The 55,403-nt window shown below is 52.7% G+C and overlaps 1 protein-coding gene across 2 annotated transcripts; it reads left to right on the forward strand.

The window, feature by feature from the left end:
* The first annotated feature begins 5,245 nt into the window (after window positions 1-5,245).
* Window positions 5,246-54,081, forward strand: HTRA1 (HtrA serine peptidase 1). Of its 2 annotated transcripts, none has more exons than XM_044240668.1 (9): window positions 5,246-5,781; window positions 31,038-31,137; window positions 31,554-31,758; window positions 46,528-46,722; window positions 47,707-47,739; window positions 49,106-49,220; window positions 50,542-50,599; window positions 51,932-52,030; window positions 53,372-54,081. In XM_044240668.1, exons 1-9 carry the CDS (start codon window positions 5,304-5,306, stop codon window positions 53,538-53,540), a joined length of 1,452 nt encoding a protein of 483 aa, XP_044096603.1. In that variant the 5' UTR covers window positions 5,246-5,303; the 3' UTR covers window positions 53,541-54,081. The 2 variants fall into 2 exon arrangements, with proteins under 2 accessions (XP_044096603.1, XP_044096604.1); XM_044240669.1 differs by having other exon boundaries at window positions 5,247-5,781; window positions 51,935-52,030.
* Window positions 54,082-55,403: the final 1,322 nt, after the last annotated feature.

Consider the following 55,403-nt stretch of genomic DNA (forward strand, 5'->3'; position numbering starts at 1 on the left):
TGCTCCTGAGTCACAGAAAATTGACAAGCTGTCATTCGTTACACTTTGTTTGCTGCCTGTGGTTCTATTTGAACTTGGCTCTGTCTGATCCAGTTGGTCAAGGAGACTGGAAACATTTGGTCATATGGCATGCACTTTTAATTTTCTAGAGCAAATATGTTGGAAAGAGCCGATTAATGCAAACACAGACGGCAGGTCTTCTGCAATTGATTTAGGGGACAGGTTAGTCTAAATTAATGAAAGATCTGAATTATAGATCTTGGAGGCTTGACAGGAAGCATGGAACAGCAGCCCGGCCAGGATTTGTTCCCACGGGTCCTCCTTTAATTACAGGACAGAAACGTTTTGTGATTTGATATTAGAAATGCTAATATTCCCAAAGTGCCTCTAAAGTTCCCCCCAAATATTTTAAGCATCCTCACCATTTGCAATATTTTTGGAGGAGGGGATTGCTTCGAAGAGGTCACACCGAAATGAGTTACTAACATGTTACCAAGCTATTGGAATCTCTTCACTTCTTGTCTGATTAAGTTACATGAGCTGCATCTTCAGCTTAATTCAAAGTGCTTCTTAACCTAAACTCTAATAATGTAGCTCCGTTTAAAAATGTCTGTTGCTGAATCCACACTGCAAGGTGATTCGCCCAAAACGCGGCTCCTTCCAAGCCCCGGGGAGCTCTGCATCAGCACCAGGATAAAGCCCAAATTCCTCAGGAGGGCAGCAGGAGCCCTTCACAACCTGGTGTTCCCCTCCAGCTGCCTCTTCTGTCCACAGAGACCCCTTTCCTGCCTCCGACTACACTGGGCAGCTGGCAATTTCCCCAACTGAGTGGACGCACAGTGTCGACCCCCCACCTGTGCGCCGCCCACTCCTGTCCGCCTGGTGACTTGCTCCCCAGCCCTCAAGAGGCAGCTCAGTTGGCATCCTTACACTCCCAGTTCCTCCCTCTGCTGGAGTTCCTTCCGGTCACCCTGGACTTGTTTCCTTAGCCCTCTCTCCAGTGTGATAGACACTCGTTTCATACAGCTAACGGGGAGCACTCCTGTGGTCACACTTAAATGAATTAAAATGAAATACAAATAAAAATTCAGTTTCTTAGCTGCACAGGCCACATTTCTAAGGCTCAGTAGTTAGTTACACATAGTGGCTACCGTCTGGGACAGGTAGAGAACATTTCCAACGTTGCAGAAATCTCCTAGACTTTGAGCTCCTTGGGGGCAGGGGTTCTGGTACTTAATGCCACATCTCATCTCAGTGTCTAGCAGAGTGTCCAGCACATGGCAGATGCTCGAGAAGTTTCTCTTAAACTAAACCAAACTGAACCGACATGGGACTGTCTTTAGAGACGCAGGAGCACGGTGTGCACTTTGTCAAAGGAGATGATACTTTCCAATGGGAATAATGGGAATGTGCCTGGTTCTCTGAGGGTAGGGAATCGACACTGGCTCAGAAGTCATCTTGTACTTGGGCAGCCAGTCCCCAGCCGAGGTTCTGTTACTATGGAGAGGGGGGAAATGGACGTGAGGAGCGACTGGGGGATAGATGTCGGCCACCCTGGATGCAGAAGACAATCGGGCTTGAAAGGCCGTTTAGGTGACATGGAGAATTCTGGATGTCAGGTTGAGAAGTCTGGACTTCCTTTTACCGGGATTGTCAGTTCCTGAAGTTCACTGAGTAGGACAACTCTAAGATTGTAGGAAGAGTTACAATTATTACTCCAGCTCCTCAGGTTTTAGGTTCTTTGGATTAAGAAAGGCAATGTGAGTCCCCAAGAATTCTGGGTCCTTCTTGCTTTGGAGAGGATAGTGGCCCCGAGTGGAAGATCTTTCTCTTTGGGGGCAGCACAGACACAGTCGCTCTGTTCCAGCTCAGAAACCTCACTTCCTAACAGGCTTTGTCAGCTGTGATGTTTTATTGTTTATTATTCACGAATAGGCTTGACTTTGTCCAAACTTAACTGCAAATTTGGGTTGCAGAGAAAATGGCAGGGAACTCACCCTTGTGGTTTGGAACTACCCCCTTTCCTCTGGAAAAAAATCTTCTCTAGGAATCTGTGCCAAGACCTAGTGAGAAATGAGTTTTCATGATGTATCAAAAATATGCATCTCGTAAGAAACTGTCTTTATAAATGGCAACGGAGGAGTCAGAAAGAAAAGAAAGACCTGCCTTTTCAGACCCAAAGCATTACTTCTAGAAAAGGAAACGCTAGGATTAAAGGATGAGCAATCAATGGCAGGCTCTTGATGCTAGGTTTCAATTGAATTATTCCGTGTCCTTCCATGGATGCCCTCACATGGACATAAGCAGACACACACACACACACACACACACACACACACACACACACTCTCTCTCTCTCCTCCTGAGTGGACTGTTCAGGATCTCCCTAACCCTTCAGGTGGGACTTTAATTTCTCCATATCCACGTTGAAGGACTTGGGGGTGGGGCCCTCCGATGGGCTGGCTTCGCAGTGATCCCTGTTAAGTAAGGGTGGGGGCCGGGGAGGGGGGGAGCTGCGGTCATGCCTGGGACATGATGTGATGTGATCACGGTCTTTCTAAAACCTTGGGCATTGTGAGTTCTGCTTGTTGGGAATGGCTCCGTCTTCCATGCGTCCCTCCGCTGACTCCTTGATGCCACCGCCAGCATGGGTCCCAGGGGCGGCGTGATGCCTTCTTCCTTCCACGAGGCAGAAGAGCCATGTGGCCTCTGTGACTTGCATTTTCTGGTCATCGCCATTGCGAACACCCCTTTCGGGTTGTGAACCATCACAGGAGTGGTTTTGTGACCACAAAACACCCTTTTCAGTCACTAGATGCGCAGTGACCACCACATTCCTGGTGAAGGTGCCTGAGGTTCTTAAACTTACCAAAAGTCACAGAATGAAGGGCCAGAAGCTGGAGTTTGACTCCTGAGCCCATCAGATGACGTGTCTCCTGGCAGCTTCACTAGGTCACACTAAATCACCCTGGAGAGGAGGAAGGGCATTTCAGGAGGAGGGGAGAGCATGAGCAAAAGAATAAAAGCTTTTTTTTTTTTCCCCTAAGATTTTATTTATTTATTTGACAGACAGAGATCACAGGTAGGCAGACAAGCAGGCAGATAGAGAGGAAGGGAAGCAGGCCCCCTGCTGAGCAGAGAGCCCGATGTGGGACTCGATCCCAGGACCCTGAGATCATGACCTGAGCCGAAGGCAGCGGCTTAACCCACTGAGCCACCCAGGCGCCCAGAATAAAAGCTTTTGACAGGAGAGGGTATGTTCCAGAAAATGCAAGTTATTCAGCACTGGGGGAGTAAAGTGTGTGCGGTGGGAAAATGAGAGGGAGCATGCAGGGAGGGGCAAGCGGGGAGGGGGACTCCGTGAAACCATCAGCGACTTGTCCTCTGCTAGGGAAAAAGCCAGGAGACCCACCCAGCAGATAGTTTTATTTTTAATCTGCTATTTCACACCAGTAGCTTGGCTGAAAGGTGGAGGGTGGGGTCCTCACTGCACCACTCTTAACTGGTAGTGGGACCCTGGGGGAGTCACTTATCCTTCCTGACCCTTAGCTTTCTCATCTGTAAGATAAGAGGACAAAAGTTTTTACCACAAGCCCTGCTTAATTGATCTGTCCCCTGGACCGCAGTGGGGACACTCATTACTGGCTGATGAGCTTTGTTAATTACTTCCGTCACCCCTAGGCACCCTGCTTTTGGGGTAATCACAGCTAGCCAGGCACTCAGCGCCAGGAGTCAGCAGAGCTGACTCCTCTCCCGTATCCAGGGCTGAGTGAATTCTGGGTCAAGGTCTCGCTTTCCACAAGGATGAGGTTCTGGCTTTGAAATACTTCCCTAACGTCTTTGTCTTTCTCCAGCTCACCCCTGCTGAACCTCCTGTTTCCCAACTCTTGGTCCCAGGCACCCTTCTCCACCCTCTAGCATGGCTCACATTTGGAACCTGCTTTGGGCAAGAATGGTTATAAATATTTGGATTTTACTTTTTAAAACTATTTTTATTGGAAAAATATCGTGTGCACGAGGGAACCATCCAAATAGAAAAAAAAAAAAATAGTGCAAAATCACTAAGCCTCCTGTGCACCCTTCCACACCTACTCCACCCTAGGTTCACGGTCCCAGCCCACCCACCCTTGGGCGTCTCTGCCTGGGCAGGGCGTGTGTGAACCTGTCTCTTCCTGGGTCCTCAGGTGTCAGTTTTGTCCATCTGCTCAGCATTGGCCTGGAGGCCTCCACCGGGGGCCTGGCGCCACCAGTGCACCTAGATCCACCTCCGGAGTCCCCCGTGCCCCTCCAGGTGACGTCCTGACTTGCATCTGTCCCCAAGGATGCGTTGAAGACTCAAGTAGAAGATCAGAGATGAACTCGTTTATTTAACAACAACGTTTTCGGACGCTCATGCACGTGGTGAAAAACTCAGCGGTACAAAGCCCGGGTCTCCCCCAGACTCCCCCTGGCCTGGCCCACCCCGGCGCATTACCAGCCGCTGGAGTCTCGCTCCGGAGTTACTCTGGGCACAAGCACACATCCCACCCGAAACAACTTTTTAAAGGAATCTGACACGAATGATTATATTCTGATTACTTCTGCTCTTTGATTTTTTTCATGTAACCGTGGGTCTGGGCGTTGGCTTTCCGCCAGCCCCGCGGGCGCCACCTTTGTATGCTGCACAGGGACTGTGGTCACGGTCGCGCTTGCGGGACACGGGGGTCAATGCCAGAGAGGCGCCCGTCCCCCTCCTCTGGAGCGCGTGACCGGAGTCCGCGGTGGCACCACTGCCCGCGGTCCGGGCAGCGGCCCCTCCAGCTCCTGGGGCGGGTCCCCAGTGAGTAATTTGGAGTAAGTTTCTGGGGCCCGTACGCGCGGGGCCGCCGCAGGTTCCCCCTCGCAGAGTCTTTGGCTCGCGAGGGGCGCGAGAGAAGCCGCGATCGGCGGAGAGGAGCAATGCGCAGACCGGGAGCCCGGCCCCGCGAGAGGGCGGACCCGCGCGCCGCCCCGCCCGCGCCCCCCCGGCCGCGCCGTGCCCGGGCGCGCCCGCCCAGCCCCCGCCCTGCCCCTGCCGCGGGCGGTCCCCGCTCCAGCCGTCCGCCCCCCCCGCGCAGCCATCCGGCCGGCCCCCCCCCGCCCCCCCCCCCCCAAGCCCGGCCGCCGTGCCCGTCCCCAAGGCGGCTCGTCACCGCCGCGAGGCCAATGGGCTGGGCCGCACGGTCGCGCGCACTCGCACCCGCTCCCCCTAGTCCCTCCCGCGCTCTCCCCGGCGCTGCTCTCCGGTCCTCGCCCAGCCCGCTGCCGCCGCCGTCGGAGCCGCCATGCAGCCCCCGCGCTCCTCGTGCCTCCCGCTGCTGCCGCTGCTGCTGCTCCTCGCGGCGCCCGCTCAGTCGCTGCCGTCCCGGCCCGGACGCTCGGCGCCTCCCGCCGCCGGGTGCCCGGAGCGCTGCGAGCCCGTGCGCTGCCCGCCGCCGCCGGATCACTGCGAAGGCGGCCGCGTCCGCGACGCGTGCGGCTGCTGCGAGGTGTGCGGCGCGCCCGAGGGGGCGGCGTGCGGCCTGCAGGAGGGCCCGTGCGGCGAGGGGCTGCAGTGCGTGGTGCCGTTCGGGGTGCCCGCCTCGGCCACGGTGCGGCGGCGCTCGCAGGCCGGCCTCTGCGTGTGCACCAGCAGCGAACCGGTGTGCGGCAGCGACGCCAACACCTACGCCAACCTGTGCCAGCTGCGCGCCGCCAGCCGCCGCTCCGAGAGGCTGCACCAGCCGCCGGTCATCGTCCTGCAGCGCGGCGCCTGCGGCCAAGGTACCCGCGCGCCCGAGCTCCCGGGTCTTGCTATCCCGCCTCGACGGGTCTCGACGGGCCGGCCGGGCGAGCCGAGGGGCGGCGAAGCGTCGCGGGGCGCTCAGGGCTCCCGCTCGCCGGGAAAGGGCGGGCACCGGCCCTCGGGGAGCAGCGTTCCGCGGGGGGTCCCCCTCGGAACCCAGCTTTGCGCCCAGCCAGGGGCTGGTTCCGCGCCCGGCGGTGCGCCCCGCTCGCTCTGCCCCGCGGCCCCCGGCCGGGATGGCGGGGCGTCCCGCCCGGTGCTGGCCTGTGGGTGCCCCGCGGGGCGCCCGAGCGCGCCACGGAGCGGGGACAAACGAGACGGCGTGTGCGCGGGAGTTGAGAGGGACTGGAAAGGTGCTTTGTGCCGGAGGCGTTGGGACCACAAGGACTCATTTCGGTCGCTTTGCTTCCCTTTACTTACCCTCCCCCCCCATCCCTCCCGCGCCTCTGGAGTTAACCAGGCGTTCGTTTTCTTACGGACCCGGTGCGCGGAAACTTTAGGTAACTCGGTATTTAAAAGGAACGGCGTTGCCCGCGACTCCGCGGTTCCCGCGATGGTCCCCGCCGGCCAGGCGCGGGGGGAGCCGCGCAGACTCCGCAGCGCCCTCGCTGCCTGCCCGCTTCCCGTGTTTGCAGCCAACCCTACAAAAACGAAAGTGGTTTTTGGGAATAAGCTGAACTGGACTCCGGAGGGCGGAATCTGAGGCAGCGGGTAGGAGGCGGGTTAGGGATGAAGACGTGAACCCCTTCTCCTCTTTCGGGTCTTTTCGGTATCGACAGGACCCGGCCTGGTAGGGGGGCGGCGGGGATGGGGCGAAGGGTGGAGATACTGTCTCTCTCGCGGTACCTTCCAGGGGATGCTTCTGGTCTCCAGTCGGAGAGACCATGTGGAAAACCAGTACGGAGTTCGGCTGCGGCCAATCCAGCGGTGGAGGGACGGGCCAGCCTCGCTTGGCAGTGCTCTTGGCCTCTGCCTCCTGCCGCGGGGCCGTGCACGGAGAGGTAGAGAGGGGGAACCCAGCGCCAGGAGCTGGTCTAGATTTTCGTAGTCAGAACAGGGTCCAGCATGACCAAGGAGAGCCTGGCACAGGTTGGCTCACACGGAGAGCAAGGTGCCAGCGCTGTGCAGGAGAAATTCCAGCAACACAGGAACAGGGAGCCGGGCAAAGAGCCTAGATAGGCGGTGCAGGAGACTTACCTTGGAGAGAAATGATCCAAGAGGGAAGGAGGTATGGGTTGACAATGCACAGGTATGTGGGTGCACTCTGTGCCCCAGCCCTGGGGGCCACACGTGTTACCCATGTGACTTCCCTCGGCTTCACAGCCTCATGAGGAGGGGGGCTTCTGCTGTTATCCCCCTTCACAGTTAGGGGACCTGAGGTTCTGTGACTTGCCCAAGGCCACTCAGCTGGAACTTGAACCCAGACAGCCTTCTTCCCAGCCAGCCTTGTGCTCAACCCCAGGCTGAGGAGAAGAGGTCAGGCAGGGTAAAGGAAGTTTCCGGAGGGCTGGGAACAGTCTGGGCAAAGCCTGAGGCTTGCTTGGGAGCTGGCGGATAGATTGGTGTGGCTGGGGACATTTGGGGAGGGCAGCGAGAGTGACCCAGGCTGGTGGCACAGAGTCGCTGGCCCGAGGAGGCCGGCTGTGCTCTGATCTCAGAGGTTCTCGGACTGGGCAGCTCCGAGAAATCCCAGGGCAGGACTCACGCAGTGGCCGAGCGCAGAGCACAGCAGGTGCGGCGTTTCGGCGCCCGTGGTCATCTGGGTGTGAGGTGACTGTAGCGGGAGAACATATTGCATATTGTTGTCAAAAACGGGCCCGCTGTTACGTGTGTGTCGTCTTGCTGCACCGGGTCCTGAGTAACTGGCACCGTCTGGCTCCTAGTTTATTGCCCACGAGGTGGAGTCACTCCGCGAGCTTCGGACTTGGCAGAGGCATTCCTTGTCGCCGTGGGGAGAGACACAGGTCCTTGCCCACGAGCCATCAGGCCCACAGCAGGCCCCCAGAGAGCCAGCGAGGGGACAGCTGCGGGAGGGTGAGTGTGGCAGCTGAGAGGAGAGACAGAGACAGAGGGGCAAGGCTGTTCCCACCCTCTCCTCTCTCTGCAAATATTTACTGAGCGCCGCAGGGTGTCAGACACCGTGTGTTTCTCTGTCTGCCTGGCCCCCAGGAGCCACCTGATCGCTCCGTGGGTAGCTGATGAATGACCAGAAACCAGAGACACGGGGCCAGCCCGACTTCCCTCCACGGAAGGCTTTGCTTTTGCCCCCCCCCGGCCCCGTCCCCTCTCTCATCTCGCACTGCACCCTCGACTTCCCAGAGGTACCTCTGAGGGCCAGAGCCTGGGAGCCAAGACTTCATTCGGTCGCAGCCCGGCCCGTGAGCAGGTCACTTGACATCATTGTTAAATGAGGTGAATTGGCTGCCGGCTCTGGCGAGAGGGTTGGCAGGGATGCTGTTTGTGCTGGGGCGGACGCGGGAGGCCTGGAGCTGGAACGAGCCGTGCAGGGATGTGCGGAAGGAGCTCCCGGGACAGGAGTGGGCTCCATCATGTCCAAGTTCCTAGGGAGGGTTTGCCCGGGGCAGAGAGCGAGGGGAAGGGAGCAGGAAATTGGAAATGGCCGAGGACCAGAGGCCCTGGGCAGGTGAGCGGGTCTTTGTGGTCATGGTAGAGCTTCGGACGGCGGAACATGTCACCATTTAAAAGAAAGCACTTTGGGGGCGCCTGGGGGGCTCGGTCGCCGTGGAGCGTCTGACTTTGGCTCAAGTCACGATCTCAGGGTCCTGGGATCGAGTCCCGCGTTGGGCTCTGCACTCAGCAGGTTGTCTGCTTCTCTCTCCCTCCCTCTGTCCCTCCCCACCACTTGTGTGCTCTTTCTCAAATAAATAAATACAATCTTAAAAAAAAAGGATAAAAGAAAAGAAAGCACTTTCATCTGTACACCGTTTAATGAAAACTTCAGACAACCTCTCTTAAAAATGGTTCTGGAAATGAAGGCAGATCCTCTGTTTCAGAAATCAGTGCTGTGGTCAGGGTTTGTACGGGCAAGGGTCCAATTACACTAGAGAACAAAGATCTCTCCTCTTCCACCATTAGCGGTTTGGATTAGTTTAAAGCAAAAAACTCTCTACTCTCAGGAAATAATAACAAAGAAAGGAATTGCAATGAATATAATAGTATAAGAATAAAGGCCAACATGCGTTTAGTGCTTACTCCGTGCCAGGCATATGTTAACTCATTGGACACTCCTAGAATCATAGGAGGGGTGTTCTGGAATCTTCCCTGTGTCACAGCTGGGAGACAGAGTCACCGAGAAGTTCCTTGCCCAGGACTTGAACCCGTGCGTCTGGTCCAGGGCCCATTCATAATCACCATGCTGTGCTGTTGACCGAGAAGCTAAGGTTACACGCCAGCGTCCACTAAGCTGCAGCCCATAGCTGGAATAAACAGTGCTCCAGATGGCTGTGGCCTTGAGATGAAATGTAGGACACCTCCCAGCTCTCATTCCACAGGCACGGGAGTTGGAGGACACGGTTGCCCCCGGTTGCCATTGGGGCAGCTCTTGCTGCAGAAAAGTAAAGGGAGCAGAAGGAACTGGAGTAAAGATGTTTCCAAACCAGAGTCCCAGGCCCCAAACGGCTTCTGGGGAGAGAAAGGCCCTTCTGGATTCCCAGATATTACAAAAAATGGGCCAGGATGTCTAGCGCTGCAGACCTTTGCCAGAAAATGGACAAGAAGCCAGGAAAGAGGCTGAAAAAGACTTCCCAAAGCAGAAGGCTCCTCATTTCTGCTCCTAGTACCCCCGACAGGATGGCCCTCCCCACCCGAAACAGAGCCTAGACAAGCCCAGAGCTCTTCCCAATCCTGGTCCTGGTCCCCCTGTCTCCCTAACCCCCCTACCACTCCCCGCCTGAAGAGCGAGGGCCTTTGAAGGGGGATCCTGGTGTGCATTCCCGGAGAAGGACCACTGGCTTAGTGGAGAAACTGTCCTTGCAACAGTTTACGAGGATTTGCGCTCTCTTGTTGGCTGTTTGCTTTTATTCTCTGTTGGTTTTGCTAAAGAGTTAAAATATTAATATTAAATATTAATTTCATAAAATTAGTAAGAGTATCAAAAGCCAAGCATTGGAGTAGCATCATTCTGTCCAGAAGAACTGTAAATAGGTTGCGTTAGAGCCGAAAAGAACTGCCTTCAGGACGCAGCTGTGGCGGGGACCATGTGGCCAGACGTCCGACAGCCTCCGGACCGCAAGGCTAGATTCTCAGTCCGTTTGGAGTTGTGTGATCCTGGACACCGTTTCGTGCCTTGGACTGAGAAATCAGACTTTCCATGAGCTTGTATTTCAAGTGACTAAATAGCTCTGGTGAGGCTTAGTTTGAAGAAGAAATCAAGTTTGGCTCCTCGGAAAGCCAGCTGGAGGGAGGGAGCGGCAGCTGGTCAATTCCCAGGCGGTTACCTGACCAGGTGACCCGCCCCCGACGTCTCAGGGCCTCGGAAATGAGGGGATGGGGCCAGATGATGATCTCTGAGGTCCCTTCTAGCTGGAGTGGTCTGTGAGTTTTGTAAGAATACTCGTCTGAAAATTGTGGTCATTTCATCCCCATTTTAAAGGCCGGGCTGAGTTCTTTTCTTAAACTATTGATGAGTAAAGCTGGGGTTGGCATAGGCCCATCTGGCGTGTGGCCCATCTTGGGCCTGGATCCCTAGTACTTCAGCTTTTTCTGGCTGTGGAAAACCCCTGGGTGACCAGTGTGGTGGCAGGCCCACCCCCCAAGACAGGAGCGCCAGCAAACCTGGTGCTTCTTGCTGCTTCCTGGGCGCTCTGAGGCTGAGGGGCAGACTTCAGTCCCTGGAGTGAGATCCCTCCTCAGTCATTTCATCTTTCCTTCCCACCTTCTCTGCCATAGGAGGGAAGGAAGGAAAAAAGAAAGAAAAAGAGAAAGGAAGGAGGGAAGGAAGGGAAGGAGGAAAGGAAGGAGGGAGGGAAGAAGGAAAGAAAAAGAAAACTGATATTAGCAGAGAACCTGAGGAGTGGAGCTATTCTAAATGCTTTTGGCAAGACTCCCAGAGGCGGGAGGGAAGATGGTGTGACCCAGTGCCGCTGGGTGACGTGTGTCTAGAGCCACTGACAAACACCAGCTAGTACAATATGGCACAGGGCAGAGATGAGTGACAGAGACGGGCGTGTCGCTCGCTGTAGTCAGAGCCCAGAGTTTAGCTCTTGCAATCAGTGACCTGAGTTCTGTTTCTAAGTGCACTCAGAGCATTTATAGAACCCCTACTATGTACTCAGAAGGCCCAGATGGAGGGAGTCAGAGGGAATAAGGCCAGGCAGCCCATGGTTTTCAGGAGCTCGTCGTAGGTCACGCGATACCCGGATGAAGGCGTCAGATCTCCACTTTCTAAGTGTGGGACTTCTTGAGTGCGACTTAATCTCCATAAGCCTCTGTTTCCCCATCAGTGAAATCATAATAAAAACATGAGGACTTACGTGCATATCTCCTGGGGTTGTGGGAGGGTGGAAACTCTTAGATGAAGGGTTTGGGGGTGTATGTGATGCATTGCTAGAACCAGTCGGTATTAGCTGTCGTCGTAGTAACTGCCACCACCACTGAGGCATCCAACCAGGCTTCGGCTCAGTGGGGAAAGTGCTAGAATGATCGTGCCCCCCTCCCCACCGGGAGTAGTGTTGGCGATGGGTTAGAGAAGGCCTGGCAGAGAAGGAAGGTTAGGTAACAGATGTGTGTCCTGCGGGCTGACTTAGAAATTGCCAGTAAATATGTTTAGAGAGTTTCTCCAGGCCCAGGGACTCAGACACCACTTTGCCCGTCACTCCCTGAAACCCCTGGTCCTTGCTGAGATACAATTGACAAGTGTGTGACTTCTCTAGAAAGAAGAGCTGGAACACCTGGGATTTAACAGATGTGAACCTGTTAACTCTCCGAGGGGTCTGTGATGCTCAGGGGATAGCAGTAGACAGCCCAGAGGCCCCCAGACCTTCTTGAATAATCCTTGGTTTGCTTTCCATGTTTTAGGAACTCCTCCCATGGAAAGAATGGTCACATCTTAAGTGGGGAGAAAAGCCTAGGAGCCTGTGGGTACCCTGTGATTTGAGATTCCTGGGACAAAATTGTCAACTAAGCACATTTCCAAAACAACCCTCCATGGCCTCATGTGACAGCAGCTGGTCCCTCACCAGGGGCCAAGCCTGTCTCCTTGGGCGCAGGATGGTTTCGGGGCGCATGTTGTTGTGGCTGGAATTTTTGATAATTTTCAAACTTGAATAAGTCCTGTCTAAATGAGTCAGAGCCTTGTGCAAGATTTTCAAGCCTCAGGAAACTTCTTTTTCATGAGTTGTGCAATCAGATCTTGCGAAGAAGACGGTAGATCTGTGTGCATGTGTGTGATGAGCTGTTTTTTTTTTTTTTCCTTTCCTCGGGGTCTGGCGAGATGTGCAGTAGAGTTCCCTTTCACACAGTTTCGGGTGAGATTTCCCTGGCTCATCTAGCACTTGAGTCATCCCGCTCCCCGTGGCTCGGAGAGCCCCGTCTTTGGTGTCAGTATTCCGAGTGGCGTCCGCCGCTTGGTGGGGATGGATGGACACAGAGAGCTCTGCCCGGTGGGGATGCCCAGGCAGGTGGCCGCCAAACGGATGGAGAGAAGAGAAGCCTCAGTGTCGAGCGGACACATCTGCTTTTCTCTGGGAGAGCGAGCTAGTCAGTCGGGGTGGGGGGGGACCCAGGGGATGGGAGTATGACAGGCCGGGGGTGGGGAAGAGCTCCGGCAAAACAATGACCCGAACTGCTATGGCCACTAGGTGCTCTCCGGGAGGGGGCGCTGTGCTACCCAAGTTAGGGCCTGCCGGGGTGACCACCCATGTTCAGGGCACATGCTGGACACACCCGGGGAGGGAGGGGCACTGTCCTTGCGGCCTGGCTGAGTGGCAGTCCACTCCCCAGCAGGGGACTGTAACCATCCACGGCCAGCCAGGAGGGATGAGGCAGCGCCGGGATTGGGACCCGGGCCTGCCGCACTCCCAAACCGTGGCTTGAGACTTCTCTGTGTCGAGTGTTATTTGGAAGCATGTGACTTAATCTCCAAGTATTTGGGGGGTTTCCAGCGATCTTTCTGTTATTGATTTCTAGTTCAGTTCCACTGTGGCCTGAGAACATACTTCGTATGATTTGTGTTCTTTTAAGTTTGTTAGGGTGTGTGTTCTGGTCTGGAATGTGGTCTGCCTTGGTGAGTGTTCCCTGTGAACAGCAGGATCTTCTGCTGTTGTTGGGTGGGGTGTTCTGCGAATGCCAGTTAGGTCTGGCAGACTGATAATGTTGCTCAGGTCAACTCCGGCCTTACTCATTCTCCCCTTGCTTGGTCTGTCAGTTCCCGAAAGAGGGGCGTTGACGTCTCCTGAGTCGATTCTGAAACCCTGATCTGCTATCTCCTCTATGACCTGCCACTGTCCTAGGAAACACACGGTCTAGCCCCCCCCTCGGACCTTTTGGGAGAGTTACTAACTCCCTTCAGCCTCAGTTTCCTTATCTATGATGTGGGGACAAGGATGCCGCCTAGGAGACCTCAGAGGGACATTGCGAGGGTCAGGCTGGGAAGGTGTTTTGTCACCTGGGAGTCCTGGAGCATCAGAGCTGAAAGGAGTTAGGACCTCTGATTGGCAATTCCAGACTCTTTGGAACTCCTGGTAGAACCAGCACCAAGCAGTGGAGCCAGAGGGATGGAAAAAGTCATAGGCTTCCTGAGTGTCAAGACCCAGGTCTCGGGGGCACCCGGGTAGCTCAGTCGGTCAAGCATCTGCCTTCGGTTCAGGTTGTGATCTCGGGGTCCTGGGATGGAGCCCCGTGTCGAGCTCCCTGCTCAACCAGGAGTCTCCTTCTCCCTCTCCCTCTGCCCCTGGCTCATGTATGTGTGCTTTCTCTCCCCACCAATCTTAGTCTCTCAGATAAATACATAAAATCGTAAAAAAAAAAAAAAAGACACAGGTCTCCTCAGGGCATGTTATCCACGGAGACACCATAGCTCTTGGCCAAGGTCACTGAATTGTTTGCAAGCACTGATCCTCTATTTCAGAGGCCAACGGCAAGAGTCCACCACCATCAGCTCCAAAGGAAGGTCACTTTGGTTCAAAATGCCAGGACCCCAACTATTATGTAGGGCACACCACCGTCTCTTGTGTCTTTAGGGACCCCGTGGTCTGCGTTCTGATTTCCTCAGCCTGAGTTTCTTTTGAACAACTGCTGGTCAAGGAATGGCCCGAGCTGAGGTTCCTTAGTCCCAGCTCGAAACTTCTTCACCCTCTTGACATTTTGGCCCCGAAAAATATAGCACCACATGGCTCCGCCCTTATTGGAAAAACCCAGTAGGAGAAATCTGATAACAGAAGGTACAGGAGGAAGGTCAAGCATGTGAGATCATCTAGAAAAGACCCACATGCTCTGGTTCCTTTCTGCACATGGGGTCACACAGTACGCTCCTACACAGCCTGTTCCCTTGGGGTCCCCATCACTGGCCAGCCCGATAATTCTTCATCTTCTGAAAAATATCAGTGTGCCTCAGCAACGGTCTCTGACTACAGCAGCCCCCCATTTGCTTGTTTTCGGGGGTCCTATGGACAAGGACGATACTCACTCACGGACTGGTGGAGAGGACCAAATCCCAGAACAGGAAACCTGGGTGTGGAAGGTCTTGGCAGGTCCGGCAGCCCAACCCTTCACTTTACAGATGGGGAAACTGAGTCACCCAAAGGGAGCATGCCTCTCACAACGTGCCCCACCCATCAGCAGGGGAGCCAATGGAGACTCTGTGCTGAGGCCCAAGGAAGAGCCCCTGAGGCCTTCCTGCCTCCGCCACACCTTCCTGCTGGAGTAGGCAGGATCGATGGGAGGGCACAGACGAGAAAAATCCAGACGATTTTTCTGTGAGGCTGAGAAACGATGGGTACTTTTGCTTAGTCTCCCAAAATGAGGCTCAAGGAAACGTCCCCCTCTCCCGCCCGCCGACAAGCAGTCTCCTTGGGTTGGAAGATGACCCAAAATCTATGCATGTAATGACTGATTTCTCCTTTCAAGGGTTCCGAGCACATATTATTAATGTCCTTGAACCGTAATTACAGTGCTCTTGCTGAAGGGGAAAAAAGAGTACAAATATCGTGGTGGACATGCCAGATAGGTCAGGGCTGAGGTGCTTCCGTGCCTTTTAAGCTGTGGTTAGATTTTCTTTGAGATGAATATACCAAGCTTCCCTTCTCATGGCATAAACGCTCTTCTTAGTTTCTTTTACCATACTGTGTAGATATCTTGGGAAACGCATTCATACTTTTGATGACATACTTTGTATCCGTTTCTTAAAGTTGCAAATATAGTTTAATTACATCAGAAATAACGAAAAACAGAAAAAGAGCCACAATTCCGGCAGCTACATGGTCTCCGTCCCGAGCATCACCAGCGCCTGGTAGACCAGTCCCAGCCTTGTGTCCATTGATCTGTGGCTGCCGCTGCCGGTGATACTAGAATGAACCTGTCCGTGCTCATCGTTACTTCTGTATCTGGGGTTATTCCCTTGGGTAGATTTTAAGAAGTATTGACGACTGGGGCGCCTGGGTGGCTCAGTGCGTTAGAGCCTCTGTCTTCAGCTCGGGTCATGATCCCAGGGTCCTGGGATCGATCTCTGCATTGGGCTCTCTGCTCAGCAGGGAGCCTGCTTCCCCCTCTCTCCCCGCCTGCCTCTCTGCCTACTTATGATGTCTGTCAAATAAATAAATAAAATCTTAAAAAAAAAGTATGACGACGGGATGGACGGATATGGATTTTTGATGCCCCTTGGTGTATGTTGCCAGGGTGTTTTCCAAGAGGATTTTACCCATATTTGTTGCCATCAGCTATACAATTATCAGTCTCTTAAGTCACTGATAGTTGAGGCAGGCCAAAATAAATTTCCCTGAGAGAAATCCTTCAAGACAAATAGAAAGGAAAGCATAAAAGGAGTCATCCTGCTTAGTGAGTTAATTGCCTGGTTGATCTTTATTCTCAGGTGGATGCTTTTTTTCTTTTTTAAGATTTTTATCTATTTATTTGAGAGAGGGGGGCTGGGGAACGAACAATGGACAGGGTCAGAGGAAGAAGGAGAGAGAAGCAGACTCCCTAATGTGTTTAGTGAGGAGCCAGGACCAGCCAGGGGATGGGAAGGTCCGACGTCACAAGCCAGACTATGACTGAGAACATGAGTGATTGGATGGACACGCAGCCCAGGCCTTTCCACACTGAGCCTCCCGGATACCAAGGCTCCCCAGGATGTAGGAGGAGACCTGAATGCTTTTGTTTGTTTTGAAAAGCGAAGAATATGTTTGTTCGACTGTTTTGTACTCATGGACAGAACTATAACATAAACCACATAGATAAAATCCAACTTTCTAGTAGTCACATTAAAAGAGTAAAAAAGGAACAAGTGACAATTTTTCTTTTTTTATTGCAAGTTCTATTGAGACATAATTCACATACCATAAAATTCACCCTCTGAAAGTGTATGGTTCACAGTTTCCCTATATTCACGGAGGGGTGTAGCTATCACCATGATCTAATTCTGGAACATTTTCATCCCTCCCCAAAGAAACCCAGTACCCATTAGCACACACCCCATACATGCCCCCCTGCCCAGGCCTGGGCACCCACTAATCTGCTTTCCCTCTGTGTGGATTTGCCTGTTCTGGACATCTCGTGTTAACGGAGTCACACAATGTGTGGTTTTTGGTGGCTGGTTTGTTTCACTTAGCGTCTTGTTTTCAAGGTCCATTCATGTGGCGTTCCTGAGCATTCCGTTTTATGACCGCCTCATGTTCTGTTGTGCCGACAGGGGAAGGCCAGACTTTTTATTGTACCTCCTCTTCCTGACGGTGGATTCTAATCCCAGCCGGGAAGGTCACGTTGAAAAGTCTGAACTCAGGCAGCGGCTCTGGCTTGTTCTGTCGGAAGAAACCCGAGCTTGGGACACGGGAAGCCAGTGTTGAAAGCAGGAATATTCTATATGGCTGGAATTAATATGCTAAAAGGAAAAGATCAGGGAATGCGTTTTTCAGGTTTCTTAGATCATATACCTTTTTTGGGAGCTGGAAAGGATGTCGGAAATGGTGTGGCCTAGCCCCTCATCATCTCAGCGCTGAGGTAACTGGGGCCCGGAGAGAGGAAGCGGCTTGTCTGGGGTCTCAGGGCCCACTTTTCACGTCTTTCTCGAGCCAGAGATTCCTTCTGGCTTCTGTCAGTTTTACAAGTTACCCTCATTCTCCTCCTCGGATCCGGAGGGTCGCGCTCATCACGAATGGGTGTGGGGCACGTCTCAGGAGGACCTGTCCCCTTCCTGGACGGGCGTGGTGGGGGGTTGGTTCTCTGGTCACATCCCTCCCTGTCCCTTCCTGTTCCTCCAACCAATCCCAGCCACCCCACCCCCCCCCGCCACCAGGGGGCTGTGGGAGGGGACCCAGGACAGCCGAGGAGGGTGTCTCCCAGGCCCCTTGAGCAACTTAACCATCTCCTCCCAGCCTGCTGCTTACGGAGCCTGAACCTTCCCGGCCCCTCCAGACATAACAACCAGGAGCAGTGGGAGCAGGAAGAGAACCCAAATGAGAAATCTGGGAAGGTCCAGACCGGAGCCAGATGCTTATCAAGGGGAACGCTAATAGTGTTTTTGTCAACGGAGCAGTCAGCTGTTTCCCTGATGGTAATAAAAGACACACATGCTGGGCATTCAGGAGACTTCGGGAAAAAGAAAAATTGTGTGAGGGAATGGATTGGAGACTTTTTTTCCTAATACATACAATAGGTCAGGAAAGAATGTCCAAGGCAACAATACTGACCAAACCCAGGCCCTCACCGTGGTGTGCAAGGAAGGACTTTATCTGGGGGACGGCGGCGGGGGGGCAATGAAACTGCAAAGTGATTAGCAATGACAGGCACCATTAAACATAGACACATTGTTCTGGAAAAGGCACATTTTACCATTGAAGCTGAGCCATGCTTGTGGCTGAATTTGTAGGGCTTTGCAGCCAACTGGCCGGGGCGCCCCTGAAAGCCAGCAGGGGGTCGGGAGAGACGTGGAAGCCTTGTTTGGGTCAGAGTCAGGGTTTGTGCTCCTTCGTTTCACCTGCCCTGGTCTTTCCAGCACCATCTGCTGCGGCCTCAGCCCAGCCTCGGCGGACGGCTCGGCGCTCAGGGCACCGTGGACACGGGGGACGGATTCGCAGGCTGAGGTCTGGCGTCAGGCGAGCTTTTCCCACTCTCAGCCGTCTGGGAGCCTGCTCCGGAAAGAGAGGGGCTGCCAGCGCTCGGAAGTGCCAGTGTGGGCTGGAAATCGAGGCCAGGCTCCCGGGCTCCGCCTCCTCTTCCTCCTTTATTCACGATGAGGCAGGCGAGAAATAGGTCACACAGAGCCCTCCTGAATTTTCTTTCTTTATTTCTGTGCAGAAGACAGAGAGTCTGGGAGTCCCTCCTTCAATTTCGAATCTTAAAAAAAAAAAAAAAAAAAGGAACAGTTGCTACTTGTGAATTCGGTTTATTTTAACAAGAAGAGGTCCAAGAGCCTTTGGCCTTGGGAAGTCTGACTCCCCGACGGTGTCTTCCGTTTTCTCCTCCGGCCTTCCATTTGCAGCCTGGTGCTCCCGTTGGTGCACTTGATGCCCAGGATTTTCAGGTTTATTCTAGAACTCAGCCTGTTGCCTTCGCCACAGCCAAGTGATGCCTCTGTGTCCCTCCTGTGCCTTTTCTCTGCAAGGTTCAGAGAAACCTCATTGCACGCCCCCCCCCCCCGGGGCCCTGGAATTTGCAGCCACAGCACTGATTAGAATGGGGGTCTGGTTTCCCGGAATGTGCAAAGTCTCGCTTCTGTTTCTGCTGCCTCCACAGCCCAGACCAGCGCTGGGGCAGCCCCTGGGTTGGAACCGTGACTGACAAGTGTCCTTGGAATGGGATTGAGTGGGACAGACGGAATGCAGTCCCTCAGACTGAAAACATGGAATTAAGCGGGGCATCTTTGCTGCTTTCACGGGTTCCGCTTCTCCCCGCCGCCCCCGCAGGCAACCACTCTCCCAGCCTCAGCCCCTTTGCACGTCATGACCCCTTACCCGTTAGGAACCTGTTTTAATGGATTTCTCTGCTGACCCTCAGGGAGAAAGTCGTGAAAGTTCTCTGGTAGAGGAGGAAGCATTCTGTTTTCCTGCCGTCTGGCTCATGCCTGCCTCTCTTTCTACCCGCCTTGGCTGCTCTGCACCCCCCTCCCGCCCTGCCCCCGCCCCTCTCACGGTCATTCTCGAATTCATCATGCAACCTCACAAAGAGAGCTTTTCTTAGTGAAAAACCATCCCCCTCGCCCTCCCTGAATGTGGACCGGCTCCCCTCCCGGCTGCACGGTGTCAGGTTAGTTAACTGCCTGCTTCTTGTTCCCTTCCCCGCGCACCTGCACAGGTGGGACCAGTGTCCTGTTCCGGCTTCGGGTGCCCGTGCCTGCAGAGTTGTGGAGCCCAGTTCCAGTTCTGACATCAAAAGGCCTGAAGTGGCAAGCAGGGCAGCGGGGGCCTGTCACTGAGCGAAAGCGTGCTATTCTTGCCGTCATAGCTATGGGCCAGGGTGGGCGCTCCCTATTGGTTGGCCTCGGCCTGCCGCCCTCCCATTCTCTGATTTGTCTCTCTGCTGTTGCACCCCCAGAAGTGTGGGGACCTTGGGCTCAGGACAGTGCCTGCTGGGGAAGTAGGAGGAGCATCGGAGCGCCAAGCATTGGACCCAGCCCCCCTCCCCCTGCAGGGCTCCCTTGGCTTCTCTGTGAAGGTGCCAGACTGAGCAGAACAGGGCAGGGGGGAGAGCGGGTGATGGGCTGGGGGTGTCAGTTTCCCTTGGAGATCCCCTCTGGATTTGGGCCCAGATCTATTTACCCAGCAAGTAGCCTGTTGGTAGTTATTTTTAATTTGGCCATGCTAGGGACAAGGAAACGTTAGATGTGCCCCTTGGACCATCTAAAGATGAGAGAGAGGACGGCCTCCAGCACGCACCCCCGTGGACATACGTTGCGGGGTCTCAATGGCTTGTCCCCTGAACTGAGGCTGGTACTTGGAGCTCCAGAGGCAGGACCTCACATGGGGGGCTCATGCTCCGGGTGCGGGGGCCGTGTGCAGGTGGCTGATGACAGCTCAGGAGTGTGTCCCAGACCCCTCAAGCAAGTGAGCCCTTTCGAAAGACTAAATACTTTAGGACATCCCGCTCGGGACATGCTGTGGTTGTTTCTTTGGTTACAGTTTCTGAGCCGGTGGGAGCCGGGCTGGCTGTGCTTCTGCCGGCAGTCTGGGGAACGCTTTTGAGCTGGACCTTGAGTCTAGAGCAGTGGTCCAAGCTGGCATCTCAGGGGTGGTTATCTCTCCCCGTCACCACAGGGTAGGGGGTGGTGGGCTTCTGGCCCTTCAGGTGAAAACGGGGACATTTTGTCCATTGGCCTTCATGTCCAAATTCTGTGCACTGCATTTTGTGCCTTTGCCTTTGAAGGGATCTTATTTCTTTTGTCACTTGTGCCCATGCGACAGAAGGAAGAGAGGGCTGGAATGGCAGCATGAAGGGGCCGGGGCGAGAGGAGGGGGGCGCGTTGTCCCCAGCCGCCCTCCTGTGGTCCCTTGGCCAGCAGGCCCTGGCTGACTCTGGCCTTTTTGGCTGAGTTTCTTCCTTCATGTTTCTTGTCCTTCTCCTCGCATCCTGCCGACTGTGGGAACTGGGCTGTGCTATGATTTGTCGGCGCAAAAAGGGCCCATAGCTTCAGTGGCACTTAAAGTTGTAGCAATTAGGTGAAACATTGCAAGTGATGTCTTTCTTTCTCTTTGAGAGTTGGTGGGCGGGGGGGTGGATCTTGGAAGCCACCCAATCGAGCCTCCTTATTTTAAAGTTGAGGAACCTTCAGCCCAAGGGGCTTGCGAGGTCACGTGCCTCCTGCATGTGTGAGCAGTGCCCAAGCTTTAGACCATGGAGGGCGGGGTAGGGGGTGGGGGGCTCCTGGCACGTGGAGTGTCCGTCAGCTCCTGAAGACTGCCTGCGGGCTCCTGGGCTTGGCCAGATCCAGCATCCCGGTCAGCAGCACGTGCTGCCTTCCAGTGCTTCATCCGCCCCTCGGGTTTTAAATCAAATGAAATTGAAACGCAGGTGTGCAATCCGTGCAGTCCGTGCTCAGAAGGACCCCGTACCTGGGTTAACGCTCTGCTGTCACCCTCTTGGATTTCTCAGTATTCTGGAACAAGGAGCCCCTGCGTTTTTGTTTTGCACGGGGCCCTGCAAATCATCTCTCCCGTCCTGAATGTGGGACAGTGCATTAAAATGCCAGTGATTTGATCAATCTGCTCTTGCAACTGATTTAAATTTTGGGAACATGCCGTACCCTGTGAATAAAGGGGGATTCATTTCTTTTCCCTCGAAGACACTGTGTTCTGTTTTCCAAATTAGCTCTACTTCTCGATTCTGTTGAGAAACTGGAAGGCACGATTGTTCTTGTTGGAAGCCAAGGTTGGATTGTGAATCTTGAGTTCCGGCCCTGAGCTCTCAGGCATGGAAGTGGGAGGCATTTTCCTGCAGCGGGGGCTGCAGGGGGCTGGCGGCTGAGTGAAGGACCTGGAGGGGAGGCTCCGGCTGCAGAGCGGAGGGGTAGCCTCCCACCTGTGCCACTTGCTGGCTCCGAGGACATGAGTCACATGTTCCACTCCTCTGCCTTACTTCTCTGATTCTTTCATTTTTCCATCTTTCTGTAGACTTGGCATAAGATCCTCCTTCTAGTTGCAGGAATAACTAGAGGTAATGTTTACGGAGTGCCTGGCGTTGGGCTTGACACATAGTAGATGCTCAATAAATGAGTAAGATTATGGTTTTATTATTTGATTGCCAACATCGCGGGTTGGGTAGGAATTGGCGAGCTGTCTGGGAGAACGAAGATCCAGGCAGGAAGACAAACAGGGTGAGTGCAAGCAGGTCGGGTGGCGCGTGGTGTCTTGGAGGCCAGTGAGAAGTTTGCGGCGATGGAGAGTGTACATCAAGAAGTCATGGGATAGAGAGTTGGGGAATCAGAGCCCCCTCTGGAGGAGGGAGCTGTGCCCATGTGATGGAGACCAGCATGGGGGTCCTGAATAAGTTCATGCACCCCAGGTCATAACTATCGTTTTGGGGGAGACACCTGAAAATGGGCCAGGTGTGCCTGAATTAGAATGCTGAAACGGGATTCTGAGAAGTGTGGGAAGAGGCACTCTTTGGAGGCCTTGAAATGCACCTGGACAGTGGCACACCTTGTGAGAGCTGGGAGGTGATCATGGCCTTGAGCGCAGGCTTTATGTGGGTTCTCTCCCTTAGGACTCGCCACGGCCTGGAGGAGGTAGTATTATTTCCATCTTGCAGAACAGGAGACTGAGGCTCAGACAGGGTCACTGTGTGAAGTAACACGGCTGTGAAGGGGCAGAATCAGGATCTGAGGCCCAGTCTGGCTCAGGCGTCATCCTGGCACCAATGGGAGCCTTGGGACCTTTCCCAGCCTCGCGGACCCTGCTAGGAATCTACCGGGGTTGGAGCTTTGCCTGGCATTCCATCCATCCCTGACACTCCAAGTGTCAGATGGGGGGGGGGCGGGGTCTGTCTGGAGAAGGCAGGATGGAGCCCAGAACAGGGGCAAGGTGTCCAGGATCCATTGCTAGGATTCCTGGAGCCAGGTCTGAGGCAGCTGCCCCCAGCCGGGGCAGCCCTGGGGTTCTCCTGGGACTGCCAGAGAGGGCCTGGAGGGCTCCCTTGGTCCTTCTAAAGCGGATGCTTCCCATGCTGGCCATGCTCTCTGGTCGGCGACTGAGAGTCCTGGCGGCCGAGGCAGTGCACCACGTAAGTGCAGCTCAGGGGTCCCCCCTTACATTGCCAGCTGGTCATGAGCTCCAGAGGGCCTGAGACCCGGGAACCTGTGGGACTCAGGCCTGCTACTTGGGTAGGGTTGGCACTCCTGCCTTCCTGTTGGCAGGTCTGGGTTTTATGGGGTCTGAAAAGCATACAGTTTGGGGGACCCTCTTTAGAAAAAAATTCCAAACTATAAATATAACATTAGGCATGGACATGATCTTTATTTAGATTGAAAAAGCAAACTGCCATAAATTACAAGTTTTTCAAAATAAGAAAATCCTACAGACTCCCAAAACCCAGAAAAATGTCATGATGTTGTCATTAAATGCCAAACATACCTTCACCTTTAAAACATCTTCCCTCCCGGGGCACCTGGGGGGCTCAGAAGATTAAGCGTCTGCCTTTGGCTCAGGTCAGCCCCCTATCAGTCTCCTTGTTCAGTGGGGAGCCTGCTTCTCCCTCTGTCTCTGCTGCTGCTCCCCCTGCTTATACTCTCTCTCTCCTTGTCAAATAAATAAATAAAGTCTTTTTTAAAAATTAAAAAAGTAAAATACCTTCCCTTCCCTATATATTTTTGGGGCTATCGACTCAACCACCTTTTCATAGGACAGTGAGTTTGTGTTTCCTATGGAGAGAATAGAATGATTTATTATTATTATTAATTTAGTCTTTCCTCTGGCATATTTCCCCACTACTATGTACTTCCAGGCCAGGTCACCATACCCTGTACAATCTCTGGCTTGTACTAGGAGCCAGGATAGAAATGCAGAAGTGACTTCAAAGCACATAAGTGTATCTAATGAAACCCAAGCAAAATGATTCTACAGTTTGACTTTTTAGGCCCATCCCCAAATGCTACAGCTGCTCTGATAGAACAGGAGATGTGTAGCAGAGGGAAGGAGACAGTCACCTCAGCCAACTACAGTTTAAATATGTTTATAAATTTTTTTGTTATTTATTAATTATTTTCCAAAAAGTATCTGACAACTGAATGCTTTGCTAGGGCCCCTCGCAGGGCCAGTGTTTACCTTTACCCTTCACTGTAAATCCACTTTTGCTCCGAATTATTGCAACTGTGTTTGGATTCTGGACCCTCTGCTGGAGAGAGCCCAGAGGCGTCAGGCAGAGGTCCCCGGATTTTCATGGTTCGTGACACCCTTAGTGTTTCAGTAATCTTTTCATGGTACCCCCTCGGTCAAAAGAAATACCTAATGGTTTTATTCATGAAGTAATTAAGTCCCAAGAAGTAAATATGTGTTAGTGTCTTTGCAGTATAATTGTCACTTGCAAAGAAAATAAAGGAAAAATGGAATTTTAATTTTGTTACTCAATAACCACACCTGTTTATGGATGGGCTAGGTGTACTGCTGGGTTCCATAGAGCCTCTTAAGCCTTAAAATTTAGCTTGGACACTGCCACCCCCATTTCCAAATTCAACATTGATATTTGTACAGTATTTGCTTTTAATCACAGTGACCACCAGCCTCCAAAGTGACAAAGATACAAAAATCATCCAAAGGATCATAGTGCAGTCTGATCTTGAAACAGAACTAGCTCATCCCGCAGGCATCAAGTATCACAGTGTTTCTGCAGAAAACTTAAACTATCCTGTGAGTTTGCTGTGGCACTCCAGGGTGCCTTGGGGCGGAGTTTGAGAACTATGGCATTAGAAACATAAACACTTCTCTCTTCTTTCTGCACCACATCTAATCTTTATCTGACATTTTTACCTTAACTATTTAAAAAAAGCACACCTTTTGATGTTTTTAAAGCACATACCCGATTTTGTGTTAAAGTTTTTCCTAGAAACACAAATAAAGTTTATCTGTTGACTCGTAGTCCCCACCTTGTAGATTTTCATTTCCGCTGCCACACATTCTCTTCACTGTGGTAATGTATGTCAAATACTTAACTTAGTGCCCGGCTCTTTTTGGCAAACACTTAATAATGGAAGTGTCTGTTATGCTAATTTTGATACTAATTAATGAAACTAAGCAACACTGTATCTCTTTTTCCTCCTGTAAGGAAGTTGTTGAAAATAGTTAAAGAAGTATTATTTGTAAAACTCCATGGAATATGGGTTCCAAGGAAGTAATATTTATGGAGTTGTGTGCTTTCCTAGTAGTTTATAAAGAGGAGACAGGAATCATTTATTATTTTTGGATGAAATCCTGGCAATTGTAAAACTCGTTAAATTATAAGAAATGTGGGCTACCCTTAATGGATCATTTGTTGTGTTAAAAATCAGTAATGATAAATATTTATTAGCTAAATGGAAAGGCCTGTCCTGTAAAATGTTGTGACTCATCATTCTACTAATCCCAGTTATTCAGAGTTTTTCAGTCTAAAATAAAATCAAATAGTGTAAGTCATTTGATTTTCTCTTTTTGAGAATTGTTTTGGATTTCTCATGTTTTTTGCTTTCCCCATAAGTTTCAGAAATAGCTTATCAATTTCTACACAAACACCTGCTGGGATTTTCATTGGGAATATGCTGACTCTCTAGGTCAATTTTGGGAAAATCGGTAACTTCGTAAGTGAGACTTCTGACTCATGAGTAGGGGGTATCTCTTGATTTACTTAGATCTTTTAAAATTTATTTCAGCAAGTAGGAGACAGGGAAACAAACCATAAGAGACACTTAACGATGTAGCTTAATTATTCCGGCCAGGACGTCAGTAAAATACTGAATGGAAGTTGTAAGAGCGGATGTCCTTGTCTTATTCTCAGTTTTAGAGAGAAAGTATTCGATCTTTTGCTATGAAGTATGATATTAGTTTTAGGTTTCTTATTGATCCCTTTTATCAGGTTGAGGAGGTTCTTTTTCCAGTTTGTTGAGTGTTTTTATTGTGAATGAGTGTTCAATTTTTGTCACATCTTTTTGCATCTGTTGGATAATTGTTTGGGTTTTCTTAGTATTATATTCCAATGTTAAACCTTATTTGTGTATTTATTTAAAAACATATTTATTTATTTGAGTGAGAGAGAGAGCATGAGTGCAGGGGAAGGGGCAGAGGGAGAGAATATCCAAGCAGAGTCCTGCTGAGCGCAAAGCCCGATGCAGGTGTCGATGCCATAACCCATGAGATCAGGACCTGAGCCATAGCCAAGTGTGGACACTCAACTGACTGAGCCACCCTGGTGCCCCATGTTAAACCTTATTTATCCTTTCCTGGAATAAATCCTGACTGGTCATGATATATTATTCTTCTTGCTAAATTGCAGAATTCTTTTTTTTTTCCTCTAAATTGCTGAATTCTGTTTACTAAACATTTTCTTGACATTTGGTCTGTGTTCATGTTGGATATTAGTCTGTAGTTTTCTTATGATGTCTTTTGTCTGGCTTTATGTTAGAGTAATGTTGGGTTTATAAAATTAGCTGGGTAGTGTTTTCCCTATTCTATTTTTGGAAAGCATCTGTGAAGTGTTAGTATTGTTTCTTTCCTAAATGTTTGGTAGAATTCACACATGGAGTCATGAGCTTGAAACTTTCTTTGTGGGAAGGTTTTTAACTGCAAAGACAATTTCTTGTTTGGGCTAACTATATTTTCTTGAATGAGCTTTGGTAAATGAAGTCTTTTAAAGAAATCTGTCCATTTCCCCAAGTTGTAGAATTTATGTGCACAATTTTGCCCAGAGTGTTTCCATATTATACTTTTAATGTCTGTAGGGTCTATAGTGATGCTTCCTCTTTGATTCATGATATTGGTCATTTTGTCTTTCCTGTTGTTTTCATTAATCAGGAATGTAAAAAAAACACCTTACCTCCACATTTCTGAATTCCGAATCACCAGCTTTCTGTAAACGGTGGGCTGTCAATGAACTCCAAGCAATTCCAGCATCTGTACCATAATGGAGCAATGAGAACAGTTAGAAGGGTCAGACCTTGACCCTGCATGAGGCTTCCCATTTTCATTACCTTCTGCCACATTGGTTTGGCCTAACTAAGCAAGGCCCTCACTTTGTAGAGGGAGTTACATTTGTCTTCTGGTGCAAGCTGGTTGCTGCTTGTGAGCTTGAGAGTATAGATACGCTGCATGTCAGGTCAGATTATTCTGCTGACCCAGTGCCCTGTTTCCCTTCTGCAGTGGCTGTGGGTTAGCCTTGTGCCCAGGGGAACACAGGTAAACCTCAAAGCCAGAAAAATGGGCCTGCCGCACAGCTTCCCCTTGATCTCTGCCTTTGTGGGGGTGGCCACGGGGGAGTTTCCAGGACCTACACAAATTTGCCAAGGTTGGAAGAGTAGTTCTCTCCCTAATGTATCACTGAGCTGTGTGGCGCTCACACCTGTCCAGAGCAGCCTACTGGATGGCACCTTTATCTATTCTCTTTTTATTTTTAATTTTCAACTGTATGCCATGACTTGGCCAAGCACTTCATATACAGAACCTTATAAAATAAGTGTCAAAACCACTAGAGGTAGGTATTATTGTCATTACATTTTATGGACAAGAGGAGAACTCTTGGGGGAGTCAGGTGACATACCTAGGGTCGGTCCCGCAGCAGATAAGTGTTGTGTGGAGAGTCATACCCTGATCTGTCTGATACCACGTCTGTGCTCTCAGCCGTTTTCCCCGTACTGAGCGGCCTGTATGCCGCAACCTGCTGTCTGCATCACTTAGACACTGGGTCCACCTTATCCATAAATCAAGAGCCAGAGCCAGTCTGGGTCCACCTCTGGGGATTCTTCACCTCGGCTGACCCCGCTGGAAGGAAGACAGTTGGCCGGCAGTTGAGATCAGAGCACATGGAGCCAGCCAGGGCTTGTAAAGACTAGGGAGCAGTGGCAGTGTCCTCTAGCTTGAGGACAGAGGATTGACGGACAACCTTTTACATGGAGCGGGATTCTGACACGGAGCCACGCTGCTCTTGAAAGATGTTCATCCCTCGTTCTGAAGTAGGATTTTGAGAAGCCAAACACTTCTTTGGTTTCACTTCTTGCCCATGTTTGAACAATTAGTTGGTGTTCCTTATGTTCCTCATTTCTGCTCTATTTCATGTTCCTGTTGGTGCTGGTCCACTCAGTGGTGGTAATGGAGGTCCCTGGTTGCTTTTCATCTAAGCTGCACAATTCAGGCTTGTCAGCTGGGCTTTTCATTATGGTCTGTCCTCCTGCTTCTCCTTTCTGTTTACTCATCTGCAGTCTGCGGAGTCCTGTGCCCAGTCTCCGGTTCCACAAACTCTTCATCTTGCTTCAGCTTGCCGAGAGGGAGAGAAGGGGATTCGATCATAGCATGTTGGAGCTAGACCGGATGGACTTTGCAGCTCATTCTAGCGGCACCTGGCCCCATTTTACAGATGGAGAAATGGAGACCATCGGCAGACAGGACGGGCCCTGGGTCTTCCGGTGCCCAGGCCAGTGTCTTCCCTGCTCTCCCCTCTTGCTTTCCCGGGGTGCACAGGTCCTGGAGGCTCTCTCGCTAGTTTGTGTGAGAGAGCAAGTTGTTCTCGCCCTAGCAGGAAAAACCCATGTTCATTTTTACTCCTACTGCGGGCAAATTCTCCTATGCCTGCTTTGGGAAGTCAGAGAGAGGAAGTGAGTTAATGTTGGTAAGACTCTGGTGATGGCCCTGCTTGAGAGAGTCTCTGAGACTCCATGCGGCCTTGCGGGGTACTGGCCTTTGGGCATTAAACCTCCTTTTGGCCTTTCCCAGGAAGCTGGTCTGAGGAAGCCCGGATGTGTGTGTTTACAGCTGTCTCGGGGTGATGTTCACCAGGTTTTGTGGCCAGAGGGAATATTTCTATCACCTTCTTTATAGCTCCCTTCGGTGCACTTGGGGAAACAGACTAATTAATAGAAACCTGGGATGGTGGTAGTATGTCTGGGGCCAGGATTAAGAAGAAAAGTTGTAGATCTGCCCAGATATTCTTATTACTTATACTCTTTATTAAGAAAATTTAGTATCCATGGAGAAGTCATTTAGGTTCTATGAGCCTCCGTTTCCCTAAATATAATACAAGCACAATATCTGAAGGAAGAAAATAAAATAGGATCCTGTATGAAAGGGCTTTGAAAGCAAAACTAATAAGATGATGCTACTGTGAACTTGTCGAATTAGTTTTCTTGGTCTAGTAGGTGCTGATCTTTTTCTGACCTTAGAAAACCATGCTCGGCAAAGAGAGAGGGATTCCAATCCGGAAGGAAAGCAGCTGAGAGCCCGGTAGCCAGGACAGAGAGGGGCCCTTTGCTTGTTGATGGCCTCTCACTTCCCAGAGGAAAGGCTTGGGAGAGGCAGGCTAGTCCCTGAGATGTCCTGGGGTCCAGTGGTATGAGTCGCATTGCTGATGTCTCTGGTGGGGTCACACAGCCGTGGCAGGGACCGAGGAAAAAATCTGGACAGCTGCTGTGGGACTGCCATGGAAGTCTGTGGATATGCAGCTTTGAGGGCCACAGAGGACTTGAAAGGGTTACAGCTTTGACAGCTGGCCCCGAGCCCGGGCAGAGGCCCACAGGGAGGGAGGCGTATTGGGGTGTGAGTCTCTCTAAGTGTCTGTGAATATAGATATGTATGTGTATGAGTGTAAATATGTGTTAGTGCATGTATATATATGAGTGTGTGTGTGAGTGTGTGTGCAGTTCTGTGTGTATGAGTGCCACGTGAGCCTACACATATATGTGAGTGTGTGTGTACATGCATGTGCGCAAGTGTGTATGTGAGTGGGAGAGTATATATATGCACATGTATGTGTGTGAGAGACAACGTCTGTGTGTGCGTGTCTGTGTACATGTATAGGTATGTACATGTACGTGTGCATGCTCACAACTGAGCGTGTAAGTGTGGGTGTGTGTTTGTGTACACGTCTGTGCATGCGTTTTGGGGTTGGGGAGCAAAGGCCCTTAGGGGAGTCAGGGGCAATTTTGTAGGCCAGTGGTTTCTTTTTAAACTACAAAGTGGTGTTGTGAATCCCTCCGGGTGAGCTGTGGCAGGGAGCGACAGGGGCAGGGGACAGATCAGTGCTCCTTAGACCATCTGTGGCAAAGGAACAGATTTCCTTTATTTCCTATCCATTATGGCTCAATTAAAACATGCTAGAAATGAATTCCTACCAAGATATCGTAAGAAAGTCACAAAATATAAACCCCAGTTTAAAATTTTTCGATGCAACAGACAGAAGAGGACTCTGTGAAATTGCTCTAACGGTTTCTGGAAGCTTCCTGCCAGTGTCTGCGGGGGACCAATGGGTAGCGGGGCGGGCAGAGCCTGCCTCCCTGGAGCCTGCTTTGTGTAGCTTTAAGCGAGGCGACTGGGCCAAGGGAGACCAGGAGAGAGAAAGGAAAGGGCGTGTGCGTTCTCTGCTGCAGACTAGCCTAGAACCCCTCTGGCCTGTGAAGGCAGAGAGAGATGTGTTGAGGGATGTGTGCAGGTGGCACGGATTTGGGACCAGGACTGCAAGCTCGGGTTGCACTTGCGGGGGCCACACTGGCCCCTGCTGCCACCTCTGCCCGCAGAATGGGTGTCCTGGAACCTGAGTTCCCAGAAGCTCATTTCTGAACCAGATGCCGTGGTGCGTGCATCTGGTGGGTGGAAGCCATTTTTTGGCCTTGCTGGGTGAGAGTCCTACACTGGGATGTGGGATTTCTGTGTCTAAAAGTAGCTTTGAAATGGGGGTTCGCTAATTACTGTGTGTATGTTTATATAGAAATTATGGTCATTTGATTTCCCTCTCTTTCTTTTTTCCCCCCAATGGTATCAAGGCACCTCTTGTGCCTTCTGACCTGGGATGTCCCAGGGGGTTGGAATAAACAAGGCATAGTGGACAACTGCTCTGGGGACGGATGGTGGCCTCTGTTCACCTTGTGGGATCAGTGGGAAGACAGGATCTGTGCCTTTGCCCTAATGCCTTTTCAGTCTGTAATGTCCAGTGGGCATCTCCTCAAAGCCACCTCAGCTCTCCGCTCGGTGGTGGTGGTAGCGGTGGCATGCTGGGAGTGGCTGCTTCTCTGTGGCACTGTGGGAACTGGCAGGGGCATGGCGGAGGGTGGTGCCATGACCGTGACCGTGACCCCTTGCCTCACGACCTTTGCCAAGGAGCCGCTAGAAGGTCCAGGTATCAGCTGGTGCCTCTGGGTCAGCATTTTTGCAGTGAAACCATTGGGAGGAGAGAAGCAGAGCAAAGAGGTCATCTCTGATGGGTGTTCCCTCTTACGTGAGTGGAAGTTCCCTTGAGAGCCCCGAGAACCTTTGCAACGGAGTGCAGGTCTGGGGTCTTGTTCTCATTTGTCCGGGGTTCCAAAGGTCCGGGTGTGTATTTTGGCCCCGTCTCACCCATGTCTTTCTCAGGAGCCACAGCACAGAGCACCGCATCTTGACGTGTCCTGTCTTTGCTTTGTTCTCAGGCCCGGAGGACCCCAATAGTCTGCGCCATAAATACAACTTCATTGCCGACGTGGTGGAGAAGATCGCTCCTGCCGTGGTTCACATTGAGCTGTTTCGCAAGTAAAGAGGGCCTTATTGTTTTCCCACGGCTTCTGAGCCTCCTGCTGGAACGCGCTGCCATTAGCAAAGCATTAGGGCTGTTTCTGGGGCCCTTTGAAATGTCCAAGAGCCACCGAATATGTTCCTATGGGAAGATAACATATCCCCCTTAGTATGCGTTCCCCTTAGACTGTTTGAATGTACATTCTGACCCTTGTAGATCACTTAAGAACCTGTAGCTCTGAATAGAGACCCTAAGAATATTTTGTAAGTAGAATTTTTGGATGCTGGCAAAAATCAGTAGCCTTCTGTTGTTTTGAAGGTTGAATAGACCCGACATGTAAAGTAAATTCCTAGATGTGCATTGCTGAATCAGTACGTTGAATAGTTGATCTGAAGGTGTTTGGGGCTTAACTGGGCTGTCCTCTGGGTTCTAGGCTTCCTTTTTCTAAGAGGGAGGTGCCGGTGGCCAGTGGGTCTGGCTTTATCGTGTCTGAAGATGGACTGATTGTGACAAACGCCCACGTGGTGACCAACAAGCATCGGGTCAAGGTTGAGCTGAAGAACGGTGCAACCTACGAAGCCAAAATCAAGGATGTGGATGAGAAAGCAGACATTGCACTTATCAAAATTGACCACGAGGTAAGTCCGCTCCCTGCCTGCAGACCTGAGTTCCCAGGTGGCAAAGCCTGAGAGAAGTTAGAGGTCCAGAGCACCCTGGTTCCTGAGAACCAGTCAAGACTGGACCCCAAGAGGAGAACATTTAGGAGATACTGAGTGTGGCTTCTGGTGAGGGAAAGCGGGGGGACTCGTGGAAGCATCTTTAAGAAGCAGGCTGTAAGATCAGAGTTTTAAAAATGGAAGCTTATATTTTTATAAAAGAAAGCAATAGTTTTATAAAGAAATTAGTAGGTAAGCAGTGAATATTGAGTCTCCCATTCCTGAGGCAACTCTTGTTCTTTTGTGTTCACTTTTATTCATTCATGCATTTCACTGGGTTTGAAAACAAGCCATGTCTCCCAAATTGGGGTTTTTCAGGGTTACTGGATGTGTGTGTGTGCATGTGTGTGCGTGTGTGTGTGTGTGTGTGTAGGCTTTATCTGTGATTTGAGAGAGGGAGAAGGGAAGGGATGGGGAGAGGGAGAGAGAGAAGCCCAAGCAGACCCTCCACTGAGCAGAGAGCCGGTCGCAGGGCTTGATCCCACGACCCTGAGATCATGGCCCGAACTGAAAGCAACAGTCGGACCCTTAACCCACTGAGCCACGTAGGCGCCCCTCTAGACGTGTTAACAATGCTCCCTTCTTCAAAAAGTTCTGGAAACCTTGAATTAAAGCAGAGCTAATGGATTTCTTTCTTGGAGACTTTCTCAGAACTTTTGATATGCTAATGTGCACAGCTCTCTCCCACGAAAGGGTGTACACCCCAGGTGATAAGCATCTGTGCTTGGAACGTGTGTTTTTTTTTTTGCAAAACTGAGACACAGTGAATTCAATCTGAGAAACGCTGTATTTGAAAACGGTTTGCTTTCTATTTAAACGTTCTCCTTGTAGTCATGTTTGCCCTGTTTGATTTGTGTAGTGAAGACTTCATACCTGAAATTAAATCCAGTTCCTACCAGACCGTCAACAATTCCCACTTGTCGGTAGATGTCGGTAGGCAAGGTTTGGTTTGCAGTGAGGTCGCATTTTTTGGTTTCTTCATGTCCTTGTAATTTTCGGGGCTTCCTGTGGAAGGAAGGAAGTCTTCCGGTAGGCTGGAATCTTCTCGTGGGCCCAGGGAAAGACCCCAGACTGAGAGCCATGAGGGGTCTTTTGACCAGATCTTTACACACCTTCGCCTGGATGTGGACCGTGAAGGCGGACCACCATGGGAGCCCACGGGCTGTTTTTTTCTCTGTCTGCTCTTCATCAGGACAGCAACAGGCTCCACGGTTGGTGTAGGAAACTGGCCTTCAGCGAGGTCTCAGTCAGATATTACTTCTATTAGGTAACTGTGGAATTTCTAGCAATAATATCTTTGAAAATGTGTCTGTTGGTCATGACATAATCATAATAACTTCCGCTTGATGAGCTCCAACCGGCTGACCCAGCCTCTGCCTTCATTTGTAACGTCCACCTAATCAGCAAGACGGCTCTATCATCCGCATTTTAGAGAGGACGAAACAGGGGCTCAGAGAGCTTAAGTAACCTGCCCGAAGTCACACAGCTGTGCTGTGGGGAAACGAACCTGCCTCTGACCCTCAAGTCTCCAAGGCCATAGCCCTTACTGGATGGATGCAACCTGGCCTTTTGGTGGGATGGGATGGCTGGACTTTAAATAGCTCCCCGGGAAGGCTGGTGCTACCCTGTTTAGGAACCTGCCGCTAGGAAGTGTCCAGGATGTGGTAGTCTCACCGGAAGGAGGCTAGCCAGAATAGCACATCCTGTGGCCGCACGCAGGACTTTTCAGCTCCCCCCCATTCCGAGCCCCTGGAAGGCAGCCAGCAGTGGGGCTCTCTGCAGGCACAGCGCTGGCCCAGAATCTGCGTGAGCTGCTGCCACTGAGTAATTCTGTGTTTGGAATGCGTGGGCAGTAATGCGCCGCTGGCCAGGGGGGAGATTCTTTTCAGATTGTGAGCCAAGGTGGAGACGGTCTTGGTGTCATCCCCGACATGTCCAGGCAGGGCAAGAAAGATCTCAGCGGACCATCTTTGCCGTGTTTCTGACCCGGCCCTTGCTGCCCATGGGAGGCCAGCCCTGTGCCGGCTGTATGGTATTTGAGGGCTGTTTCTAGCTCGAGAAAAAGATGCTTAACATTGAAAAGTTGAATTAAATGTGGCTTTTCAAAAAGGAATCGGAAATGAATGGATATTAAATTGCAGACACCCACACAAGAGACTGGTTTCCACTGACTAAACTGCTTTTTTTTTTGCTGATAGTGGTTGGAAAGGGGTGGGGGGTAGAGTAAAACCATCTCTTCCAGCTCTTTCCCTTTTGTTTGATGATTGATTATGAGGAGGGGGCGGAGACTGGCTTGGAACGAGGCTCAGTTTGGAAGGAGCCTCTCCTCCCAGCAGATCCGAGTCTGCCTGAGCACAGGGACGAATAAACCGCAGGCTGGGGACGGGCTGTGCGCGCCTTGCGCTGGGTCACTCTCGGGAACAGCAAAGGACCAGAAACTGGGGGTAGGGGTGGTGGGCGACTCAGAGCAGCCCAAACAGAACCAACAAAATTGGGCCTGAGGATCGAAAATCATTCCAAATGCTGCTTTGCCGCATGAGGCTGTGACCCAGCCTCCCGGGGCTGTTTTCTAATAACCCAAGGAAATTGATGGGACTGTCCACCATGTCCGCGAGCTCAGTGGCTAACTTGGTGACTCCGAGCCTGGGCCCGTTTCCTGCCCCCACCGTCATGATTTCATTCGGAGGCTGTCCCTTACTTTAACAGCTATTGTCCTTCCTGAGGGTTGTATTCTCAATACTTTTTTTTTTTTTTTAAGATTCTTTCTAAAATTTATTTTAGAGAGAGAGCACGCGCATCACTCACCCACTCCTGCGAGTGAGGGGTGGGGCAGAGGGAGAGGGACAGAGAGAGAGAAGCACACTCCCCGCTGGGAACAGGGTCTGACTCGGGGCTTGATCCCAGGACTCTGAGACAGTGACTTAAGCCGAAGTTAAGAGTTGGATGCTTAACTGATTAAGCCACCCAGGGGTCCCTCGACACTGTTAAGGAACCCTGGGCACTGTTAAGGAATAGAAATTACCCTGGACATCTGTTGTCATGCTTCCTTGTCATCCAAGCACCCCCGTCTCCTGAGAACAGCACCTAGCATTTACACTGGGGGCTACGTCTCCCCCACTGGACAGTCTTGGTGGGACCAGTAGTCATGGTGCCCCACCCTCCTGGGGCCAGGACACAGGACCCATGGATCCAGCCGGTCTTCCCCTCGGAGGCCTCACAAAACCTGCCTGGGCCCATGGGCAATGCTGGAGCCCCTGCGGCTGAGCAGCCTCCCCCCAACGCCGGGGCGCTGGGTTCCTGCCCTTTCTGACCTGATCTGTCTACTTTTCTTTCCATTCTTGGAACTCCCCTTGTGTCTCCAGTGAACCCCCGCCCCCCTTGGCCTGAGATTGCCAGCGACATGTCTGGGCTGGGGACCAAAGAACTCTGTTTTTGCTTCTCACTGCTGAGAAGACACATGTGCACTTACTTTCCCTGCTGAGTTTGGAGACAGAAGAACTTTCAGAAGGAGGCTCGCCAGCGGAGCGGCCTAGTCTGTCCCCTTGTCCCCCACATCCCAAGTTGGGGGAAGAGGGTGCCCCCTATAGGCCCATCCCCTCCACCCACAGCCCGTTCTGTGCTTCTGCCCTAGGATTTGCACCTCCTCTTTCCTGGGGCTAGCCGCTGTGGGAAGAGGGGGAGGGAATGCCAGTGCCAGGAAGCGGGGACAGTGTGCATGCAAACATTTTAATAGAAAGCAGCTTCGAGGGCAGACGAGTTCAGCTTCAGATACAAACTGTTTCCAAATGTGTTCAACATGACACGGGCCATGTTTGCAGAACATTCAAAAATTTTATCCAAAGGCAGCATTTTGTCTGTGCCGTTTTTCCCCCCCTGAGTAGTTCAGGAAGAGAGGGTGAGAGGGAGAGAGATAGGGAAGGAGAGAGGGAGGTAAAAGGAGAGTGATTTGGTCTCTCCAGGCTGGACTCCAGGACAGAAGTGCGGGCACGTGCTGAAGACGGTGAGCGGGGAAAGCCACGTTCGTTAGCGAGGTGCTCCCGCTGTGTCCCCGAGGAAGCACCAGCAGAAAAGCCTCTGCTTCCTTTGCTGAGTCCAGCTTTTGGACCCTGTGCTGTCTGCCCTTCACACACGTCCTTGGGGGCCTGGCCCGATGGGGGTACCCCTGCACCCCTCTTCCCGGCCTCATCTCCCTCCTCCCCTCACCACTCTGCCTGGCCTCCCCTCCTCTCTGGCCTCCCGGCGCCAGTGCTGCTCTCCCGGGGTCCAGGCCATGGCTCCCGGGCTGTGTCCCCCCAGCGGTTCCAGAGCTGCCCTTCCCATCCTTCGGGTCCCGCCCGACATTCTGCCCTGGACAGCCCTTCCCCCGGCTGCCCAGGGCGGCTCCCCACATCCCCACGCCGGACTGGACGGCCACTCTGAGGACAGTCACATTTCACTCTTCACCACCAACCCCCATCTCCTTGCCCAGTCAGTGGTTGTCTTATTTGCTGATTTAGGTCTCTGGGCGCTGCTGGAGTGGGAGGGACACGCCGGCCTGACCCACTTGTCAGGTGGTCGCTGCGGGACAGCGGGGTCCCAGGACCGGCCCCGGTGCTCTCTGCTCAGGAGGAAGCGAGGCCCACGGCTCTGAGGCATGGCTGAGTGGGGAGGCCCGGGGCCCCTTCTCTGATGAGGGCCTGATGGCGCAGGGGGCCGGCCGCCACCCCCCGCCTCCCCGGCCCGCACTCCGCAGCCAGGCCTCATCCGATCCCCGGGGCCGCCGGCTTTGGACGGACACTGGCCTCGCCCGGGCTCCGGCAGCCCTGTGGTCTCGGGCAATCGGAGTGCGGCCGAGGCAGGGAGGTTTCCTGTGGGCGCTCCCCCTGACGCCAACAGGCAGGGAGATGTGTGCAGGCCGCCAGGTTGAGGCCTGTGAGGTATTTTTCTTCCCTCCCCACCCCAGGCCTGCATCCGCCCCCGGCCACCTTCGGGCCCCTGGCCACCTACAGGCCAGAGCCGTTTGAAGTGGCTGAAGCGGAGGACTGCGGGGCGGGGGCTGCTCTGTTTACACAGGGTCCTCTTACTGCTGAGCCCGCTTCTGATCCCTGAAGCTCAGGACAGGGGTCACTCGGGGCTGGGGGCTGGGGGCGTGGTGCCCTGGGCCTTCGAAAGGCAGGTGCCAGCAGCTGCTCAGCGGGCTCTGTCTCCTCCAGGCCTGTGTCTCCAGGTCTGGCCCGGTGCGCCGTGACTCTGTCCTGAGTCCTCAGCGAGGAGGGTCCGGGTGGCCCCCGGACGGTGGCGAGGGCGGGGGTGGGGCGGCGCTCGGCGTGACTCATGCCCGCCGCAGGCCGGTTCTCCTTAGACAACCTGATTGTCGGAAGCCGCTGACTCAGCCGCCGGAGCCGTCCAGGAGTGAATCAGATAACACAGAGGCCGGGCTGGGACGGCTTCGCATCTCCTGGAGTCCGTCCCGCAGCCTCGTAAAGCGACCGGGAGCCTGGGCTGCGATGGCACTGCCGTAGTCACCCTCCTATTTTGTTTCTGTGTTTTTCCATTTCGGATTCTTTCCCCCACTGCCTCTGTGCTGGTCGTCTGTGGTCTCGTGCTCTGGGTGCCGGAGCTTCGACGGCTGCCCTTGAATTTGCTGCGGGCGCCCGGGCCCCCGTTGATGTTACAAGGCTTCTGAAAGATTTTATTTTTATTTATTTATTTGAGAGAGAGAGATCACAAGTAGGCAGAGAGGCAGGCAGAGAGAGAGAGAGAGAGAGGAAAGCAAGCTCTCCGCTCAGCAGAGAGCCCGATGCGGGACTCGATCCCAGGACCCCGGGATCATGACCTGAGCCAAAGGCAGCGGCCCAACCCACTGAGCCACCCGGGCGCCCTAGATGTTACAAGGCTTCTGTTACCGTATTGATTTTTACCATTTTCAGGGCGTGGGAATCAATATTCCATCAGGGAATGTAAGCCAGGCAGCGGAGCGGCGGCCCTCATTCCTCTGCGCGGCCTTTGTCCAGAGGCCGATGGGGACGTGGCCCCTTCTGCTGGGACTGCAGCTCCTTCTGGAATGTGGAAATGTTTCAGTTCCCCAAACTATCAAAACCGGAGCCCGTGTGTGTTCTCTGGCCTGGGTTCAAGAACTTAGCTGACTGTTAAGGAAATTCTTCGGCTATGTTTTTCTCTTAATATGGTGATGCCTTTTTTCACATTGGCGCTCTCTCGTCAGGGAATTAGGTTAAGACTCTCATTTATGGTTCTGACAAAGCGGTTCCCGGGTTGTTGGGACTGAACGTGTAGGTGCCGCATCCGGAATGTCTCCCGTCTCCATCACTGAGCGGGGAGCGGGGACGTGCAGACATTCACTGCTTCCGTTGGACAGTTTAGCGAGTAGGTAACAATGCGGGAGAGTCCAGGGCAGGTCCCCTGTGGCTTGCAGGCCACATCTGGCCCTCCATCTGTTTTTGTAAATAAAGTTTTATTGCGAAAGAGCCATGCCCATGATTTAGAGTCTGTGGCTGCTTTTGCGCTGTATCAGCAGAGTGCAGTCGTTAGGATGGAGATCACATGCCCACGAAGCCGAGAATACTTACTTTTGGACCTTTCATAGATGAAGTTTGCCCACCCCAGTGTGAGACAATTAACACCTTGTCCTAGAGGAGCTGAGTGTGCTAGAGGCCAAATACGCTCGTAAGACCCAAGCTCTAGGTGACCAAAGGGCAGAGCACAGAGAGGCTGAATTCACTTGCTCTGTCTCTTGGGGCTGGTACATGTGTGCATGCGCGTGTGTGTGTGCATGTGTGCGTGTACGTGTGCTCGAACTGTGTTTCTTTGGTGCTGCTGCTGCTGCGGCATCGCTTTTGTGGATTAAGCAGAGAAGCTTTATGTTTACTCATTTCTCTGCATTTTCAGTAGAATTCCAAGATGTTTTGAAAATGATTATCCAATTCCAAATCCAAAAGATCTTTTAAGGTCTCGGTGGTTCATTTTCTTCAGTTACTGTTTATTCATTCATGGATTCTGTAAGGCTTTACTGAGCCTCTGTATTAGGTCCTGAGCACGTATCAGCCACGCGCAAGAGCCACGCGACCCCCGGACGACAGGCAAGGGGGGAGGACAGAAAAAATGGGATATTAGGGTAACAAGTACAGAAAAGGAACAAACAGAAGAGGCAGGAGGCATGGAGGGCTGGGGAGGCCTCTGTAGGTAGTGTAGGCAGGAAGCTTATGTCTGAGGTGACAGGAAGGACAGAGCCAACCCAGGGGAAGATTAGGGGGCAAGGCTGGACCCTAAATCAAGCGCCAACTTATTTCTCAGTGAGTTTATTAGAGCCCTTCAGAGCCCAAGCTACTGTTTCCGGTTATTAGCTGGTTTCTGTGCATATTGTCTACATTTCTTACTGGCCTTGTTCTTGGGGATTCCTGGTCATATTCCAGAAAGCTCCAGTTTTTTATGTCAGTCTCTTGAGAATCTGTAGGTGCAAAGGCTTTGTAATGAACTGGTTACCTCTTTTCATAGCAGTACAGATGCAATTTCGCAAACCTGGTTTCCTACAATCACCATGACCACCTTCTGTGGCGTGGGAGAAATAAGACATTCTGGTGAATTGAGGACTGATTATTTAATGCATTAATGCATTAGCATTTAGTAATGCTTATCAAGTCACTCTTGTTATTTAAGGCACCAGAATCTGATAACAAGAGTGTGTAACTCATGGTATTTCCCTCTTTGCTTTGGCCACTGGGCAGCTCATAGAAACCATTGGTTTTGTGGTGAGAATATTCTCTATGACCCCATTTTATGCCACAAATATATGTTAATTAATTTAATATAATAGGCCTGTGTCACCGACCATCTCAACTGGGTGGTTGCTGTTGTATTGTGCCCTGAATCGACCAGAGAGAGAACACTGCCCTTCCCTTCTGGAAGGCGCTTTTTAAAATCTGGCTTGTTCATTCTTTCCTTTTCCATTTTCATATTCACCAGTTTTTTAAAAATCAGTATTTATTGGCCAAAATCTCTTGGAGCAGCATCCATGAAGCTGAAGTCCGTGGATAAAAGTGGAGGGATCAGAGGGGCCGGTGTATACGAAAACCAGAGTGACTCTTGATGGAGACCATGGTTTGCCTCTTCCGGGTGCCACAGAATCTGTACAGTCCCCGGCCGCTGGGCTTCTGCATAGAACTGTTGACATTTTGTGGTTTAAACAACAAGCGTAAGGGAATTTTCAGGATGCTCATGTTTCTGGTTACAGTTGGCTGGCAGGAGAAATATTACAGTGGGGTTTGTAAACAGGGAGGACGAAGGGGGTCATGTTGGTCTTTTCTCTTTCTGCTTGTACACGATCAGACTCTGTTCCTCGTTCTCTCTCCCCCGGACTCCCCCACTTCTCCTGTCTCCCCACCCGAGCCCTCCCCCACAGCCATCGGTGGAACAGCCTTAGATGCTGATGCCCAGCTTAGTCTGCTTTTCCGAGGGAAGCAAGCAGGTTCTAGAGCTCTGCTTCTTGCTGGGTATGGGGGATGTGCTATTTTCTCCATCACATATTTTTAAAAGAAAATGAAAGGTTAGCATAACTGTTTCCAGAAAGCACGTTGAATCACTCGGTTGAGTCCCTGCCAACTGCTGCAACATTAGCCTTTGAAGCAAGCTTCAAGCGACACCCAGGACCAGCCTGGAAGCCCCGGGCCCTTGAAAACGGGCCTGCTGGGTGGCTGGCGGAGGCCGTGGCTCCTGCAGATTCGGCAACAGAAAATATTTTTGTAACAGGAGTACTTTATACTTTCCAAGGAAGAAAAAGAAGTAGTTCACTTGCCTCATTAGGCTAAAAAAAATTTTTTTTTTCCTTTAGCTTTATTAGTTTGTTTCATTGCCCTTCTCTGCAAGCTTTAGGGAAGGAGGGAGCACTGGAGTGGGGACTCAAGGCCTATTAGGCCAAACCAGTATGGCCAGAAGCTGCAAGACTGATGGGCCTTCTCTGTTAGAGCCTCTCTAGCCGACTCCTGGCTGAGCCAGCATCTGGAGAATTCCAAGAGTCCCCCTCTCCGCTTGTGGCCCGAGCTTGCAGGCTCATCTGACCCCACTGGGGGGTTGTATGAAAAGAGATCTATTAAGGACTGTGGTGCCTCTTCTGATCTCACCAATTTAACCATCGTCTGCTAATAGGTTTTTTGGAAATCATCCAGGTCTTTTGGAAAGGACCTTAATTGTCAGAGCTGAGATGACCTTGGACATCACCATCCTCAACAATCTTATTTTAGAAGTGGTAAAACCAGGACTCAAAGAAGCCAATCAAATGGCCCAAGGTCATGGCATGAGCTACTACAAGGCAAAGTCCAAGCCCAGCTGTCCTGCTGCCTGGGACGTGGTGCTCTTGGGGTCTGCAGGGGCTGAAGTGGCATATATGTTTGTGCCTGGGTGCATGTGTGTGCGTGTGCACATGTGTGTGTATGCGTGTGCGTGTGCATATGGCATGTGTGTGACTTTGAGTCTTCTCTTCTGCACCAGCCTTGGTTGCTACTGGAGAAGAAGCCTGAAGCAGGCCATCACCCGGGGACCTTAGCCAGCACACACCCAGATTTTCTTCCTGGGGGGCTCCAGGGCTTGTGATTCACTTTCAGCGTGAGTCCAGGTCCCATGCAGAGTCCTCGAAGCAGGACTCTACCCCATAAAAACCTGCATGAAGGAGCATCTACTTATCAGAGCCCTTTCCAAACACAGGTATTAGAACTGCTGCTCTAAAATGAACCACTTTGGGGCGCCTGGGTGGCTCAGTGGGTTGAGCCGCTGCCTTCGGCTCAGGTCATGATCTCAGGGTCCTGGGATCGAGTCCCGCATCGGGCTCTCTGCTCAGCAGGGAGCCTGCTTCCTCCTCTCTCTCTGCCTACTTGTGACCTTTCTCTGTCAAATAAATAAAATCTTTAAAAAAAAAATAAAATAAAATGAACCACTTTGCCCCAAGCTTTGGTGGCCGCTGGTGGCCGCTCTGCAGCCTTCCCCCACAGCAGACTCGGCCTTCCTCCTGCTGCTACAGCCCTGGTCCGTCCACTCATTCCTAACACAGCCGAATCCTGGGGAGGGTAAGGCCATCGTGGGGGCCATGTTCCCCTTGCCAAAGAATGGTTGGGGGTAGCCTTATGACTACTTGCTGGCCGATGACCCAGGAGGAAGAAGGTGCTAGGCCCCACATTCTTTGCTCTTTCAAAGAGACTCATAGGGGAGGAAGATATCCTTTCCTGCCACTGGGCATAGTCCTGTCTTTATATAACGCCCGGAATGGAGGTGGCTTAAGTTGATCCCACCTAAGGAAAGATGTCCACGCGTCTTTGATGTGACTGGCCCTCGCGCAACCCTGCCCTTGAACAGCTGGACATTTATTCCATTTGAGTTGGGTTTTCAGTTACTTGCAGCTAAAAACGCCCTCATTGATACGCCCAAATCATTTTTAGTTCTGATCTATATTTAGTCCTTATGGAACATTCTGGACTGAGCTGACCATGGCAATGGAGATTGGGACTTTGTCTCTTTTTACTACCATGTGACTCCAACCCATCAGACAGTAGGCCTAGAGGCACAGATGGATTGATTGATCTTCTCTGTGTTCACTGGGCCCGGCTCGTCAGAGACGCTCAGTGGATGCTTGTCAAGAAAGTTCTCTTTCATGTTGGTGGTGTTTCACGGGAGCGGTGCTGCCAGGCCTGCTGGTGGTTTGTTGTAATTAAATGAATGGGAGAACCTTCTTTAATCACACTGTGCACCATCCTCTTCCAAGTTTTTGCATTAAATCTACCGCACAATTAGTATCCTGCCTATGGGTAGTATGTAGTCACTTAACACAGACATGGTAAGTCTGGAGTCCGCACCCAGGACTTCTGACACCTCCCACCCTCCCCTGGGCTCTTCCTCCACCGGCCCGGGTGGTAGTGGGCTGGAAACCCAGGTGATGGGGGCGTCATGTTTTCTTAAAGCCGCTGTCTGCGGTGGTGGCGTGAGGACGTCCTTTAGCGTTAGTGAGTCCCCTTGCAGGGAGCCACCCCTGCTCTCCTCGGCATGAGCGTGGCCTTGAAAACTAGCAGCACCGCGGAAACATCTCGAAGGACTTGGGCCAGTCTTGAGCCCCACGCTCTCCATTGTGGAGCCTTGGGGATTTCCTGGGGGCACTTACGAGCTCTCCCAGCCCAGTGCCGTGCTGTGCACACCCGGTTCACGTTGTCAGCCCCCCGGTGGTTCGAGAGGCTGACGTGGGAGCGGGATCCGCTCACCCCCTTGCTTCCTGCCAAGTGGAGGAGAGATGTCTGGGTTTGCCTCACGGGCGTGCTGCGAGCCAGGCTCCACCGAGATGCTGACTCATCTGGGAAGTGGCTGTCAGGAGAGGGGTGCTTCCCAAGGAGACTCAGGCAGAGTGTCTGCTCCGCGAGCCTTGGGGCGCCTCTGATGTGGGTGGCTTGGGGACCAGCCTTCGGACGGCGCTGCGGAGGGGAGCCGGGAGGGCGCGGACCGGTGTTCCCCATCCGGAGGTCAAGCGCGAGACGTGTCTGCGTTTCGTCTCCCCCAGGCCCCCCGTGGAGCTCGTGTCTAGACGGCTATGCAGTCGGATGCTCAGTTACCGAGTAGGAGTCTGGCCAGCAGAGGGGTAGCTGCGTTGAGCAGACAGAGCCGCGGTGAGGACTGAAATCCAGAGGAGCCCCACTCCGACCTGGGGCAGCCGGAGGGCCTGATGCTCGTGGGGCCGGCAGCCGCTGTGCGGAGCAGGGGGCCAGATGGCCGCGAGGAGAGAGCTCTAAGTCCGGCCTGACCCACACGACCATCCCATGTCACCCCCTTGCAGGGGTTTCTGCCGACAGCTGGGTTCCAGGTTAACACGTACCTGGAGTGCAGGTCGGCCCGTGAGGAGGCCTGTTCTCTTCTCTAGCCAGGCTGCTCCTTAGCTGGGAGGGGCCGCCCTGTCTCTGAGTCTCGGTTTTCACTTCTGTAAAACGGGGAACACCTGCCCTAATGCCCACCCTCCCCACACCCCCCCCTCCAGTTGGCCATGAAAGGCTGTGCCAGCCGGGAGGTGGAAGGTGCCTTCCTTTCACATCCATCATGTTTTCCTATTAGAAGCCCCACCCCCTTGGGATGTGTCCACTTGCTTATTTCTGTCTCCGATCGTCCTTCGTGATGTGGGGGATGCTTGACGGAATAAAAGCTTATGCGAGGCAGATCTGATGTTGCCCATGGGGTCCATCGGTGCACATCTGACTGGCCGCTTGGGACCCAGACGTCGCCTATTTTGTTTAAGTGAGGACTGTTTCTGGGGGAGACTCCCTGGTGTCCGCGTGTCCAGGCCCATGTAGTCCCTTGAGTGTGACACCTTCACAGTGGTCTGGGGGTCCCGACCCCTCCCCAGTGAGCGCCGCAGACCTGCTCGCAGGCCCCGGGCACTCTCCCCTCAGCGGGGTGTCGCTCCTCCGTCCTCACAGCTTCCGTGTTCCAGAAGTGTTGGCCTCCCCGCCTCGTCCGCTGGGCCTGAGCTCAGACTTGGTGCTCTGGGGGTGCTGTCTTGAGGCCCCCCTGCTCCAGAACTCCGGGAACCAGGAGCCTGCTCTGCGCCTTCCCAGGGTAGGCGAGGACTAATTAGGATCTCCACAGCCCTGCCCCACGGGACTTTCTGATGTGGTTCCCAGATTGTGGCTGAGCTGATGTGGGCTGGGCCCACCTCTCTGTTTGAACTTGATCTCTTGCCTTGAAGTTGGTGAAAAGCCAGACGTACCCAGCCCCAGGAGTCTTCCTTGCCATGTCCCCCTGCGCAGGCCTGAAGGAGCAGCTGGGTCCCCAGCAGGCCTCCCCCAGACTGGCTTGGTGCACGTCACGGGCCCCCCTCGCCCACCCGCTGTGACTGTTGGATGAAATCATTGCTGGCAGGGGTGGCTGGCATGGGCCCAGGGTAAACAGGCCGAGCTGAGCTCGCCAGCGTGCCGCTGGACGCCGAGGAGCTCGGGGAGTGTGGAGCGGCAGGCCTGCCCCTTCCAGAGCTGCACGGGCACTGTGGCCTCAGGTGACCCCAGGGGTCACTGTTAGGGTAGCCTGGTGCCGCCAGCCTTTTCCTGGGTGGAAGGCTGGGTGACACGGGCTAGCCTGTGGGAGTTTAGTGGGTGGGGTTCCCTCACTAGTTCTGCACAGATCCCCAGGGCAGCAAAAATCACCATCACTTCTGGGACGCTTACCTGTCCCACTGACAGGATGCGTCACAAGAGCCAGGCGATATTCAAGGGCCGTTGGGGTCTTGTCACCTCCTTCTCACAACCAACTCACGAGAGCGGTGTGCCGTGCGTGGTAGTCCCATTTTCCAGATGCGAATACTGAGACCCGGTGGTTGTAAACTCGGGCCAGGATCTAATCAGGCAGCCTGGCCGGGGGTCTGTGCTCTTCACAGCTCTCCTGGGCCTCTCCCTGGCTGTGCTCCGAGGGGCGTTCCTTCTCAAAGCCAGTCTTAGATACCTTCTTCAACGTTCCTTCCTCCACGCACTTTCTGGCCCAGTACCTTTCTTATTTGGGGGGGGGGGTCTTTGTGGCACAGTGCTGTGGAGCCGATGGGTCTGGGTTCAGGGTCACAGTCCCAGGCGCGAGTCTCTGCTCTGTCTCAAGTCACCCAGTCTCTTGAGCCTTAATTTCTTCATCTGTGAAATGGGCCCAGTGATCACCTCACCTCACCTCATCTGCTTTCAGGGTGTCTGCTCTATCCCTCTCAGGGCATATGCGAAAGTAACGGCTCATTTCGACTCACCCCACCTTCCTGCCCCGCCCCCCACCTCTTCCTTTCTTTTTGAGGTGGACAAGCAGGAGGATTGGAAGTGTTATTTGCAGGAGGTAAGGGCGGGGTCTTGGCCTCCTGGGCCTGGGCCTGGTTGTTTGGGGCAGCTGATCCTCTTGTTGGGGAACAAAGGCGGGAGGAACTCAGGAGGTTTGCTTGGCTCTGGAAGGAAAGGAAGGGGAGGGCCTCAGGCCTTCCTCATGGACGCCCCAGCCCTGGCCACTCCAGCTGGCTAGATCCGGTCTGAAGACTTGTGTGGAGCCTCTGACTGTGCCTGGCCTCCGAGGGCATCGGGGAAGGGGCTTGTCGGATTAGTGAGTTCACCAGGGCCAGGGAGCAGAGGTGGTTCATAGAGGGTCTTTTCAGGCGAGGGGAGAGCCTACTTCTTGGGTCTTGGTGCTAGTGGAGAGGTGGTGGGGGGTGGTGGGCTCAATGCCTTGCCCCCTCTGCCTGTCACCAGAATTGCCCTCTACTCAGCGTGGAGACTCATCCAGGGGGGACTGTGCAGTTCCCGCCCTCAGGGCCCCCGGCTCCACAGGACTCTGGACAGATGTGCCTCTGATAAGTGGGAACTGATCCTTTGCACCCTGGGGGGTGTGAGCTCAGGATCCCTCCACGCATCTTCACTCTCTAAGACGGCCTTAGGCAGCCGGGCCCCGAATCCAGACTGTGTCTCCTAGTCTCAAGGTTTCATTAAGTCTGTGCTGATAGCTTCAAGATGTGTGACCCCGAGACGGCCTCCCGTGACCTTCTGTGTTTTCCTTGGCCCCGCGACAGCTTGCAGCATGCTGGTGGTAGTGGGTGGGAGGGGCCGTGTGGCCTCGGCCTGGGAAGGGATGGCGGGCCTGACCTCAACGCCTGTCGCCGCGTGGCGCGTCGGTCCGTGCCGTTCACTGACCGCAGCGACGCCCACCTTGTGGTTCCAGGGACGGCTGCCGGTCCTGCTGCTTGGCCGTTCCTCTGAGCTGAGGCCGGGAGAGTTCGTGGTCGCCATCGGAAGCCCGTTTTCCCTTCAAAACACAGTCACCACCGGGATCGTCAGCACCACCCAGCGAGGCGGCAAAGAGCTGGGGCTCCGGAACTCGGACATGGACTACATCCAGACGGACGCCATCATCAACGTGAGCCCTGCGGGGTCGGGCCGGGCGCTCGGGAAGCCGGGCTTGGGAACCAGGGGTGGAGTCAGGGCCCTCCAGGTGCCGGGCAGGGAGTTCCCGTTGAACCCCTAGAGCAGATGAGACCGAGGGGCCGTCCTCAGCCTTTGCCATCTCCAGGGGCTCCTGTGAAGGGGCCTTCAGATACACCAAGGTCCGTAGCCCAGAGGCGCTCCCATCCCACCCCAGGGGCCATGGCTCCTCTGCTTCCAGGCCCTTTGGCGAAGCTGCTTTCGAGGCTTTGTGCAGAAGGGATGCTCATGCAGGTACAGACACTGCTGCCCCTGCCCCCGGCACCCTGGGGGGTGTGATCTCTGCCTTGGGGCACGGTCTGAGCCTTAGGCTCTTACTGACCGATGTCTAAGGAGGCCGGGCTTTGCTCCACACCGTCTCATCAACGGGATCTTTTTTAAAGTCACATTTTTTTCCCTTCGGCAGTCATCTTACGGGGTTGGTGTTTCTAAAGAGTAATGCCCCACCCCCCACATCTGTTTAATAGATAAGACGAAACGTGTTTTACGCACTTGCTGCCTCGAGTAGGTTTTATTCCCAAACTTTCCTGAGACCTGCATGAAGTCGTGGAAAAAGAACAAACCGCGCAGGTTTCCAGCCCCAGCAGCGAAGCAGGGATCGCAGAGCTGGGAGGCGGTGAAGTCTTGAAATCCTCAAGCCAGTTGGCAGCCGGGCTGTCGCCAAGAGAAGAAGTAGTGCCGGGTGCTGTAGGGAGGTCGGAGTTGGCCTCTGGGCTTCGGAGCCGCCCCCGCCAAACATCTCATTTATAGCACATCTAAAACTTCCTGAAAAATTTTAAGATCCCTTTTTTCAGCAAAATATTAGGTTGGCAGCAACAAATCTGAGAAAACCTGAACCCAGGGGCATGCCAGGCAGGGAAATACTTTGGAATATGTAAAGATGGGAACTCATAACCTTTTAATTTTTGCTTAATTTCAGTATGGAAACTCGGGAGGCCCATTAGTAAACCTGGTAAGGCCTTTTTTTTTTTTTCTTTTAAAATACTTGTATATGCTTTTTTTTTTGCTTTCTTTTCAAACTTGAACTTGCCAAAGCACATTATCTAATTCTTTTAAAGTGAAATCTGTGAATGTACTCTATCTTTGCAAATTACCCTTCTTATCTTTTCTGAAAAGAGCAAGGCCCCTGGAGTCTGCCTGAGGACACGCTCGTGTTTCAGGGTTATAAATCAGGGCGGTGGAATTCAGGGCCAATCCAGGAGTAGCGGGAGGAGGAGGCCTTTATTTTGAAGGTGTCAGCACTTCCGGCCTGTTATAGAAAGTCGTGGCCTCAGAGGAGGTCTCCAGGCCGCTGCAGGAGCTGGCTTGGCTCCTCCACAGTCTTTGTCTTGGCCAGAGGCCCTCCCTCAAGACCTGGCTGCAATGAGGAGTTACACCCCCTGGTTCCCCCTGCCCTTCGCACTCCTCGCCTGCCCGCCCCCCCCATGTCACTTCTGTCTGTATTTAAATACATATGCATCAGAAGGGAAGCCTGAGAATCTGTCCGAGTGAGGTCCGCACAGTTCAGGGGTCACCCAGCTCTATTCTCAGGTCCCTCAACGAAATTGAGGGCCGTCTTTAGCAAAGCCCAAGGCAGCAGTGCCTCCTGGAAGGTTCTGGATGTTGGGGACCAAATTCCCAGGGCTCGCAGGAGGTACCAGGAAGGGACTGATGCTCCCTAGGCAGTTTGCCCTTCTCAGCCTGAGCCAAAAAAACCCATGTAACAGGAGGGTTAAAATGATGGTTGAACAGCGTGAAGGGAGTCTGTGCCTTCGTGAGTAGCGTTCACTGAACCTGTGAGTCTGTCTTGAACTGAAGCCCGTCCCCGCAGACTGGCTTGCTCGGGGATTTCAGGCTGGTATGTGACACGCAGAGGAGGGGAGGGGGGCGTACCCCGCAGCCCCGGCAGCACCCATGGCTGCTCTTGCCACTTTCCTGGGAACTCTAAGCGCTAAGGTTGTCCTCCTTGCTGTGGGCAGAGGTATGTTAAGATCACTGAAAACGGAAGAAGCAGGAGGGTGTAGACAGCCACCTGAAGGACTCTGAGACCTGTTCCCTGTGGAAGGAGCAGAGGGGCACCTTGAAACTACCTGCTTCAGGCTGCTTTTAGGGCATGGCGGTCCCCGGGGACTGAGCCTACTTACTGTGTTAGGTCTCCCTTTGCTAAGGGTGGGTCCTGCTGCCCCGCGTGATGCCTCCCCGCTCTGGTGCTGGGACCCCCCCCCACTACCCCCCCTGAACTCATTCAGGAGCTCAGAGACTTCCTTCACACCGACGACCTCTTCATCCTCTGCTAAACCTTGGTGCATTCAGAAGGCTGTTTCCATCTCGCTCTTCAGGACGGCGAAGTGATTGGGATTAACACTCTGAAGGTGACCGCCGGCATCTCCTTCGCAATCCCGTCTGATAAGATTAAGAAGTTCCTCACCGAGTCCCATGACCGGCAGGCCAAAGGTAAAACACAGCTCATCCTGCCGTGGAAGGTTCCGGCGGGGGAGGCCACACACCTGAACATGAGCCAAGGCTTTCAGATCGGAAAGGGAGATGGGATGCACGGTGTTAGGCCCCTGGTATTGGGTCACAGGTGTCGGACCCTTGACCATGAACATTTCATACGGGTTAGTCTAATACGTACCAGGTGGGATTGGAGGTGATTTCTAGACATCGTTTTACTTCATTAAGTTCCTTTGCCCTGTCAGGTGGAAAGTATTGGTCCCATTTCTCTGATGAGGAGACTGAGATTCAGGGAGATCATTCATGCCACAAACGGCTATCCATCCATCTGCTTGGGGTGAGGCTGGGGGTCCCGTGGCTCCGTGGGGGCCTGTGTGATATTTAACTTCTGCCGGCGGGAGGAGGAAGGATGGCAGCAGACAAACGGGCAAGATTTCAGATACCAGTGATGTTTTCCTGCAAGTGAAGCAGGTGGCGAGCTGGGGAGTGACGGGGTTGTGGGGCTGGCCTTCCAGACCCAGGCGTAACAGCCTCAAGGCCCCCGCCTGGGTGGGTCTTGTGTCTGGAGTCCGGGAACGTGCCGAGCTGCACAGACGGATGTGGAAAGAGGTCAGCCGGGGTCAAAGTGGCCAAGGTGAAGGCCTTAGGGCACACGTCCACATGCACAACAGGAAACAGGGAGGTTCGTGGTCTGGTGGACGTCTTTGAGAAGTGTTTCTCGTGATGGGGAGTGATGGGGTTGTGGGGCTGGCATTCCAGACCCAGGAGTAACAGCCTCAAGGCCCCCCCACTCCCGGGTGGGTCTTGTGTCTGGAGTGCGGGAACGTGCCGAGCTGCATAGACGGATGTGGAAAGAGGTCAGCCAGGGTCACAGTGGCCAAGGTGAAGGTCAGGGCACACGTCCACATGTGCGACAGGGAACAGACAGGTTCATGGTCTGGTGGATGTCTTTGAGAAGTGTGTCTCCTGGTGCGTGGAGTCTGCCGGAGGGGCTGGGTAGGAGCTGTGGGACCGGGGAAGAGGCTCTCCCAGCCACCACACCAGGCTGGGGTCATAGTCTAGATTTTTAGGAGGGATAGAACCCTCATCAGATGTAGGACAAGGACAGAAGAATCAGGTTCTCGGCCCTTCACGGAAAGGACAGGACCTTCCCAGGTCCCGTGGCAGGCGGGTTTCTGAACAAGATACGAGCCACAGCCTCAGTGTACCCCGATGGGCCCAACTTTACACGTCCAACCGAGGGATGGACTCTTGTAGCTCCCGGTGTCCCCAGGACAGTGGCCCCCTGAGCTGACCTCTTGTCCTTTTGCTGCCACACCAGGCAAAGCCATTACCAAGAAGAAGTATATCGGCATCCGAATGACGTCACTCACTTCCAGGTGGGTAAGCAGGACTTCGTGTCTCTGTCTTAGATTTGAATAAACCTGAACGTTGGAAGGCTCCCACTGGCCCCTTGACAGAGAAACCTTATGCTACCTTAAGCATCTCAGTGTCTGGTTAAAATTAAGAAATTTTAACCGGCACTTGGGTGGCTCAGTCAGTTCAGCATCTGCCTGTGGCACAGGTCATGATCCCAGAGTCGTGGGATCGAACCCTGCTTCAGGTTCCTTGCTCAGGGGTAGTCTGCTTCTCCCTCTCCTGCTTCCCCTCCCCTCTGCTCTCCTGCTCTCTCTCAAATAAATAAAGTCTTCAAAAAATAAAAAAAATAAATAAAATTGAGAAACATCAAGAAAGAGAGGAAGGGCCATGAACCTAGGCCTCTGGTTTTATCCTTCTCTGTGTGTGTATGTGTGTGTGTGTGTGTGTTTGGAGTGGCTCCTTCCTTCTAGAAGATTCTGCCCTCCTTTTTGAAGGCAGCCCTGAACAGTGGGGCGTGTTGGTCACTCTCCCTCATGCCTCACTTTCACCACTTGTTCTGTTGAAACTCACATTCCAGGAGTGCCCCAAGCACCTCCTCCAGCCCAGAGCGCCCTGCCATTCCTAAGCCTTGCCGCCTGTGGGCTGCGGCTACCGGAATGCCGGGTCAGGCCTCGATGACGGATGGGCTTGTTTTCCCCGAGCTAGTGGAAGGTGCGGCGTGTGGCTGCCAGCCTCGTAGCTTACCAGTGTTTGAACCTTGGTGAAAAAGTCTGGTATCATCACATGAGTCCTGGTGACCAAGGGCATGGTTGAAAGGCTTATAGGTTATGTCAGCAAAGAGTAGAACATATTAACATATAACATAGGTGTTACTATATTCATTATCAATTACTTTATTATTAATCAGTTGTGACTATATTACTGTGATTTAGATGCATATTAGATTTTTGGCCCTCCTGAATATACACTGAACTGCCAAGACTAAAATGTGAATCAGTTACTTGTCTTGGAACCGTGGGAGATGGAGGTATGGAGAAGGAATCTAGGCTCTGGCATCTGGCTTCCTGAGTTCTTCTCCCAGCTTTGCTACTTCCCGGCTTATGACCTTGGGAATGACTTGACCTCTGTGCCTCAGTTTCCCCCGCTCTAAGACAAGGATAACGGTGCAGGCATTTGTGTGTGTGGCGAGGGCCAGGTGACTGAATGTGTGTCAAGGCAATTAAAAGCAGAATCAAAGCTCCTGGAGGCATTTTCTGTTAGAATCCGGGACAGGAGGAGAAGCTGGGTGAGAGTCTCAGCTGAGCGCGTCCCCTTGTTCACTTAATGTTAAAGTCAGTGTGTTTCCTCCCAAGCAGCAAAGCCAAAGAGCTGAAGGACCGCCACCGAGACTTCCCAGATGTGCTTTCGGGAGCGTATATCATTGAAGTCATTCCTGATACCCCAGCAGAAGCGTGAGTTAGAATAATCTTCCCTTTCCCTGATGTCCTTGTGGTTCTTGTGGATAGTGGGGAGGAGGCTGTGTTCTTTTCACATTGGCTCAGGTGGATGTGGAGATCCCTGATGACATGGTTGGACACCCTTGGCAGTCTCATCAGCCAGGCCTTCTCACCTCCTTCAGCTCAGGACTCATCAGCAAAAGGGTGCTCCCTGTCTTCAAAAGTCCTCTCTTCATGAGGAGTCATTCAGGTGGAAAGAGCGATTATCAAACTCTTCATGGATCTCTGGGGCAGGCCTGGCTGGGGATGGAGGGTTTAAGGAGCTGTGTCCCTGATAACTTGGACAGTGGTCCCATTCTAGGCCCCCAGATGGACATATCTCCTCCCAAAGAAGCCTTCTGTAATTCTGTCTGTTGTCAGTCAAGCCATACCTGTCTACAGCACCAGAAAATATCCCAGGTAACATCCAAGGAACACGGAAGGAAGGAGCTCAGCCAGCAGTCCGCATTTGTTACCTCGACTGACATACTGTGCCGAGAGAAGAGCCAGACCAGGGACCTGCAGACTCTTCCCTGGGGTCTGGGTCCGGCCCACCGCCCGCTATAATTTTATAGGACCATGGGCTAAGAATAGCCTTTCATTTTTGAACAGTTGAAAAAATTTTAAATAAGAGTAGTTTTTTTATGATATATAAAAATGATATGAAATTGACATTTCAGTGTCCATAACTGAAGTTGACTGGAGTCCAGCCAGTAAACGGGGCCATGCGCAGTAGTCCGACACAGCCCACAGTGGGCTGAGTTGTGAAGGATGCCCTACGGCCTGCAAAGCTCCAAATATTTCCCATCTGGCCCTTAAAGTTTGCTGGTCCTGTGCTAGACCATCAAGGACCATAATAGCTTATTAGACACTGTCCTATATGAGAGCGGAAGTTACGGCAATAATAACACAAAGGAAGGCCTCATAATAGAACCATTCTACCTGCTCCTCTGGGACCTGCCTTCTGAGTTCTGACACCTGTTACAGGCAGGCTGGCCACGGTCATGGTCCAGGGTAGGTGATATATAGCACATCCTTGCCTCCTTTGGGGTCAGTCTGTCATCTGACCATACCAGTCTGGGAAGTATTTCTGAACTGGACGTGTTGGATGACTTGGCCTAAAACTCTCAAAGGAAATAGTGCAATCCATTGGCATTTCGAGCCTCCTCGCATAAGTTAACTACGCTATCCCACTGATTGGCCCTGGGGATTCTAGCTTCTAAGCTGTGTCTCTGTCTACATCTAGTCGAGAACCTTCCAGGCAGTTAGACCAGGAGGAATGGAAGCATTAAATGTGTGTTTTCCTTTGTGTTGCAGAGGTGGGCTCAAGGAAAATGATATCATCATCAGCATCAACGGACAGTCTGTGGTCTCTGCCAATGATGTCAGCGATGTCATTAAAAAGGAAAACACCCTGAACATGGTTGTCCGCAGGGGCAATGAAGACATCATGATCACTGTGATCCCTGAAGAAATCGACCCATAGGTAGAGGCATGAGCTGGCTTTCATGTTTCCCTCAAAGACTCTCCAGTGGACGACACATGATGACTCTGGGCTGGTGGCACGGGACAGCCAGGACTTTGGACCACCATGTTGCTTGTCCAGCAGAAACACCTGGCCAACAGAATCCTTCTTGATAGTTTTCAGGCAAAACAAATGTAATGTAGATCCGCAGGCAGAAGCTCGCCCTTCTGTATCCTATGTATGCTTTTCCTCGCCAGCTTGGACTGTTACTGCTTAGACAGTCAACAATTGTCTATTCCTTTTACTGAGTCATCATCTTAGTCCGACTAAGGCAGTCGGTAGAACGCATAGATGGAGGAAGGTCCCATGGGAGCCAGGATGGGTCTGGGCACGTTTATGCTTTTCCTCCCAGTTGGCACCCAGAGGAAGCTGATGCCAGAGACCATGGCTGGGTGAACGTTGGCTTTCAAAATGGCCAGAGTTGCCGCTTTTAGGAAGCTCTTCAGAATGGGGAGCACAATGACTTTGAGTTTGAGCTATTAAAATACTTCTTCATACTCTGCTTCCTGGTGTGCTTCTTTCCCCTTTCCCTGCGAATAGCTTGTCACCATCTTTTGAAATGATTACAAGGTCAGCAGCAGTTCCTTATTAAGCCACAGTGACCGTGCGGGGTTGAGCCTAAAGACTTACCAGTTATTTCAAAATCATCACGTGGGGTTTTACCAGTGTTCGTAACTACCGTACTGGCCCATTCTGGCTTCATACAATAGGGTTTTAGGACAGTTGCCCTTGCATCTGGAACTTTCCAAACTGAAGAGAGTTCGTTGACCCCATACATCATGCAGTCAGTCAACAAAGATTTCCTGAGCCTCTGTTCTGTGCCAGACCTGGTGCTGAGTCTAGAAGGTTCAGTGCAGGACAGGATGGAGCCAGGCCCTCTGTGACCCAAGAACTCTCCTGTCCTGAGTTCCCAGAAAGCACAGGCTGAAGATGAGTCCTGTTGTCCTGGATTCTGACATCAGAACCAGACCTTAAGTCTTGAGGTGGAGGTTAGGGTAGGGCTCCCCTTGACATGCCCTCAGTTAGGTGCGGCTTTAAGCAGCTGGAGATACCTTGGTCTCTGTAAAAGCTTCCAGGAGTCTGGGAGGCTGGACCCAGCTAGATTGTTGCAGAAACTTAGCCTGAAGGTCAGCGCAGGCCTTTGTCCCTGTGGGGAGCACACACCAGAGAGGAGGCCCTACACCAGGAGCAGAGGGGAAGGCTTTTCACATGTTCCAGGAAAAAGGGGGGCCTTGGGATGGGGGTGCATTTCAGTTTTCTAGACTGAGAGCTTAATCCTTCCTTGACCAGTAGATCGCCAAGGTCCAGTTCCTAACTGAAGAGGCTGTGGACAAAGGCCCAAGTTCAGGGTAGGGGGCATCCAGTTAAGCAAGGCCCTCACAGCAGCCGGGGGCCTGGCACTCCTGGTGCGTCCCTTTGCTCTCTGCTTAGACGACCTCGGAAAGGTGGGAGAAGCCAGTTCCTTTCACTCTGGGCACGGGTTTTGCATGGTTTTCCTCTCCACCAAAGGTGATGACTCAGAGAATGGCTCCATCCTGAGACATTTTCCCCATGGGCCTGCTGCTCCGGTGGTCCTCGGGGCCGAGGTGCTGGCCCAGGTGGAGAGGGAGCATCGGGTGGCATTGAGGTCAGAGGTAGCCCCGGCCAGAGCCCATCTGGCTCCAGCTGTCATCCAGTTGGGAGATCACGGAAGGCTCTGCTGGCCGCCGTCAGCCTGGAGACCACAGGCTCAGCCCTCTGTAAACACTCAGCATCCTTTCCTCCTGTGGGGCGCGGGGCTCCGGGGGGGCTGGGGTTTTGCCTGCATGTGGGGTCGCACGCAAG

This window comes from Neovison vison, chromosome 2 (genome assembly GCF_020171115.1).
Source record: "Neovison vison isolate M4711 chromosome 2, ASM_NN_V1, whole genome shotgun sequence".
In the NCBI taxonomy this organism is placed as follows: Eukaryota; Metazoa; Chordata; class Mammalia; order Carnivora; family Mustelidae; genus Neogale; species Neogale vison.

Bases quoted from the DNA above. Each gene is read 5' to 3' on its own strand.
- HTRA1 (XM_044240668.1), top strand. From the start codon at position 5,304: ATGCAGCCCCCGCGCTCCTCGTGCCTCCCGCTGCTGCCGCTGCTGCTG. The intron at 5,782-31,037 runs GTACCCGCGCGC...CTTTGTTCTCAG, and splicing joins GCGCGGCGCCTGCGGCCAAG to GCCCGGAGGACCCCAATAGT. The intron at 46,723-47,706 runs GTGAGCCCTGCG...GCTTAATTTCAG, and splicing joins AGACGGACGCCATCATCAAC to TATGGAAACTCGGGAGGCCC.